Here is a 72,089-nt window from a genome sequence, read left to right on the forward strand (position 1 = left end):
AAGAGACAGATGCAACATAGGCAGGGCATAATGATCCACTGTGTTAAATACACAAACACTGTCTCCAGACTGTAGAATAGAACCAAGATTTCACAGATGCCTGCACTCTTTTGTTTTCAACCAGTTTCTGTGACATCTACTAACAACTACATCCTTTTCTCTCCTAACTGGCTAGTCTACAAAAGAGACTATAATCCAGTGCTATCAGCAACTCCAACTGATCAAGTAATTGGAATTGTGATTCCAAATTTTCATAATGATCCACACAGGAATCAATCACTTCTGAGTAAAGGAATACCCTTCTCTTTACGGTTTTGTTTGAAAGTTTTCAAAAATCACCTTTTCAGAACTGCACAAGAAATAATAAAGTTATAAAAACACTCAGAAGCTAGAAAATTACAGCATTACAACTGCTCATGGATCCTGTCTAGTCTTCTACTGTATGCTTAGCAATACTAACTTTTCACAGAGATATCACCCTCCCTTCTCTGCAGATCACCACATTTCTAAAGAGATCATTTTATCTCTCTCCCTTAAGATTTACGGTTTTTCCCCTCTGTCTGAGCACAAGGCCAAGGAGAAGAAACCCCAGGTTGCACCACAGACCAGGAGCAGCCTCTGCAGCTGTGAAGCACAGCTGCACTGTGGGCTACTATCCCAGTGCATCCCAACCAAGCTACTGGGTAGTTATAACCTCTTCTAGTTAGTTCCCAGTTCACCAACTGAAAACCAAAAGATAAAGCCAGACACAGATCACAAACTTCCAATCTGTCATGCTGTAATCCTGCAAGGTTAAAAATTAAAGTTCTCTGCTGCCAGGAAGACCAGATTCACTGAGGCTTCCCAGAGGTTTCGAATACCCACTTCTCATTCCTGAAGGAATAAAACAACAAAACATAAACTTTTACTTAAAAAGTGACATGCTTAAAATATAGCAACTCAGTTACAGAGGGTTTTATTGGTCACTCTGGGTCTTAAACACACTATCTTCTAAGATGTTGAGATGTTGATGGTGAGGTAAGTAAAATAAAAGTGTCTTGATCTATTTTTTAAATTCCCCTAGAACTTCATAAATTGTTTTCTTACCAGGATTTTTTATTTTCAGAGACATCATCCTACTACCCACCAGACTACCAGGTTACAAATGTCTCTTCTCATGGTTAGAAGCAAAGACTTCATGTATGAGATGAAAAACTGTAACCACACTCAATCTATCATCACAGCCTAAATACCTAACCATGTATAGTGAACTCTGCAAAAAGGCCTAAACCTTTACCTTTCTTAGGGTAGGGGTGGCAGTTTTGACACTGGACATCAGGGTCTCCAGATGCAAACAAGTTCAATGCCTTTGGCTTTTTCAGTCACTAGTCAGGTTATTCCTTTCACTGGCATTCACGAACTTTAATGCATAGAATGCTTGAACCAAAGGGTAAATGAAAACATTTTAAAAACTCCCACCACTATAAACAGCTTTTCTCATTACTAAAGAGGATTATTTAATTAATAAATATTAAATTCTTATTTTAACTTTTTCATTACATAAGCAATAGGAAGTCCAATTTTTACTTTTAAGCTTCTATTTCTTTTAGTGAAATGGAATTTACAAAGAAAATTCCTTAATTTATCCAGAAATGTTTCAAGAGAAATACCACAGTTTAGTCCAACCTAAAAATAGACTGCGCAGTCTAAGTACAAAGTAAGAAACTGCACATTCTCTTCTGTGCAGTTTACAAAGAATCAGAGAGATGAATGGCACTGAATTCAGGTATTTCTGATGTTACCACTTCTCATTTGTTTCTCATCAGTCTAAAGGTTTGACATAGAAGACCATCAGATGGCAAATTACCCAGTTACAATTTGATAGAACCACAAAATTCTAAACCACAAAATTTTTCTGTGTTCCCAAGGATCAAACAGCAGTATGTCAAATATTAAGATAAAATACCTAATATTTCTCTTGTCTCAGGCATAAAATACTTATTTCATAATCATAACTTCTTGAACTGTATGCTAGAAGTTGATTATACTGCATAATTCTAATTTATATATACATACGTATACGTAGTATATAATATAAAGACAGTACGTGAGTAAGTACATATATATTAAATATAAATTATCTAACTCTAATGATTAGGGCACATAGCAATGTATAGGAAATGTCCGTTAGAAGGAACACAGGTTCTCTTTTTTCTAAATAGTGCAGAGTGACGCATCAGAAGCAGAACAGGACCTCAATATTTTACTAGGAGATATTCCTCAATACTCCAAGTCTGTGACTCTTAAATTAGAATTAGCGTATTGTAATTACAGCCATATATATAACCACAACTACAAATCAGTGAGGGCAGAAAGGCAAGATGAGCATAAATGCCTCTAGTTATGCTGTTACTTTATAAATATATTGAAGGACCAATCTCTGAGTTTGCTGTGGAGGTGAAGAGACAAAAGCACAAAAGAGATGTTTTAAGGAATCAGCTTTCTCAGAGGTAATTAAATTACATTTCCAATTAGACCACAGTATGAATGTTTTCCTTGCTGCAGAATTATAAACCAGAACAAGCAGAAACTGTAACAGATGTTCCATCATAGTCTGAATCATGGAGAGGTAAGGGCTGATGACAGTTGCATGCACTTACCTCAAACAATATAAATAGACAATACTATTTGTTTCTAAAGTAAGTAGCACAGCATAGAATGATTTTCAGGATGATACAGTAGATCACATTTACATGAACATACACATGATGGAAACAACTCAATACAAACAAAGGGAAATAAAACCCCTCTAGTACAGTTCTGTTGAAGAAAAAACAGATTCACTCAGAGGCTAGGTGATACTTGTTTAGCATCCCAGCTATCTCCACTGATAAGCCATTGTCTTCACCAGCTACAGTGTTAGGGACTGAGAATACTGCTACTAAATATACAAATAACATTCAGCCATTGTGACACGTTACAACAGACCAATGCAAATTTTAATGTAATTAAACTGTCTCTGCATATTTTCAGAAAACAATGCTTTAGTGAGTGGGCCTGCTTATGCTCCAGCTTGTGCAAGTTGTGTATACAGTCTCAATTCAGTCATACTGTGTTGACACAGACACTGGGTCAGGTTCTGACCACTCAATTGCATCCTCTTAGCTCAGGCAAACCTCTGAGAACAACTGAAACAATCTGTCTTCAAGTATCATGCATATACATCATGCTTACGTTCAATTACATCTTTTGTTTCAGAGCACAGTCTTCACATGATCTTTGAAAAGGAGATTCAGCTTTCTGATGCCAACTAAACAAAGGTTAGGATGCCCAGCAAACAACTCTGAAGACCTCCAATCATCTGTTTAGATGTACTCTCTTCCTCTTTCAGAATTAGCTGACACTGCTATGATTCACACATGATCTACAGGACAAAAGGCATATCTCTTAAATGCTCTGAATCACTCCTACCTCTCTCATCTGCAATCTAGACATCCAGTTTCGACAGCAGAAATTGCATCTCCTTAATCATCCCTAGCCAATTATCTACTTTTCAGGTACTCTCAAAAGGAAGGTAGATTCTGACATGATGTCAACTTAAGTGGTGATTACTCATTTTTTATAGAATGGACCAAGTCAAGATGTACTGAACTGGGGAATGCGCAAACACAAGGAGAGAGTATTTGTACCAACATTACACCATTTGATGCATAAGCTGGAAGGTATGCAATGAAAAAGATATGCAGGACACTGCAGGAATAGAAAAATACATCGCAGAAAAGACACTTAAATTCTTTCTTGGAAGAACAAAATCCTCTCCTCCTTCTGCAGTTAAGATATCTAAGGAAGTAACTTAAGTAATCATTTTTTTACATAGTAACTGTATTATCACCTTTGAATTATCCTGTGATACTCTGATTATGTTATTACTAATCATCTTTTCCTCTTCATAATGCTGGTTTTTACACCCTGTACTGAAGCCATGGCACTGGCATCAGTCTGCTTTCTGGTGCTCAAAGCAAATGTATCCTTTCAAACTGTCTTGATGTGTTGACAAATGTTTGCATTAACATCCTGACTTTCTCAAACACATTAATTACCTGAAATTACTCAGTTTCCCTCTCCCAGATCAAATATGGAATCTGTGTAGCATTCAGCTACTGCCAAAGGCAGTTCTAAGTATAGCCCCAGTTTGCAAAACAACTTATGATGTAAAATTCACTGCAAATCAGACTCAGAACACACAGAGTCTTTACCTAGGTCTTGTAAGGTTGTGATTGGGATAGCTGCATTTGTTAGCATAGACAGGGCAAATTTTTTTACTGTTTCATGGGAAACCTGTTTTTTTTCCAGTCAAAGAATTTCTATTGAAGGCAATAATGGAAATACTGGTACCACCTGCAAGGTCAGGGACCCACAGCCAGACCTATAGGAACACCAATGAGTAAAAAAACAAGGGAGCTGCCATCAAGAACAGTAAAACCTACCAAGCAATTTCCATGTGAAAGCAATGACACTACATCTCCTGGATGATTTCTATTCCGATCAGGTGACAACTATCATGAAGCTATTTCCTTATGCCAGGAGGTTATTATGGTTTTCCTGTAGTTCATGCCTTCCTGCATGGAACCTGTACATGGAAGTATGAATTTCACACCATAATTTTTGTTTTTAAAGCCAAACAAAATGATAACCACAGATTTCTAAGAAGACAGAATTGATCTCTTTAGTTCTAATATTTGAAGACTATGTAGTTCTAATATTTGAAGACCTCAAATGCAGGTAAAATTCTTCTTTTTTAAATTTGTGTAGATTTATTTTTTTTAATTATACAGATGTCTTGACAGCCAAAATATTTTATGGACAGATTCCTAGGGCACTAAGTTTCAATATTTATGGCTTAGGTGATATTTCTTTGTAAAATATATTAAATTTGCAGGAAGCTACAGAGTGACATAAATCTTACTTCAAGACATGTTCCCATAGCTCAATTCAATTGCATATAACAAATAGATTTCCACAAATATACTGTCAGTATTTGGCATAAAACATGCACACTATGGAAGTTTTGATTTATGCATACCATCACCTTGTAAGAGAAACATAACTTCCTGATTACTTCAAGAAAATGATGACAGCTTTGTACTTGGTCATCAATAGAAATCTTACCTATCCCAATCAGATTTCACTCTGTCTAGCACCAACTGATTCACACCATGACTGACAAACATGGTGCTAAGGTGAAGCCTTCCTTCAGTACACCAATATCAGCTGAAATTAAACAAGATTATCCAGCCCCTTCTACCCCTTAGGTAGAGGTTATCAGTCCCTCCTTCTGGCCTAAAATAAGGACAGTTTCATCCATGCAACTTTCAGCAGGTACCTTTCTTATTTTTGATTATGTCAAATACTGGCATACTACAGGATTTCTTTATTACCTAACTTCAGTTATCTTTGGTGCAATTTAAGCCACTTAACTCCTCTTTTTGCTGACATAAGGGGGTTATTCCCTTCCTCTTTTTTAATGTATTTGATGACCAGAGTTTTTATTCCATCAAATTTTCTCTTTCTTACCCAAGAAGCAGTTTGCTTCTCTAAGCTTAAGGACACTAACCTGTAAAGAAAATCAGTACTGATGAAATGAACAAAAGGCCTTAATTTATCTCACATTTATTAACATCAATGAGGGTGTAGATATTACCTAGCTTAGGCTGACTTCATTTAGCTGTATGTAATTCCAAGGTACCAATGAATAAGAGCTTACAGCTTCCTCTTCTACTTTCTTAGTTCATACTTCTTCTTGAAAAGCTGTTCCAACTGACCAATATACCATTTGGTATAGTAAAGTGGTAACAGCATAGAGTAAGAAAAAGTTAGGGAATACATTAATCTTACTTATGTTAGCTACCTGTAAAACCCAAAGCTTTTATTCCTTCACATTTATGTTAAATACTCAGCTCCCTGTTTCAGGTAGTTAAGTCAGATTTCACAGTCAGGATTTCAGGTGGTTTCCACTTATAATATGTGCACAATGGCTACCACAGAGACAGAGTATAGTCTACAACAGCTTCTCATGACCTAAAGTAGAAGCTGCACCAGATCAAATTTAAGCTTATTTTCCAGTGGGCAGTCTTCCAGACCACAAAAACTACCACCATTCACAGACTGCTGCTGTGCAGGTTCAATGTCCAGGGTTTTAAAATTTCGTAACATTTACCCTTCACATAAAACAATTTATACAGTATACTGAATGAAAACCTATATATATGTATATGTATACTAATGCTTACAAAAATCAAAAATCAGGGTCAAGGTTTCCAGAGCAACATGAAGCCCTGGTGTCTTCTAGTTACAAGGTACTCTTCACATGGTCCCATAGCACTGAAAAACGTGACAGACTATTTGGCAAATGAGATATGACACTGAGTATCTTACACCCTTCCAATCTGTGAAGTATAGTTTTCACCTGGAAGTTTTATTACATCCAGAATTCAAGATTATAACCTGTCAAGGTGTTGAAATTCCTTACCACATACACACTGTACTGCATATTTTCAACACATACTGTGCTGCATATTCCCTGACAAAGACATGACAGAAGTTTATAGAAAAAGGGAGATGAAAGTGTAGATGAGATGAAATTTGACACCCAATGTAACTTAATGAGAAAGATCAAATAAAAAAACTTGATTCTTCACATCAACCAAGCTGAGAAACTCACCATTACAGGATACTGTGAAGATTTCAAAGGTCCACAGCTTCAGAGACTGAGCAAAATCATGGAAGATGGGAATCCATCAAAAGCTACTAGACACAAAGACATCATCTTTGCCTCAGGAAGTCCTCCAGTCTCTAGCACCTCAGAAAATATACGCAGTATCATTGTCAAATCCTGTTATCCCTAAATTGTGTTGAGATGACTGCTGGTGTCCAAATTGAAGTAAACGGAAAAAATTACTTAGTACTTCTGTTGAGCCGAGGAATATAATCAGAATTAAAGAAAGTATAGTACATTCAGAAAATTCGAAAAAAATTTAATATAAAATCATTATATATCATAGGTTACAACATACAGTACATAGGCATGACTATGCACATATGTACTATACACTACATGTGTAATTGCATACATATTCACTTATAAATAATTACTTGTAAAATGTAATTCTGTATCACTATAAATATGAATTCATCATTTTACCTTTAAATTCATGGAATTACCATATTTTGTGGCATAATGCCGTCAAAGTTCAAATAAAATAGTTATAGTGCAACTTACATAGAAAATTTTCATTTTACTACACTACAAGATTTAGCAGTGGATGGTTCATCTCAATCATCTGCACTGTATTTTTTCCACAAAAAAGTTTCATTTCTTTTCCAAAGAGAACTTTCACACACTTCTCTCTCTTCTGTCACTGTGGAATGAGGGGCTCTTTCACAAAGCTTCTCTATGACTGCTATATCTGTGAGCTTTTTGAGGCTGTCCTCATTCTGTTCATTCAGCATATCCCAGAAATCTTTTGGTCTCCCCTTTGATTTTTCTGCTTGTCCTGAAGAATATGTCCTTGGTGATCCTGTAGACCCATTTCCATAATTTCTGAAGATTTCACTGAGAATAGAGGTATCTCCAAGTAAGTCCACAAAAGAATTTTTCCTGCAAATCTGAGCTTTTCTTTCTCCATTTTCTGACTGAGACATGGATCTTTCCTTTGGCAGCTGTGTTTCTTCTGAGTCTTGCTGTCCTTCACAACTTTTTACAGACAGCACCTCAATTATTTCTGATTTACTGCTTCGTGAGCCAGATGCCATAAAATCCTTGAATGCCTGACTGTTTCTTCTTTGGATATGTTGAGTAGCAATAGTGGGTGATTGTTTATATTTTGCATCAACAAGCATATCTTGCAAGTAGGAGTTCCTGTGAAGCTGTTTTGCTTCTCCCTTATGGACCTCCTGGGTCTGTGTTTCTGTAGTTCCACTCAGAAGCAGTCCTTTAGCTGATGAAGGTCTAGACTCGGATCTTCCAAAATTAACAATGGATTTTCTTTTTCTGAAGCGTGTTTTACCCCGTTCACTTTCCTCACAGTTATGTGAAGCTTCTGCTGGTTTTTCAAGAGAGAAGAAAGACTCCATCTCTGGATGCTTGGAAACATAGAATTCCTTCAACATTTTCTGCCTGGTTTCTGATGTAGCTTTTGCAATGTGTTCCGCAAGGTCCTTCACTGATCCCATATTAAAGTGAGATACCATTTCCTCAAATTGTCTCCTGTAATTATCAAGAAGGAAAAATGTGTTATGCTGACATCCTTAACAAGGGGTGGGGGAAATGGGGAGGAAATAATTGTTCCAAGTCCTTTTAAAAAAGACTTGCTAAACAAAAATTGGATAAATGCATGCACAGGAGACATTGTCTGCATCATCCTACCCCAGTGAATTATGGAATATTTGTTTCTGCTAAAAAGCCAACCTCTAATTAAAACAGATCACTCTAGTTGAGTGATCAACAATCCCCCGTTGGAGAAAAGATATGAAATATGTTGCCTTTCCTGTTATGAAGGCTCCAAAAGGCAGTAAAATTTAACCCTGTTTGCCTCCAATACCACTTGACTGGGTAGCTCCAATCATTTGAGTGTGGTGACTGCAGACAGCTCCCCACTCTGCCCTCCAATTACAACAAACTGAGACATGTAATCACCCTCATTCACTCCATGGCACATCCACATGTACTACAAAGTCTAGCTGCATGCCAGGTGCTAACAAACAATCTGCTCAATGCTCAAGAGTGAATTGTTTCAGCTTTTTGCTAGATATGGCTTTAAATCTTGGAATAACAGCCTAAGTCACTTCACCACCTTTGAAAATTTTACCTCAATAGATTTTTTCATAACTAATTAAGATTTTGAACATTTTTAGAATTAAGAGTTCTCCTTTACCTGCATAATAAATATTTATAATTTTCAGTGTCTATAATAGTAAAAAAACCGAACAATTATTGGCACTTTGACAATAACAGTAGGGATAACTGAAGCCAGTTAGTGGATATGACAGCTTCTGAATGCTTACAGGCATTACCTAGATACCAACTTTCATATAGTAATTTACTTGTCTCAAGGCAAATTGAAAATATTTACCAAATACCTATTCTGTAGATTTGACTACGCAGCTACAGCTTTCCACTTTCTATTTCCACAAACCATCAGGCTATTTTTATTGAATTTCTATCTGCATAACAATGGAAATCAATATTCGTATTAATAACAGCAATCATTTGGGAAAACAGAAAACAAGGAAACAAAAAATTATTATCCCTCCAAAAATAACAGAGGGAAAAAAGCATTAAAAGAAATATTGAAAAATACTGAGCCCCATGCTAAAAAGAAACATGAAGCCCTTTTTTTTAACAGCCATTCAATGCAAGTGATGAGATCTGGGCAAAATCAGTAGGCAGTCAGAAGCTAATGTTATAAACTGCCTCCTTTCTATACAGTTTAAACACTGTTTTGTAGTAGCCCATGATGCACATAATACAAATACTCATGGTCATGACATCTACAGAGTTATGTAATATATGACCATTGAATCAACACGTTCAAGTAATTTGTGGATTCAATTAATTTTATTAATCAATTACAGTACTCAGAGTAGTGTGAGTCTAAGTTTCCCACTAATTCCACTCTTGCCATAGAAAATAACAGTATTGCCTCAGCAGGGTTGAAACAAAGACAAATGCAACTACTCAAAAGGAAATTTGTTTCAACCTTAGAATTTTACTTCCAAGTCACCAAAGCAGTCTCACCTGCGTATTCCTTTGGGTGTCCTTCCAATCAAGAAGGTGGTCGAACCTACTCTGTGTACTTTTTTGCTTCTCTGGGTCACAGGATGTGTAACATATAGATGCTGTTGCTTACTGTTCTTCAACATTTCTTGCCTTTCCTTAACAACTTTCTTCTCTGAAGTATTGTCTTCTGGAACTTCATAATTTTTCTAGTAAAAGGAGACATGGAAGTCATTAGAACAGCTGTGCCTCTGATGTAACAATGCAACCAACTGCACCCAATTCTGTCCCTTGTAACTAGCATTACTAGACTGAACACTAGGATTGGGATTTGGAGCTGAAATGCACACTCCCTGCTCAGTCACAAAATTCCAGAGACATTGAAGGGAAGTCTTGGTTCTCTGACATCTTGCACAAAAATATGATCCTATTTAAACCTGAATTATTTTTCTTAAACTCTCACAAATTCTCACCAAAATTTCCCCTTTGCCAACACATAGCAGCTTAGTGATATCCTCAGTCTCCCTACAGACTCTACTTTAGAGATTAAATCAAAAATTGCATTCACACCTTGTCATTTGCTGTTCAAAATCTGGTTTCAAATCTACACTGTTTCTTCCCAATGTTTTTCTACTTGATCCATGTCCATTTCCTTTATTTTCATGGGCTGCTCACAATGTTCTTGAGCCTTAGGATCTCACATGTGTTCTCACTCCACTACTTTGGTAAGTAACCTCAAACTAGCATACAGAGAAAGATGTTAATATTACAGAACCTAGAGACATAAATTTTCACTGTAAGACAAATGTACAGCTCCAAAGACCAAAATTTTACTTCAACATTATGTTACTCTAAACTACACTGAAAGCCCATCCCAATTAAGATAAAAACTCTATTCTCCCAATAATAGTATAATACTAGTAACAAAATTAAGACTGAATTAGTAGATGTTATCTACAGGATAAATATTCTACAGTTCTCTTGCTGGTTCTATATATATTTGTTAATTTTTTACTTGGAAAATGTATTTTCAAAGAAGAAAGAAACCATGGTCTTAAAAATATTTATTTTTATGGATTTTTTTCATGAAAAATACCTACAGTATTCTTATCTCACTATGATATGACAGACTATTTTTCACTCTGTTAGGAAATTAGGGCTGTATAATTTAATTCAAGAAAATATAACTTGATTCAAGAAAGTATAACTTGAATAGAATACAAGGCAAACCATGTAAATGTCTGTGTTAAAGTTATGTTAAACCCCCATAAATGTACATCAATCTACCTCTCATTAAACAAGACCAAAGTATATAAGGCAGTAATACTTTGGTTTACACATCTGTTCAAACAAAGAAGAGTTTTAATATCTTTGGGAAAAAAGCCAAATGTTTTAAACACACTGAAAGTCATAAAATTGCTTGTCTTTGCAAAGAACCACATTTAATGTCAGAAGTATTATTAATTGCATATAAATGTACAAAGGCAATACTGAGTTCTGGAAGCATAAAATTTTAGGTACACTGCACCACCCAAAAGAACAACATAAAAATACCACCAAATATATACAAAGAGCATGTCTTCTTCTACTTAAATAAGTTGTTTAAAGGTGGGGTTTTTTTAACTCATGGCAGAAATAGTTACTGTAAAAAAAAATTATTGCAAGAACTGCAGGAGCAAATTCCAGTGAAAGTCTGCAGCCATTGTGAGTTACTCCTGAAAAACTTCCCAGCTCCCCAGAGCAAAGGCAATTGGTTACAGGATACTCAGTAAGGCTGAAACACAACAACTGACTCTGCTGAACGGGCAAACATTTTAGGAAGCCCAATACCCAGCTCCTAAACCCAGGAACTTATTTTTTTTTTAAATAAACATTTTGTTTTAAAACACTTAAGTTTTTTTAGATGGCTTCATGTTTGTTAAAGGTCAAATCTGATGTTTATTACTCTGAATGACACAATGTGTGACAGGGTCTATGTATAAGTAAGACTTGAAAAATGAGATGAAAATATTCTAACTTTCTATTAGCATTACTATCAAAAAGTGAAAACTTCAGTCAATATTCCAGTGCTGTCAATATTCTACACTATTTTGCTTTCTTTTGAATCTGACTTTGTGTGTGGCTCTCCTAAATTCATTCATCTCATGGACAGTATATTTTCAATTATCTTTCAATATCTGCCCTCTGAATCACTGATCTCTTAATGAAAATTTCTTTTCAACAGCTTTCTGTATTTTTCTGTTCCCCAAGCCCTTTCACTGACAAATTACTGTGTCCACATTCCTCGCTTCTACGTGAAATGCCATGTATAGTGCTGGTCATGCTTACACGAATTATCACACTTATCACACACATAAGACAATCTCACGAAGCAAGACTGAAATCAAGACAACTTGATTCAGGTAGAAGCCTCTGACTCTTGTTCTGCTACAGACACTAGCACATTTAATCTGCTTGTACTACTGAATGTCACACTCTGTATGACACTCAATATGTCATACTTGGGTATAGTATGATGGAATAATAAAGGAAACAGAACTCCTTCTGTATGCTGTATGTTAAAAGAATACTGACAGACAGAAATGACAACAATCAGGAAAGTCTTTACTAAATATTTAAATGCATTAAACGCAATATGCCTTTGTAGTGCATGTTATAAAATTTCTATGGATCAAAGTGGAAAATTTCACTTAAACTGAACCAATACTTTTTTGTCATCTGAAAAATTATATTTGTCTATATTGAATTATCTGTAACACCATTATACATTGCGGTTTTCACAAATGTGAGGGGGAGGGGCACAAGGTGCAGCAAAATAATTACACTGACATCAAAGATAAAAAATTTTGATTGAATTACTGAATGCAGCATCTTTATTACTTTATTAAACTTTGTCCACTTCCATTTTGTCAAGAAAACCTTCACAGCAAGTTCAAAAGAAATGTACACTTAATTTACTTTCAAAGGCATATATATAAGACAAAGACCATGCAAGCAGTTTAGCAGAAGGCAGTGTTTTTTAACTGAAAAATGAAATGAGAAAAAGTTACACTCCAGAAATATCCAACTAAATGCAAAGAAAAAGTTAATAAAAGTACAATAACGTGAAATTATTAAGTGCTATTTTGAACTACGGAAAAACCCACAAAACTGTAGTCAGTCCTTTCTGTCTTATCCTTGTTCTCTTCTCCTATTCCCCCTTGATCTACTACACTTAAGACAATTTTTATATATTGCAATGGAATGAAGACTAAGTAGTTGTTCCGAAAATGGTTTCTAAAGTATTCAGAAGACTCAGGGATTATTACTACAATGGAAAAATACTCCAAAGAAAGTATATATTGACCCCTTTCACGTTCCATTTAGTCTATGATGGTTTTGATCCCTTCTTTTGTTATGCAATTCCCTTACTCTTGAAAGTATACATTGAGTTTTGCATACCAATAATGAGTTTTGATTCCTTTGAATTATACATTACATAATGCAGCAATCAAGAGTGTAGCAAAAATGCTAGACTATCTGCACATTAAGTGTCACAGAACCCATTTAAGGGTAACACTCTTCAAGAAGAATGGCAGCAGTAATACCTACTTCAAGTTTCCATCTTGAATCTACAACTCTTGGACCTGTTAGCTCTGTATGGCAACCTGTCTCCTGATCCCTAGTTACAGCAGTTATTTAAAAACACTATAAACCTACCAAATCAAACTTTGGTCTATCTTTGACAGTACGAGACTTCAGTATCTGTCCTTGTAACACACATAAAGAGGCAGCTCTATACTCTGGAACAATGAATGCTAGTCCACGCATAAGCATCATCTGACATGACTGAGATGACTGGACACCTTAAGCCAGTAAATTCCTTTTCTTTAGTTCCTTCAAGCAAGGCAAAGGACAACAATGTTTCACTTTTTTAAATAGAGCAAGATGAAAAGGTAAGGGAGAGTAAGTGGGCAGAAGCTGGGAGTAAGATTAAGTAGAGAAACAGAGACACTTGTTTTTTAAACTGTCTAATGTCTGTGGCAGTTTGTTAGGAAATCAGACGTGGAGGAAAATGAACGTCCTTCAGAAGCCTGAAGCTGAAATGTTTGCATAATTATTCTTCAGCCATAGTTGCACCATGTTCAAGCACCTTCCTCTCTTTTAATACTTCATTACCCAAAGTATCCCTGCAGTAACTAATTTGCCAAATACTGACTTCCAATCATCAATAAACCCTCTGACTTGCCCCCAGTGTTATAAGACTTTTCTCCTTAGGAGTGCATGAAACCACTGCTGTCAGATATCCAAGATATTTATCATTGCAGTTGCATTACTTACATTTCTATAATAAACAAGAATAGCCTTCTAAAATGTCTAGTTGCCTTGCAGTCACCCAAAAAACAGAAAAGAAAGACACAGTAAATTCAGTATGACTAACCTCTTGAAATACTTCTTACAACAAATAACAAACCATTACGCCATATCTTGATTTATATTTTCCCACTTCCCTCAAAACTTGAGAAAACACATGACTTTCCCAATACACTGAGAGTTGAAGTTGGTTTTGGATTATTGTTATTAATTTGATGATTTGATACTGCATTCTAGTGTCTTTATCTACAATTCTAAATTATTTCAACTAATCTTTTTCCCCTTTGCAGTTTTTCCTTGTGGTTTTTTGGTCTGGTTTGGAGGTTTTTGTTGGTTTGGGTTTTTTTCCCCTAGCAATTTTTCCAGTTATACATATTAGTTATTATGACCCTTCTATAAGCTTTTCTTGAACATATGCTATTGCTAAATGTTATTTTAATTTACCAATGTTTCTTTGCTGTCAGGATGTACACAAAGTACCAAGAAATGTTTGATACCTGACTGTCCATTCTTGGTCTTGTTTCCTTCTCTCTTCTACACAGACTGATAGAGCAGTTTGAGTTGGAAGGGGACGTTTTAAACCCAATCTAGTACATGTCACACAAGAATTTCTTCCTAAATTATTCTGTAGGTCAAGGAAGATAAATTGTAATAAATTTCACGCAGTTTCTTTAAAAATGAGGTCCACATGGTGAAGACAAAAAATACAATTAGCAAAAAAAAGTAACTACTTTCACATGAATTTTAAATAAACTAGAATTACTTTTTTACTTGCCAAGAATACACTACTGAACAAAATGTACTTCAGAGATGTATGGTGAGTTAAAAATTCCAGTTTGAAATGAGTCTTACAATATTTCAAAACTACTTTTGACATGGACATTAGTTTTTCCTTTGAATTTAGCTTTTTTAATGGAAAAGCAGTCTCTGAATGAATGCATCTGCTGTTCTAAAAAAATAAGGTTGTAGAATCAGAATTACAAGTAATATACAGTCAACAGTCAATACCTTAATTGTCTTAGAAAATGAAGGTAACCTACCTTAACATTTTAGAATACTTTAGGATAACTATATTTATATCAAGCTTTCTGAATTAAACAAAGCATGTTTGGTATGATTTCAAGTGTATCTAATATTTCAATGTATCCCAGCAGACTAACAGCAGAAATATTTTTCAAGTTATAAAAACTGTTAAGAATATTACATATCTAAATTACTCCTCCAAAATATTTTGCCAGCACCAACACCCCAGTAGAATTAAATATGATAAAATTACACAAATTTTAGAGTAATATATAGTCATTTCCCCATGTGTGTCACATGTAGCTTTACTGCATAAACAAGTTTAGACAAAGACATTCCATAAACTCTAATCTTTTGCTTGGTACTGGACAATTGACTACTATATCAATTGAGAACAGATTGCATCCTCTCTATTTCACATTTACTTGAGTCTGTTTCTTCTATAATCAGGTACCAGCAAGAATTTCTCATTAGGATCAATCTTAAGTTTTTAAACCTTTACCTAAAGTAACTCCTATAAGACATACTACTGTCTTTCACAAAAAAACTGACCTTGAATCAATGTAGTTATTACTGTTGAGAATGAGAGGAGATACTCAGCCTGTCCCAGAATTCAAAGCTTAAGGTAATTGCTTATTCCAGCAGAAGCTGTGGACTTGCAGCCATCATCCTTCCATCAAAGAGTAGTAAAACCAAAGGCGATGCACATACATCATAATGAAACCTCCACTACAAGCTTCAAAGAATGCCACATTTTAACTCACTACATTATAAAAACACAACCAAAAGCAGAATAGTGAAATAATTCCATTGCAAACTGAACCAGTAAACTCAATAAAGCAGCATTACAGACCAACCATTTCAGAACAATTACTTTAAAGCTGAGTATTTCCCCATCCCAGAAGAGCAAGGACAAAGGCATGTTATCTCCCAAAAGCCTACTCTTTGTAAACAACTATCTAAACTTGTTGAATCTGAAAGCTGTGCAAACACATTGCAATCAGAGTTCCTACAACTGATAGAAAGTCTTTGTTTAAATAATCTACAAAATGTCAGTGTAATACAAATAAGATAAAGTAAGATAAAGTAGAGTTCTTAATGACACAACTTTTGTATTTACAGTATTCTCAACAGTGCTTAAATCTGCATCGGAGATACAAAGGGCATGTTTTTTCCTAGGCTGACAGCATGCTTAGTTTTCTCATTTACACCACATTGCAATAACATAAAGAGGGGTTTACCATTAATCCAGGTTTTACTACAAAGCATCTCGTTATTTCTCTGTCAAACACTGGCAATAGTGCCAAATGTCTGTCATCCAATTCAGGGGATTAAGTCTTCCTTTATAGTGCAATTCTTGTACAAATTTATAAAAATACAGATAAAGTTTCTTAGAGCTGGTCACAGTCTATATTTTGGCCTGAATTCATGCTGCAGAGGTTGAATATGACAGCTGGCAGGAAGCTGAGGGGAGAATACATCCTCTCCCTTTTCAGTCACCACATTTCTGTTGCCATAGTGATTAATCCTCAATTGAATGGCTGTCTTTGTACATTTCTTTTCAGTAAAACTTTAAGTAAACTTAAGTTGAAAACATGCAGTTGACAGAAAAAAGACTTAACATATTCAACAGGTATAGTACAAGTTCTTGTGACTAATACTTTTCCATATATTAATAAGTGCAACTTGCTCTAACATGGAACATCATCAGTTTTTCAAATTAGTTAGTATGTCCTGTTCCCATCTTCTGTCTTTCTTTGTGAAACCTCCAAGCCTTCTCCAAAGACTTCCCCGTGCTCACACAGCCCCCCGGCCTGCCCCTCCACACCCTGGACTCCTACTGAAGAAATACTACACAAATTCAGCAGTATAAGAACTAGAGAAAGCCTATCCCAGACTTCCATACTGTGCAAAACATTTAACGTAAGCTGTTTTAGAAATTAATTAGGAAATTCATTAGGAAACGCAGTCATTTAATTCAGAATAGACTAGAAACATTAGAATATATTTAAATCTTGCCTCTTGGAGTTTTCTCTTTCTTATGGTTGCTAAGAAAAAGTTTCACAAGCAGAAGTTTCAATGCAAGTTACCAAAAACCCAAATATGTAAAAAGCTTCTGCACTGAAATCAGGTTGCTCTGGAACCTGGAGCCCACCAATAAAATAAAACCTCTAAAAATACTCAGTAGACGACTAAGGCCTTACAGAGTTTGTTAACACTTCCTTTCTCTCCTCGAAATTAATGTCAGAATAATTCTGAGCAAAGTATCACCTTAATTACTCAAGACTGTTATTTCTCTCTGAAAGGCTGAAGTAAATGTACGTCTGCCCTGAAAATTACAGTCTGCCTTTGCAAGTCCACCATGTACAATCTACAAATTCATTACACACATTTGCTTTAAGAAGCTTTTGTTTTCCATACAACTCTTTCTGTGGTTACACAAGATAGTTATTTCTAGTTTTCATCTTAACATATGTTCTTAACATATAGTGACGTGATAATAGACAGCAATCTTCGTTTAATGAAAACACATTGTTTAAAAAGTTTATTAGCACAAGACTTGAATTTCAACTCAAGTGCAGAACACAGAGTGCTCAATGTCATCAAATCAGGCTAAACCAAACAAAATAATCCCAGAAAAAAACCGAGATATTTATTCCAGTAGATTAATTTGCAATATAATCTTTCTCCTTCACCCTTGTATATAACAGAGTAGAAAACCCTTCCTATGAATAATCTTCAGTGAGCAGCACATAAAGTATGTTTTGTTGTCATATAACAGCTCTCAGTAATCTTTACTGGAGTGGCCATGTGCCACAATTAATGACATGCATTTTGTACCTCGAGGTCTTTACTATAGCCTCATGTGATTCTCCCTGCATCAAGGCATCACAAATAGAAATGAAACTCACACTTTAACACTCATGACTTCTTAGCAAAGATTATGAGTAGCATGAGATCTCAAACTGCACAGAGACACACCTGTCTACTTTCTGTGACACTTAGGTTCTGGGACATGCAAGTAAAGTTTATAACTATAAAGGAAGATGAGATGTACTATTAACCTATTATACAGTATAATCTGTATCTCCAAAATTTCTTCAGAAACGGCTGCCTACCACACTTTTTCATTGAACAGAAATCCCTGGCTTTGTTTTGATTACTGAGGCTCTAAACACCTCCAAGTATTGACACATCAGTCCCTTCTGCATAAGCAGCACTATCAGAAACATCATCTCTTTGAGGGAAGATTGTCATACTGCTCTGTGCTTCATCAAAAGAAGTGTGGCCACTGGTCAAGGCAGGTGATTCTTAGTGCAGAAAAAAGCCACAAATATGAGTGGAGGGATGGAACACCTCTCCTGTCAGGAAAGGCTGAGAGACTTCAAGTTATTTAGCCTGGAGAAGAGAAGACTCTGGAGAGAACTTCCTTTGTATGTCCTTCAGTACTTAACAGGGGTCTGTAAGAAAGATGGAAAAATACTTTCCATCAGGGCCTGGTTTTGACCTAGACAAGACATAAGGAAGAAGGCTTTTTGACAGTGAAGATTGTAAAATACTGCAAGGTGGTTGTTCAGAGAGGCAGTGGATGCCTGATCTCTGGAAACATTCAAGGTCAGGTTGGATACGGCTCTAAGCAACCTGATCTAGTTGGAGATGTCTCTGCTGATTGCAGGAGGAAGTTTGAACTAGATGAACTTTAAGGGTCATACTCTATAGATCTTACGTATTTTCTTCTCAAAATCTACAGCAATCCTATACTGACAGTGGTGGGCCATGGTCAGAATACAGATAATCTTCAAACAAAGGATAATAACATTCAATACAGGAACTATTAGTATTACAATATTTTTATTCTAATTCTAAGCATTTTAATTCTAAGCATTTAAGAGCTATCATGCCACGTCTGTCAAAATACTCCAGTTAATCTTACTCTTTTCACTCATCATACTTGCAAAATAAACTATAAATTAATCTCCACTGCTGTAGATGATTATTTATGAAAATTCATTCTGTAACAACTTGACAATGTCTTTCTTCACTGAGAATGCTGCTTCAACTCACCTAACACCTAGAGCATCTTCTTCTATTTTTATGCAATCCCATGGACTTCTGTGATAAAAGAAACATGTTCCACAATGGATCACGTGATAAAACACCTTTCCACATATGTTTGCTGCTACTATTGTCATACACAGACTTTCTTTTATTCAGTGCTGGACAGGATTTATTTTGGGTAATGATATTAAATCAAATGATGGTTTATTCTCTTGATTGTACAATTAATGCATAGTTTACACTGTTACATTTATTACTTCTGGATTTTATCTCAACTTTCACAGCTGCGAAGTTGTGAGAGAGGTATCATGATGTCTTGTTTATGTTTCTTGATGGCATACTTTATATTCTGGTTGCTGCTACCAAACTGTGCCTTTCAGAGTCATACAGTACTTATAGAAATACAGACCAAACAAGCACTCAGTAGTATAAATGTGAACATTGTAGCTAAACTAGTCAGTTGTCAAAATTCATTTAAAAACCTTATATAGACAATGTGACTACACTCCCTGTCAGCTCTGGGGAAAGAAATGTAAAAGGCTCTGCAGTCTTGAATCCAGGATTGTTATGGAACCTGGAGAACAAAGAAAGCAAGAAAAAAATAGTAGTAAGATCTATTTCTCATAAAAAGAATCAAAGTTTTGTCTGCTTAACCCTTTAGAGGTACAAGGCAATAGCAGATTAAAATAATATGTTCTACCTGGTCAGAGAAAAGGTAGCTAGGATGTACAAATATTAGGCCAGGTAAAATTAAGGATGGACTGATAATAGACATATCACTGGATAAAAAAATAAGCTTAATTGAAACCTACAGTTTAAAAGGTTAATCAGAGATAACCAGAGCATTGTGTAGTAAGAATAAAAAATATGAAAGATGTACCTGAATTTATTCCAGATTTGTGTGTATTCCAAATGCAATTAAACAAGCTACAGACCTATACTGAGAATTACACTAGTGCCAGCTGTGCACATTTAATACTGGCCTTCTAAACTCAAGGAAAGAAAATATCACCAAGGTGAAATTTGATGTAAAAACAGGTGTTCCAGTCTTACACTTTTATTTAATAACAAATTTAAATAAAAACTTGTTAGTTACTTATGTTCTTAGGATGTTCTACATACCTTCAGTTATTTTCTGAGAAGCAAGACTTGCTGCCTCCCATCCCTTCTAAGTTGGCTCTCAAGGATCTTCTTGCCATGCAACCACTCTCACTTTCAAAGAGACCTCACAGGTTTTGCAATCTGCTCCAGATTTAACCAGTTACTACAATTTAAGCTACCACATTAGTCTCCATGACTCAACAATAAATGAAGCACTATTAAACCTAACTGATACTTTTAGGTACTACAGGTAGACAATCAGGAAGAAGACATTGTTTTATAGTGTTTTCTAGCAACTTATTTTCTCTGTTACTCATACTCATATAATTTCCATAAATTGGCTACTGAAACTAAAGACCTTAACCTCGGTTTTAAAAGTTCAAAAGAAGTAGTGAATCCAAAATGAGATTAGATGGCTAGTCAATAGCAAGGAGTCAACATGTCAATGTTCTTGTAAGGGGTATTCACTATTATTTGCTTTAGCTTATTATAATATTGCTTATTATCCCTGTCATTCCAGATTTCTATGTAAGCATGAAACAAAAACATCACTCTCCTACCAGGATTTGTAGGATTTTGTATTTCCCAATTTTCAACTCATCCAATTCAACAGAATACTTATAGTTTTTCAAAATTCTTGAACTCCTTTCACAGAGATACAGGTCATTGCTTGGAAAATGCTTTTAAAATGTATTACATCAGAGAAGTATTACAGACTGCTCACTGAGTGAAATTGGAAAGCAGGAAGACAGAGTTGCCACAAGTAAAATGAACGGACAGGGCACAAATGAGCACAAATGACATTATACTTTTTGTCCTGAGCAGACCTGTCTGTGAAATGAAAATAACCTTTCTTGATTGCTTCTACTTAGAAATAAAACAATTTGATTAGCTGTTCTAAGAATAATAAATATTATCAGAGTATAAATATTATTCAGATGCCTTCATGATAGTATCACATAAAGCTTCAGCCTAAATATACTGTAAAAAAAGCTTCCAATTAAGAATCTAATATAATTGATACCCAAAACCAACAGAAAGAGCTACACAAGTTTCTGAGAAACTATTAGACCAATGACACTTGAAATCTACGTTAATAAGGAATTTCAAAATTTCTCACAAAACTTTGTATTTTCTTCAGTAACTGTCAGTTTCCAATCAACATTCCAACATTCAAAAGTGTACTTTTATTTACTTAAAACAATTATGGAAATTTAAATGACTCAGCTGTATGTTTAATATTACACATGATGCTACTTTAATCTACTGAAAAACGTTTTTATTAAGCAGCATTATTTAAGATAAAACAGGTAGATGCTGAGACAGTGAATGTCCTAACTTCATTTGATGGCAAATAAGTGAAAATTGACCAGCAAAGCCTGATGGCCAGAAGCACAACAGTGACTATGTTTTTTTCACAAAATGTCTTCTAAGGAAGTACAAAGTAATGAAGAAAGAAAAACAGTATCAATAAAATTCTAAGTAGAGAACTTTCAAAATTGTCTAAGAAGCTCTCTTTTAAGCAGACCACAAAAATGACACATCTAAGAATAGGCAGTCATCTATCTTTTATTTCTACACTAGTGCCTTTATGTAAATGAATAACAGGTAGTGAAAAAAGAGAGAGGCAGCCTTCTCCGTACTTTTTGATGTTCTTCTTCCTACTTAGATCTACAGGAGAAATGACACTACTGTTGCTTCTGAGTGAAAAGTGCATACCTTAAAAAACCTGACGAGTTAATCAAGGTAAGTTAATTTGCAATACTTGCAGTCACATAACTCTACATAATAAGCTCTAAGCCACATGAACATCACAAACTAGTTTTCAAAAGAGGTGGATCACAGACATTTACTCAAAATACTCTCTTCAAAGTTTTCTTTCATTTTTATTTGGTTTTAATAATGTTGTCAGCCATTGCCAATTAATAAGTACCTTCCTACTGTACTCTTGAGTATTTTTGACCAACTTTTCCGCTAATGAGGAACATTCTAATGCAAATGTGTTAAAATTGAAAAGGCCTTACTTTTACTGGTTTGCGTAGTTTGATCTTCCCAGTATAAAAATTCTTGGCAACTCTGCTAATGGCTTAATTAAATACAGTAAAACAACAGCACTGGAAGAAACTCTTCTAGCCACTGTGGATGTTCAACACCCCAGAACAACACAGTCGTGTGTCTACAATTTCTGTAAGGATAGCTAACGTGTCTGTAAAGACTAAGCTGCACATTCATCAATGACTTATTCTGTGCTTGTGGTTTATCTTAAAAATCAGTCTAGGAAATGGCAAATGTTTATACCCAGATAATCAGAGCATTTGTGTAGTAAGAATAAAAAAATATGAAAGATGTACCTGAATTTATTCCAGATTTGTGTGCATTCCAAATGCAATTAAACAAGCTACAGAACCAACAAAAAACATTAAAAATAACCATTGCTGCAAATAAGAACTCCCAGTAAACTCTACTTCTATGTTTAAGACATTAAACATAGACAGTTTGACTTAACTATAGCAACTGCATATGCTCACCTCCCCAAGCGAGTCTGCAAACTCATGTATGTTCAAATTTCTATGCTACAGGGTGGTCAGAACGTATTGTGGCAACTGGATGTTTGTTAACTGGATCCAGGACAAACTGAAGATTTTTCAAGGCTCAAATCAGAAAAACACGGCACAGAATTTGATTTCAAAACTCTAGTCTTAACATTTCTCCCACAGAAAAATCCACAGAGGGTGCTGTGCTGTTTAATTACCAGCTCTTTCAAAGCTGGCTAATGTAAAAGCCACCCCAAAAAAACAAAGTAATTTATTAGACTTCCAACTGAGCATTCTCTTCCTCCCATCCTCAGTGTCTTTGATCATTCATGGTGGCCAGTAACAGAAAAACAAGTTTTTTAGAGCTTTTTAAGATGAAAAATGAGGACAAAGAAAAGTTAAAACGACATTTCCAAAAATATCTCTTTACCTTGGCACTACAGACAGCTACATTAGCAGGCAGCTGGGAAAACTGCTTCAACTCAAACACGTCGTGCACCGCCCATCGGCTCAAGTGATTTTCAGCCTTGCTGGATCCAACCACATTCTGATTTGAATGAATATATGCCACTTCTTGAACGCCATCTGATACATCATGAGAAAAATACAAGGATGTTATTCCACAACACTGAAGATACACATCTGCACAGAAGGATACTGTAATTTAAAAAAAAATTACACTGAAGTTGTAAAATTTGTTACTATTTCACTCAGCACCAAGTTACTCAGTTATATGAAATTAACAACAATCATTAGACTTGTTTGTATTTATCCAGATAGCTTATTACTACTTCAGTTTTAGTGTGGTTATTTTCAGATGGACAAAGACATTCCAAAGCATCTATGACTTAACAGCTGCAACATCAGTGGTTAAAATTAAGTTTAGGAATCAAGTCTTCCACATGGTGTTTAAAACTCCCAAACCACATTTTTTTCTGTGCACTTTATTTAATAGGCCTCTCAAGACTTGTAAGATATTACAAATATTTAGTTTGTGAATTTTTAATAAATCTTCAATCACAGCATATTTCAAGAGACTCTAAGAGTTTAACCAAGAATTACAAAGCAGCCTATCACCCTGTAAGACAAAAAAGTAAGACTAATAAAGAGAAAGATACACAAAGATATTTCTGAAAAACAACTTAGCAGAGCATTTACTACATCTTATAACAAAAAAAATGTACAGCAACAAGAACTTGAAATCTACTGACAATGGTAAATTAGACATATGTTATTACTTTAGCTGAAATAAAATTGAACAAATTAACTTAATAGTTACCTAAATATTTGTCCATTGATTCCATTCTTTTTTCTTGATACTCAAATACAGTTTTACTTGCGCAAGTGCTATGCACAGCATAATTGCCTGACTTCATTTGCACAACAGACATGTCTTGATTAGGACACAGCATTTTAGACCCAAACTGAATTCTGCTACTCTGTTTACTCCTATAGCTTTTCTTCCTGGCATGAATTTTCTCAACTGGAAAATTATCTTCAGAGGATGAGAATTCGTCTATATTCTGGGAATCACTTTCCCTTCCTTTTCTACAGGGCTTCTTTGCTTGTGGTAGAGATTTCTTCCACTTGGGAAAACTCAGACTTCCTGGCTTTCTTGATTCAGAATCACAGGGAAGTTCAATATCATCAGACTCATCGCTTACGTCACTCGTTCCTTTCAAATCTATGTCATTCTTGGCATCTTCAAAAGACATGGTGAAGTTTGACTCAGTACTGTGGAATTCAAATTGTCTACTGTTTCCCTTAAATACAAACCCAGCTTTTTCTTTTGCTAACTCTTCACGATTTTCAGATGTTGACCTATGTATTTCAATTTCTTTAGTAAGCACTGGTTGCTGGCATACTTGAACTTGGGTAGGAAAGATGACATCATCATCTGCTTCAGAACTACTTTCAGTTTCCATGACTATGTCACATTGCTTTAAAATGCTTTGATTCTCATTTTTTATGTTGCCTTCCTCCTCAGAGCCTGATAAACCAAGCCACTCTGTACCATGCATACTTTCTTTATCACTTCCATTTGGAGACAGAACAGCTTTCCCATGCTCCAAAACAGGCACACTGGTTTGACATTTCTGAAAATCACCATGCTTGCTATTTGCATTTTTTCTTATAGTGTGAGCATCAGAACTTGAATGATTAGAGTCATAATTGTGATCCCCTTCTCTGGTAGTCTCAATTTCTCTCTGCAACAACTTAGAGAATCCACACTGCATTAAGGAAAGCTGTCCTTTTGTTACATTTTCATTGCATGGCTTCCTTCTGTCAGATTTTTTCACAGAACTCTCCAGAATATCATCATCACTCAAATCATCCCAAAAATCAGTTTCTTCTCTTTTTAAGTGTGCCTGAATGCTTTGGGGATCTCCATCTTCTTGACAGTCTGGTTGTTCATACTAAAAAAAAAAAAAACAAAAACAAAAAAACATCTGCAAAGTTTTATATTTAATAAAGTGTACTTAATATTTCTAGTGCACTCAACATGCCTAATTTCAAAGCAGTGTAAAATAGTGGATTTTCGTTGTTACTCAAGTAAAAAATACACAAAGTAGTATTATAAAATGCAAAATAATTCATAATGAGAAATTATTGAAGTCTTATTTTTAGCAGAAAAACAGTGAAAATAACCAAAGTTTATGTACTTGAGACAATATATGCTGTACACTGCTAAAACAACTTATGCCTTCCCAATCCACATCCATATTTTTTAAGTTTATACTAATCTCATTGCTACTTTTTGTCTTTCAAGGGTGCTTTGGAAGGTGACTTCATGATTCAAGTTTTAATATTGTGTGTAATGACATTCATAATAAAAATAATTCTAAGGTAGTGGTTTACTTCCTTGTATATGAATGCTAGCATTCCACTCTAAAATTCATCAAGGCCTACTGTAATCAAATAAAATTATGCCCAGGCAATCTTAAAATGTTTTTAAGACAAAAGTCCAGAACACTGCTCCAGAACTGCATACTACTGAGGTAAGAATTATGACAGCCTGTAAATTGAAGTCAGAACCATAAATACCAAAATTCTGTACTCAGAGACATTTTAAAATTAATATTTTAATCCTGATATAATTCTGCTCATCAAAAAGCATTTAATATGAGCTTAAAAAGTTGCTGTTTGTCAGCAAGCCATATGTGAGATCATGACCATCCAGTTATGTATTATGAATATGAGACTGAGATTAATGTAAGGGCACATTAAATACTGACATATACTTACAGAAATCTCCAACAGGCATAAGAGACAGTGGCTAATTTGTAATATAATTCACTGCAATCTAATCTAATGATACCTTTACTCAAAGTATCTGAACATGGCACTCAGTCAAAACATTCCTACAAATGCAATGCTCCTATTAAAACTGGCCTTTGTTGAAAAAAAATTAAAAAAATCTTATTCCAGAAGGAAACCATTAGATAATTACATACATTAAAAAAAAACAAAACAAAACAAAAAAAAAGACAGTATTGAACAGACCACTGGTTTGGTGGGAATCACTCTGATTGTCTGGCTACAAGACTACAATAACTAAATAGTCAAGGTCTTCAAGAGTTCCACAAAACCTGAAGCTTTCAATCATCTAAACCCCTAGTACTCCTTTCCACAATTCCCTAAACAAAATTTTCTTAACAACACAGTACAAGTATCATCAGCCTAATGATACATTGCCCACATTTGCCACTGCAATATGGGGAACTGGAGGCCTGTCATGCTCTGGTCTACAGTCCACAAAGACATCTCACCTTTTCTGAGCTGCATGAATGATTCTCTTCCTTCAGCCAAGTAGTTGCTGTCATGACTCCTGCTTCTACCCGCCCTTCCCTCTAAGACAATCAAACAGTTAACATAAACAGTTTCAGTTTTTGTTACACACAAAGACAAGCACAGGAAAAAGAAGTTTCCTTTGTTTTTCAGAAGTGTAAGTACCAGAAGTAAAATCAGCATGGTCCAGACTAAATTCTTAGCAGAGGAAAAATAACAAAATAAAGGGAAGCATGGAAAGAAAAAGAAACATGGAATGAAGCTGCAGTAAATTTGAAGATGTAAGCTAGCTGCAGCAAAAAGTACTCCAAAGAGGTTAATGTGGTCATAAAAAATATTTCTATGATACGAATTCTGACTTAAAAGTTCAATATGAGTTTCTGATGAATAAGAGGTATCTGTGCACAAAGCTGCATGAAAGGATCAAAAAATAAGTTATGTAGTTTTTAATGCAAAAAATATATATAGTAGGAAATTTATAAAAATTATAAACCAAGTTTTACCATTCTTGGATTTAGAAAAATTTAAGTGATCCATATCAGAACAAGAAATTAGCATTTCTATTTCATTTAAGTCATTGCCCAGATAAGTATTGGTTAAGTATCATCATTCTGTTTTACAGTGTTTCCATTCAAAACAATGACCAAGAAGTCTCACAAGAAAGGAAAAATGTAAAACTAATATCCAAAAGTAAAAGGGACTTCATACCTCCAGTATGTCTTTGGTAAGACAGGACCCATGAGTCCTAAGTTTGAATAGGTTATGAATCCCAAAAAGCTCTCCTTGATGTTCCTTTGATCCTTGCACTGCCTCAAAATACCGCCTGGCATTTTCAGTTCCAATCACTGCACAGTGAAGTTGCTAAAACAGAACAACACAAGAGATTTCAGAAGGGTTTGCTACAACAACACGTCAAAATTTCCAGGCACCCACATTATATACACAGCTTTAGCTAGAACAAGCAGAAATTCCTAAGGAAGGATATTTTAATTTCCCTGGCAGAGGTTGGTATAATAGATTGTGGTATAATATGAACCTGCTTGGCGTTACCGAATTAAAAAAAAAAATAGAACATTTGAAGACTTTTACTGCATTGTTGCCTATTATCAGACACCTACTATACATGTTACTGGCACCCCTCTGTATCTTGACAGCTCAGCTTCCACTATACTAAATTATTAGCAATCTTTTCACCTTCCCTTGCACTGTATATTTACTTGCTAAGGGAAAGCAATCCAAGTATAGCTGACAAAAACCCAACCCCTCAGACTTATAATTACTCTTGTTTATTACTGCATATTCAACTTGAAAAATACAAGTCAATTTGAAAAAAAAGAAAAAGAAAAATATTTATACATCCTTTGAAGACTTATACATGCTTTTTGGAAATCCAAACAGACAATATCCAGGTCTTCTTTTTCTACGAGATCATCAACTTTTCTTCTATAGCATCAGCAAGACCTCCTTTCTTTTCTCCAGACTTTCATGAGAAAAAGCTGTGTGAATCAGATTGCTGCAGATACTTACTATAACTATCACAGTTGTACTTCATAAACCTTCAAATAAAAACAGTTCTCTATATAACCTGAATAATGTACATTGCATAATTAAACTGTGAATAGTTAAAGAAAAACACTTGAATAGAAATGTTATTCTGTTCCACTCTTTAACAGCTACTAAGCTTGGCTTAGTATGTTAAGGTAACATCACATACCATAAACACAAAGTAAACTACAGGCTAGATTAGCTTTCAGTCCCTGAAAAAAGATTAGCGTTCAATCCCTGTAACTGCTAGGAAGAACTCCCAATTTAAACAGTTTGTGAGCTTTACCTGCTTATAAACTTGTCGCAAGTACATCATCTCTTCCACAGTTCCCAAGGATATCAATCTAAACACTTTAACAGCTCTATGTTGGCCAATTCTATAAGCTCTGCAAGGACATGGCACATTAAAAACATTTGAAGAAATGAGAGCTCTTAGGGGCAGCAATAAACAGTAAACAAACTAAATATATAAAAGCATTCTAATAAAACAGTACTATTCAAAATCATGTATATGTTGATTGGGCTGTTTTCCTTACCTTTCCGAATTTTCCACAGTAATTGATTTCCTTTTCCTTTACCTTTAATATTTCATATTTCTCCCAGGCCTACCCAGTTTAAAAAGCCTTCTCCTCATTTTATATCACAAGAACTGTCTCCCACCTCTCCACAAAACAAATCCACTCTGTTTATCTAAGGTTTGCTGGAGTTTTTTTTCCCCTTTGTGTCTCCACCTACTTTTGCTCAAAGTATTCTCCTATTTCCCTTATACAGAATTAATTCATAGATTACTTGGAGCAGTCGGTTCTTTCTTAACTTCATAAATTACTTTACAAGACACAACATCATAAAAACAGCTAATGAACTGGCACTGTGTTCTATTCAAATGGTAAATACTGAGACGTCTAATAGACTATATTCCACAAAATTCACAGGGGGCTAAAACAATTCATAGTAGTAATGTGATCTTGCAAAGATTCTTTAAAGATAGTCCCCAATACATGTTTCTGATATATTTGTCTAGAACAGGTGCACATAAACACATCCCAATAATCAGAAAGACACTTAAAACCAGATTACATAATTGCATGAGATAACAGAAATAAGTGTATTTCTTCTCATGAAAATATATAAATCTACTGAATTGTTAATATTCTTTTATAGGTTTTTAGTATTCTTTACTTCAGATACTAAAAGGTCTGCCTTGAACTCCTAGGGAAATACCAAGAGTCAACAAGCCTGGAAAGAAAAATCTGCATCACTGTAAATACTCCAACACCATAATATCAGAGATAGATATAAGGGCTAAAAAGACACTAATCTCCACAACTGTGAAGCAGAAGAGAACATAAGGAGCCCCTGTCTTTTATGGTTTGGGAATTCAAAACACCATTTTAACTGGGGTCAACTGCAATGTATTCTTCAAGAAAAATGTCATCTACACACACATATATATTCTAGGGATCACAAAATAGTTATAATAACCACAAGGAGTTTTTTGTTGAGTTTTTGTTTGGCCTACTGCTGCTGCAAAAAAAAAGAAGAAATAAAGGAAAATATATTGTAAAATTTAGGTTAAAATAATCACATCAGAGTTAAAAACTAATTTAGTAGGACTTTTCCTATTGTCTTGTAGATTAATCAGACAAAGTAAAAATTTCTTACTTGAGAAAAAAATTTAGTTGGACAATCATGTTACAGAATCAATGGAAGAGTGCAACATGGATCAAGTTCTGTATTTTGAGAGTGTACCTGTCAATCGCTTGAAGATCATTTGCTGGATTCCATGTAGGATCAAACAGTATAACAACATTGGCACCAACAAAATTAAGACCCAGTCCACCAGCCCTGAAAACATAAAAACGAAAAACCAAAACTCTATGATAGTAAGAAAAAAACGTGCAACTAGATTATTCTGTATTAGGTCCATACTTGCCTACTCTTCCCCAACTTAAAAAAAAAGAACACATGAAAGATACTGCAAAAAGTGCAGTACAGCTTTGTGTTACTGTTGTACTAACAACCGCCAAGTACTCAAATAACCACTGCCATTAATTTCCCATTAAGTCCTACACAGGGCAACACCCCCTAATATTATAATGAAATTCACAACCAGTTTAATGCCAGTTAATATTATGGAAGCAGGAAAATTACAGGTGAAATTTTACTTCAGCTAATCCCAGTACATAGTTTTTGACAATAATGCTGCGCAACTTTCACTAAAGTGGTCAGAATCTCAGGTAAGCCATACCTGTAAGCATTAACAACTAACACAAGTGTATTTGTACAATAAGTTATTGAGCTGTTAAAAACACAGTTGGCCACACTGCATATGAGCAACATTTATAACAGTCATTAAAGCGAAAAAAGTCACAGTGAGAAATTTATCTGCTCTGTGGCTTAGAAGTCACAGAGGTACCACCTGCATCATCTCAGAACACTCAACAGCTAGAGTGTTTTCAGGTAAAACTTGCAAGCCGAGAAGAAATTGAGCATACATCTAACCTGATGCAGCTAACTCCTGAACCCTGCAAAACTGCTCAGTTACTCAGAGTTTAGCACGTGCTTAGATGAATGATTTGATAGGAGCAAAAGTGAGGAAAATACCACTTCTCATCCAGTTGCAAAGCAAGCAAATACTGAATTTTTTTTTTTGACTGGCTCAACCAACTATCATACAAAAGACATAAGTTCCTACACAAGCACAAGCTAAATACTATAATTAAATAAACTATTAAAACAATTATTCACATTAGCATAGGCATTACTAATTCCAAGTGCGCTATTTTTCTAAAACAGGTACTGCAAAATTGAAAAAGTAAATCCCATTAACTTATCAAGCAGCTAGTTTAACAGATTACTTTAAATTTTGCTTGTTTGAAGCAGATAAGAAATACAAGAGAGGTAAAGTTTTCTGGTGTAAGAGTGAATGGAGACAGAAACCAAAAACTTATGGAGCCCCACCATAAGTTCTGCTTTTCATGGAATCCATGTCAATGTAAATGCAACTGCAGCCTTTCCTTTCTAAGCATGGTGTAGCTTTGGGTTAGTTATATCTGGAAAGGGAGGGGATATAGAAACTTGCCAATATTAATGGATGTTTCCAGAGAACTCACATTCTCAAACTGTGAATTACTGAATAACAATATTTGGTTGGGTTTTTCTTTCAGAATACATGACGGTGTTTTTCAAATTTAGTGTGCTTCTTTTTAATGAAAAAACTCTTTTTTCATTAAAACTCTTTTTTCATTAATAAGACTTCAGCCTTTCCTGTTTCCAAACCAACCCTGCAGTTGGACTGAAATATAAGTGAAGATGTAAAACCAACTGTCCACAAAAATTAACAAAACAGGATATCTAGATTTATACTAATTTTACCTTTCAGTGTTTTTAGGTATGACCCAAAAATTCAGTTAGTCCAAAACAGAAAAGAATGGCTCTTATATCCTTCATAGACAGAACAAATGCAGAAGTTTGTGCATTACAAGCTATGTACTCCATTTTACCTCTCATTTTAACTAGCAGCTAGTCATTACTGCAATTTGGTCCATGCAAATTAGTATGATATGGCTTAAATAAAGAGTTTTACTAAAAAGAACAGTTTTCAGAAGATGATCTTACTTAAATCTGCACAACTCAGTACCTCAAAAGGTACAGAACAATACTACATTAGGAAAGGTTTTATAAAAGTTTTGATTATGTAATTCTGTTTACCAAGCTGGGTTTTCTAGGGTTTCTATGCTCTTTGTTGCAGAGAGATTTTTGTGGCTGAAAGTTCTTTGGATGTCATCACAGGCACACTGAAAATTGTTCAAAACATTGCTGTGAAAAAATTAAAGCTAAATGTAAAAGTAAAAAGTAACTAACAGCAGTCCAGTAACGGACAGTAATAGATAATGCTGCAGGTAGAATGGAAATGGATATGTAACCTTACATGATAAAAACTACCTACAAATTTCTCTAGACACTTCTTTTTACATAAAAAGAAAGCTGAGAAGCAGAAATGGATTTTCATTAACAGTTAATTCTGACAGAACCAATCTAGAGAACGACTAGCACCAAAAAATCCAGAAACAGTGACTTAAAGGCAGACATAGTCACTGCTTTTATTTCTTCCAGAAAACTACAATGGAACAGAACTGTGCTGACTTTGGTACTGTACATATACAGTTTCCCTTCTTTTGGCTAAGCAGCACCACTGGAACTGAAAGCATTGACATTCTCCTATCTAGTTACGGCAACTCCAGCAATTATTTTAATGTTTGTAAGCATGCCTAAAAATCCTCTTTTCTAAATAATCACATATTTTCTCAGCAACACCAGTGCAAGACTGAAGTATTCTCACGAAGTATTACTTCATGAGACTGAGAAGTTCCAACAGGTATATACCTATTTTTCCCTAGTGCTCAATCTGAAATTCATGATCTAATGGCTTGATGAAATGTACAAGTTCTGAAGAAAACAATTACACTTCCTCTCTACACCTATAAAATATATTTATCCATAAAGCTGTATTAGTCACAGCTGTCAATAAAAGCATTAGGGATAGCCATGTGACTATGCTTGGTACCAATATTAACTTCAAGATTTGAGGTCAAATCTACAGATGGACAAATGTTTATTTTTTATTCTTTATTATTTTATTTTCTTTTTTAAGATCCCATTTCTCAAAAAATTTCAGTGATCATTAAAACCAGGATTTTCAAAGCTCTATGGGCTATATTATATATTATTTCAGGCAGAAACAGCATTTGAAAGAAAAGGAGTATAAAATACAAACACCACAAATGTAATAGTGAAATCATCAGTACTGCACTGTAATTCTCTGATTGGTGTTTTATGTTTTGTAAGTTGCATATTAATTGTGCCAGTGAACATAATGGCAGTCTCAACATTACTATGTAGAGAATTCATCCGTTGCACAAAGCACTTACGCACCCACAAGACCATGCAAGTATTTTCAGTGAAAATCAACATTTGGTTCTCTGAGCAATGAGACCTCCAGAACACACATATATTGACTACACAGACCAGTCAGCCAGAAACTTTGCAAGAAAGTACAGAGAGAAGAGCATGAACCAATTCTGTCAATGTACTCTACGATGAAAAATATAGAATAATATAGAATATACTCTAAATTTACTCTATATTATTACTTTATATGTGCCTGAAATCTGAGTAAGAGTAAGATCAATCTCTTGTACAGCAGAAATAGGATAAATCACTTTCTAATTTCCAAAGCATTACAAATGTAAAGATGCTTCCATTACTGTGCATCAAGCAAGGAAAAATATCACTTCCTATTATCTGTAATAAACTAGGCAAAAAATTACACCCTCTGTTTTGTTTATAACATACTAGCTATACTGACTGTAATTATGGTTTGTTCCTTCCAGTTGTCTCATAAGATAAGTAAAACTACAAACAGAATCAAGCCTTTTCTCCAGCACCTTCAGCAGGCAGAATATCTACACACAAGCTTTCAAAACAGAGAGGAGAAAGCCCATCTCTGTTTAGTTAACCTTCCTTCTTATTTTAATTTAAATTAATGAAAGAGAACTAACAGCTCCATGATTACAGTACCGACTGAAGCAAAAATTAGTCCTTCATGATGCTACAGCTTCTGAAATTTCCCTCTGTCTTCAGGGACAAGGGCTATGGACTCACAAAGGTCTTAGAGAAGCTCATGTCCGATTTCACAGTTGACAGAGATTACAAGCCAATGGACACGACCAGTATCACAAATCTCTTCAATGACCAGTATCACAAATCTCTTCACAACGCTATACATAAGCACCAGAGTATTTGAAGATTGCTCGGACATGCACTTGCAACAGCCTTTAAGATGATGTCTGCTCTAATTATATTGAGGTAGTTTGGATCCTCCTAACTCCAACATACCCACTTCCAGTAAAAACTACAGTGAACAGATACTCATATTTCATTAAGTTTCACTGAGTTTTCCCCTCTGGATAGGAGACAAAAGGAGCAAAGCTTTTCTTTGCTCCTTTTCTGCCCTTCCCCAGTAAAAAATTTCATTCAAGATGAAGCAAGAAAGTAACCTGAATAAAACAAATAAATAGTCATTGTAGTAACAATAACTTTAGTTGAACAAAACAATCTATTTCAAAACAATTTGCTATCCATCATAAATTGATAAGCAAATCTGATAGGTACATTTCAAAAAGACAAAAGATCTTGCTGAAACATTTTAAATAGACATGCTAGCTAATTAACATGATTAATAAATTGCAGTAATAGTGAATTTTTCAGCTCAATATGGCATTTCATGTTCATACTCACTTGTTAGTTCTACTAGTGTAAAACAAGAAAATGAGTCTGTTTACAATAAAATTAAAAGCCTTTGGTAGATAATGACATAATAATAATTTTTTTAATAATAGTGTATAAAACTGTTTCTTCAATCCTGCAACAACTTTAAACTAGGATCCAGAAGACCCACTTCCTTCTGATTTTAAAAATCCTCATGAAGCGGGTGGCAGGGAGGGAGGGAGGCAGGGAGGGAGGATCTAAATATTTTAAGAAGCTTCCGACCAAAGCAGCAAGTCTATACTTACTCTCATCTTCTCAGAAAGTAATCCCTCACAAGCTCAGCAAGAGAAATGCAGAGTAACTGATCTACTAACACTAGACAGACATATTGAAACAAGCTACAAGTTAAATTTTCTTACATTGTAGATACAAGACATAAGTTAATTTCCTGAAGGCTGTTGAACTCTCTCACAATTTTGATCCTATCTTCTGATTTTGTATTTCCATCAAGTCTTCGGTAATCTAACCCAGATGCCATGCAGTACTGTTCTAGCACATCAAGCAACTGAGTGGAAAAATGACAAAAAAAGGAAAATAAAAAGTTAAGTACTTAATAGTATATTTTAAATTAAACATGATCACAGGAACCATGTTTATAAAATATATTTTTAGTACACCATCCATTGCTAATTACAGTAAATCTCTGACACTTTGGTATCAACATTCCTGATTCTCTTTAGCCATGATTCCACAGCACACAAGGTGATTAATATTGGTGTGCTGTGGTCTGACTCCATCATCCCACTCTAGCTGCCTGTTTCATCCTGTCACTCAATCCAACCCAGTCAGCAGGCAGTCCATTTAAGCAGCTTCCTCCCATCTTAGCAAGCTGCAATTACTTGAAATACAGTAAATGAGCATTACAGAGGCACAGAGTGCACAGTCAGAGTTCAGGGGTATAGAGTGAAAGACATTGCAATAACCAGCAGTCAGACTGGTACTGGACACCATAACACATAACCTAAGAGATACATGAGTAATCTACTGCTGCATCTAAACATTAAACTTGCATTCTTTCTTAAAGTCAAAAAAAAAAAGGTATTTAAGACTCCTGAACTACTATTCAAACTACTATGCTTTAAAATACTTTTTAGTGCTATCATTACAAATATTTAAATAAAAGCCCCAATACAACAGAGTGAGCTATTTCAGGAAAGACATTACTCCCTAATAAGGAACCAAGGAGCAAGTACCTTAAAAGTAAAATGTACATATAAGTCTCACTCCAATTAGATAGTTTTAACTTCAAATCAACTAGAATTTGAGTTTCATTGCTGATGATGAAAAGTCAGCAGAATGAGGAAACTTAACTTTCAGTGCTAACACAAAGGTTTTATGATATGGCAGTCATACTGAGCTATGACAGTGCTGTAACTCAAGACATACCAGCTGAACTTAGCTATCTGCACCTGAAGTAATACAACTATTTCAAAAAGGTCTAGGGACAGCAGAAGAGCTACACCTGTTTTGCTGTCACCATTTTTATCATGAGGTAACATAAAGTTTCAATATGCTTGTGGAGTATGGCACACTGTCCTCGTAATTACTCCTAACAGTAGAAGCAATAAGGAAATGTGGTTGACAAGTTGTCAACTTTCAGATTCACCCTTCAGAACTTACTGCTGCAGTTAATTGATAAAAATCACATGGAGCTCACCTTTGTGGAAAAGGAGAAAAGAAGAACTTTATCCTTATTTTTTCGGAAGTGATTTAAAAGCTGCTGAAGGACCTATAAATGAAGCACAGCAGAAAAATGAAGACATTTTTATCTAAAATCTAAATTTTTATCAGGTCATCTTACACACATTTAACTCATGTTTTCAACCTCCAAACAGACTACACTGAACTTAATTATTTGCAAAGCCAGCAGAGCCATAACAAAAATCATTACTAATATAATAAATGTTACCTCCGTAACAAAGGTAACGGAGATGCTGGAACTTTGCATTTTTCAATGATGTACATGGAAATCCTACTGTGACAAGGTCATCAGACCACTAAGAGGTAGATTCAGAAGCTACTTGTGTCAGTACATAGACTGCAACAAAAAGTTACTTATGTCACACACTAGCTCAGATTCAGAGTTTTTCATTTAAAAAATGCACACATTTATCCTGAAAACTCCAAGGTCTGCTTAAACTTTCTGTCCTACATCTGAGTTCAGAGCTTCTTGGAACTTGTCTTCTTAAAATAATCAGTGAGATGTATGCCCCTCCCCACTCCCACTCTCATCTGTTGCTCTGTTTACAGTAGGATCCAGCTTCCCAGACTCTGCGCAGACCTTGAAATGCCAATAATCCGCCCACACACAACGTTCTTCTGGTGGGGAAGCAAATAATCCAGAGCCTTGTGTATAATAGTGATACTGTTATTTTCAAAAGAACTATGTCCACATCTGGCAATGGCAGCTCCAGAGCACTGTGCTGAAGCCATACACAATGGGAAAAGAGGAATTTTCTGCACCGTGACTGTAGCTTTTTTCCACTGGACAATAAATATTTTTGAAATTGTATTTATTCAGTGATAAATAGATAAACTGTTAATCAAGAATTATTTCACTACAAGCCTAAGAAATCTTTGACAATCAAATAAAGATTAATGTTTGTATTAATGTTACAATTTTGGACAATATCTACAATATAAAATGGTAATAATATGTCACTCCTGAGCTCCTTACTAAACGTTAGCCATCTTGTTACAACTGAAAACAGGGTACAAATGACAGATTTTTTGGCCTCATTTCATTGTACATGAACATATAAACCAGGATTTATTTTACTAGGGAAAAAAATACTCAACAGGCCATTTAGCAGAGCTATACTATACAAATTTGCATTTTATTTGGCCACATTAAGAAAAGAAACAGAAGTGACATTCTTTTAAACTAGAAGGAATTGGCTTCTATGTTATTGTTGTTATTATTAAAGTACAGGTCAAATAGTGAATTTCCTATAGGAGAATACAAAAATAAATCCACACAATTCGCTTAAATGAAATGGATCAATTTCATCCCATTGGGAATTTAGGTATTCTGGAGTAAGAAACAACTCCAACAGCGAAAAGTAATGAATGGTTTTGCACGAAAGAGAAGTAAATTCTACACTTGCTCACCAGAATATTATCCTGTATGCTTTTAGCCCAAAACAGAAACACTCGATCATACTCAAGCAGAAGTCACATGTTCTTTGTAAGAGTCCCCATGGATTTTAACATACATCTCCCCATTGCTACACATTGTGAGTCATCTGTATGTGATGAAATTTTACCTCTTGCTTTTGAGAACTTTTTTCAACAGAGATGTTTAAGCTAGCCTACAGTATTTTTTAAACCTTCAAAGCCAGCCCTGTCTGGATCAGAGTTATGTTTAATGGTACAGATTACCATTTCTTGCAAAGTACTCCAATAGACTTCCATTTTCTTACTGAATGATAATATCCCAAGCAAAAATAATTAAATCAATACAACAGTTATTCCTAAGATATTTGTATTAAGAACAGTATTCTGAAATGCCACAAATAGCTCTCTGTGGAAATGTATGCAGGTAAAAAATAAATCTTTAGGAAATGCAAACTACTACAGTGCAACAAGGTTACTAAAAACATTTTACTATCATTTGTCTCAGTTATTTCCAAATAAACATGTTAAAAATTCATAAAGCCATTTCCAAGCTTTAATACTAGTTGACTCCTCTGTGATTATTTTCTTATGTTACGACAACTTTCTACATTACATACTTCCTGAATGATTTTGCTTTCACAGTATAAAATGCAAAATCATCACAAATAGCTTCCATTCTATAATTTAGGAAAAAAAAAAGAAGCAAGTCACCACACCAAAAAGGTATGAACCAGTTTTTGGCACCATGAAGTCAAAATTAATGGACCCAAAAGCCAGCTTATTTTCAATAATAGCTATATAACCCATTATCTTCTTTCCAGGCACAAAGATTATTGAATCATACAACAGTTTGGGTTAAAGATCATTTTGTTTCAAACCATGCCACCATGGGTAGGGATGCCACCTACTAGATTCAAAGTTCCATCCTAACTGGCCTTGAACACTTCCAGGGACAGGGCATACACAGCTTTTACAGGCAACCTGCTCCAGTGCCTTGCTACTCTCACAGTGAAGACTTTCGTCCTATAATCCAATCCAAACTTACTCTCTTTCATTTTGAAGCCGCTATCCCTTTTCCTATCACTGTAAAAAGTCCCCCTCCAGATTTCTTTAGATTTCCCTCGTTAGTGAAAGGCAGCAATAAGATTCCTCAAGAGCCTTCTCCAGATTCAGCAACCTCAATTCCCTCAGGCTTTCCTCAGAGAAGAGGTGTTCCACCCATGTAATAATCTTCATGGCCCCTCTGGACTTGTTCCAAAATATATTTTTTGTGCTGAGAAAGCTGGATACAGTATACTGCATGAGTGGAGCAGAAGAGGAAAATTACCTCCCTTGCCCTGCTGGCCACACCTCCTTCGATGCATTCCAGGACACCTTTGGCTTTCTGGGCTGTACAGAATAATCCTTTAGCCATACCTGCACCACTTCAGGCAGCCACTGGACAAAATAAACTCTGGCCAGAATCAGGACCGCATCTTACCACAACATCATTTCAGGTAGTTGTACAGAGTAATGAGGAGGCCCAGGGGAGACCTTTTTTGCAGGCTAAACAAATCCCAGCTCTCTCAGCTGCTCATCATAAACCTGACACTCCAAACCCTTCACCAGCTCCTTCGCCCTTCTCTGAACATGCTCCAGCAGCATCTCAGTGTCCTTCTTGCCAGAGGGGCCCAGAACTGGATACAGCACTCAAGGTGTGGCCTCACTAATGCCAAGCACAGGGGAAGAATCACTTCCCTGATCCTGCTGGACACAAAATTTGATACAAGCCAAGATGCCACTGGTCTTCCTCGCTGTCTGGGCAAATTGCTGTCTCACATCCAGCCACTGCTGACCAGCACCTCCATGTCCTTTTTCACCTGGCAGCTTTCCAGCCACTCTGCCCCAGCCTGTAGTACTGCAGGGTGTTGATGTGGCCAAATGCAGGACCTGGCACTGGGTCTTGCTGAACCTTATATCATTGGTCTCAGCCCACTGATCCCTCTGCAGAGCCTTCTTCACCTCCAGCAGACCAACAATCCCACCGACCTTAAGTTTACAAACCTACTGAGAATGCACTTGATCCCCTCATCCAGATCATCAGTAAAGATGTTGAACGGGACTGGCCTCAAAACTGAACCCTGGGAGACATCATGGTGACTGGATGTCAACTGGATGTGGCACCATCCAGCACCACTCTCTGGGCTCAGCTACCCAGCCAGTTTTTAATCTGGCAAAGGGAAGCCATGGCTGCCAGCTTTTCTAGGAGAATGCAATGGAAAAAAATTGAATATAATAAAAGAATAACAAAAATGTAAAATAGGAACGTGAATAATGTCATGGTAAAATAATCAGTAACAGAACTGCTTCATAAGTAATTCTTCAGCTCCTGAAGATGACAGATTTGGTTTTTAAAGCTATGTATTAATTTAACAGCTTCTCAAAATAATCAAGTGTATACAACAAAGTTAATATGCAGGCATTTCACACATATCTATTATTAACAATAAAGAACGTTGTTGCTTACATGGTAACAAATCAGTAAAGTGATAACAGCCATTCCGGCTACAGCAACATAATCTTCCCGCTGCCACCAGTCCCAAGAAGAAAATGTTAATATTCAGGTTTACAGAGAGCCAAAATTCTGCATAGCTTTTAACCCCCCCAGTCACTCTCAGCTCCAGAGTACTACTAAAACTAGTATGGTTTTCTTTTTAATTAGTTATACTAGACATCTTTTTCATCTACATTAAGCAACATCATAACAATCTACACTATATGTCATCACGTCATCTTTTGCTCCTCTCTGAAACCAGAGAAAGACAGTTTCTGACATGAGAGGTTTCACAGATTCATACTAGACACATTTATTTTGGTCATCTTCAGCACAACTACTATTATTTTCATTTAATGTCCGAAGGGTTCAAGAAATCAGTAAGCACTTAGTACATTTTCACCAGTTCCATGCTATTCCATGATTGTGTAGGTCCCACTCACATTTACCCTAAGACATTCCTTACAGTCTGGAGGGTCCCAGCCTACTTGGCTGCTCCTGACACAGTTACTAATCACGCTTGTGGCCCTTCTCTGAACAGTCCTCTGAACCTTTTCGAAGTCTAACATCTCCTTTTTGAGAGGAGAGACTGGAACTTCACACAAAATTGAAGCTGTGCACAAATCATTAAGCCCATAATGATTTTGTTTTGCCTCCTCTTCTTTGCCAAGTACTTCTGACTGTCACCAGAATCCATGGTTTCATGCAACAATAATCCTGTTGACTACAAGGGTCATTTCCATGCCCACCATCAAACATGTGAAGCTAAAGTCTCAGAAAATTTTAGCATCACAGATTATTCTTATCCAGTCTTTACCCAGATAAATATTGATCCATGACCAAAGATTCCTGCTGTTGTATGATGAACAATAAACAGAATAATTAAAACCCCCAAAACTATTAGGTGTATATTTTCTTATATCCATATAATACAGGCCAAATCTATTACTATTAATAAAATTTATTTTTTTTCTAAGGAAGGGGTTTACCTTCATTTTTCCACTATATTTTGGATCTGAAATAGTTTCAAAGGCTGCATCTTTGTTTAACTGCACAAAATCGGGAAAACTGGAAAATACCTGGCTGCAAACTCGTTTGATATGCGCTTCCTGGAAGAAAAGCAGAAAGATTGAACAGATGTTAAAAATCAGAGCTATGTTAAGCCATGCAAAGAGTTAAACAGGTTGAAACATGATCTGCCAAAGTATCTCAAGCAGACTGATGTAGTTTTTATTTTGTTCACTACAAAACTGCTGGATAAAACATTTCCTGTGTGTTTTGCTTTGTTTCATTAAAAAAAAAAAAAGAGATTCCTAATCTGAAATCATAGATTGTATTCAGAATGTCTTCTCCTGGCCAGAATTGTCAGTTTCAAAAGATCCTCTTGCCTTGACATTTGCACTACCCAATGGTTCTGCACCAGCATTTCTCTTGACTCTTTCAGGCAAGCCAGTATGGGAATTATATATTGTTCCACAACAAAAACTGTACAGGAAATGGACTTAAGGTGTTTTAAAGCCACATAAAACTCCCTTGCTAAATTTAGCTCTGAACTTAAACACAATCTCACACTTTAAGTCCACTTTTACAGAGAGAAAGAAAAGATTACATCTCTCACCTGAGAATAACACATGTAAGGGCCTTCAATACTCAAGGTAAGTGCAGTATCCGTGGTAAGAAAAACTACTAAGTATTAGTTTCTTAGTAGATGTTGGTAAAACTATTAATTATGCATGATGCAGAAGACTGTAAGTCACAAAATACTTGCATTCCATTATTTCAGAGGTTATTTAAATATCAGATGTTATTACAACAAAAACTACATATGCAATACACAAAAAAGCCCACTAAAAACATCTGGCTATATGCTGTGTGTAGTGTGCTGGACACTAAAAGTAACATTTATAAAAAAGCAAAACTGCTTTAATGGAACAAACTCACACAATTAACTAGGACATTCCAATATCTCTTCCTTGATAGATTCTAAGAAAAAGTGGTAATGCCCCTAAATCCCTTTCCTCATTCCTGGATCTTAAGGCTCACAAACAAGCATTTCTGAAACTGCTGTTTGTGGGTCTAGTTGCTTGCCATAGTAACAAGATAAGCTGATACTGATCTTTCATTAAGCAATTTTTTCTGAAACATGTTTCTCATTATTTAAAGAAACTCAGCTCTTAACATAAAATACTAGAGAAAAAACCCATTCTAATTATCTATTATTTGTTTATTTGCATAAAGACATTCCTCTTATAGGCACTCCATAAATGTAACAAAAATTTATGTTTTTGTTACATTTATGAAACCCTATTAGAAATCATGAAAAATTACTCTCTCTCCTAACTTCTTTGATGTTTTATAACCCTTACTTTCAGATATGAATCAACTAAATTAACATGTTGTTTTGTATAACATCTTTATAAGGTATGCATTCTGTATGACTGAATGGAAAAGGAATCTTACAAAATATCTTAACTGCAGTTAGTTAAGGCTTATAAGGCGGCCAGCAGCAATTTTCATTCAAGAGTTTTCATCCCATTTATCTTCCAAAAGTCCATTTTTTAGACACTTCTGAAACTAACCTGCAGTTTGCTAGTGTTGTCTGTCTGCAGCAGTGCAGCATGGTTTGCAACCTTCTGTAGGATCATTAGGTAACTGAAGCGTAATGACTTAATCGTTTCACCATGTGCATTTACCTACAAAAAAACCCAGTTTATGCAAACAAATACTACTGAAAATAAGTAATAATCTCAAATAAATGCTATTATTACCAGGTTTAATGCATTAACAATACTATAACTGATCCCCATGACATGAATACTGTATTTCTGCTAAAAATGAACCAAGTTCTGTTTTTTCTTCAGCTTTGTCACCCTATTAATAGATACATCTTAGTAACTTCTACAGACATCCCATGGAGATAATCAAGAATTCTTTAGTAAACAAGAAGATGGTAACTTTGTAACTAATTAAATCAAGCAAGACCAGTTTGAATGACTTCTTACCTTTCAACTTCTAACTTTATTTTTCTTTCCAGCAAAAGCTTTACAAGCATCTCAGCAAAATTCAAGCTTCAGATATTCTACAGTGCAACAGCAACTGTGCAACAGCATCAGCTATCTTCCTAGTTATGGCTGGCTGGCTTGATCAATATTTGTTTTCCTTTCCCTTCTCAAGTTACTAAATTTGACAGTTAACATTGGAATAAAACAGTCCATAAGAGCATTCAACTATCTGCAGGCCTGCCTACTGCCCTTTTGTGAATCAAGTCCACCAGCATTCCTTTTTTTCTACAAAACACCACTAGAAACAAAAGTCTGCAAAGAGGGCTAATATCCATGGAATATTAAAAAAAACAAATGAGGGGATTGCTCATAAATAAAGATGCAGGAGACTGAAGAAGCTACATCATTTGGAAAAAACTCAAAACACTACACAAGAATCAGAGCAGGCCAGAGAGATAAAAGGGAGAAACAAGCATGTGACACATGCTTCTAAATGTTTAAAAGATGTGCTTAATCTGAGCCTACTGAGTGAGGTAAGCAAAACAAATACAAAGCTAGACTGATCAAGGTTTAAAGAAGTCCGGAGAAGATTAAAGAAATCTGCAAAGCTGTTACTCATGGACGAAATTCGACTAGTGCTCTTCACTGTTAGATTTCTCCCCTCATGAAGCAAGAGAAAGTGAATGTTTAATGGCACAGAAAGGCATGACTGCAGTTAGAACACAACTAACTACCCAGGCAGCCTGCTGAGCTCATAGTGCCTCCCATTCGCACATCCTGCACAAACTGCCTGAGGCACCTGGAAGCAGCATGCCTGACACACACTGAACATCTCAATGCAGTGCTCTTGCCAGTATCAACTAAATCACAGGTGCATCTATTGATACAAAAGATCCAGAATTTACTGCATAGGGAACAATCACCTGCTCAGGGCGTGCAAAGCAGCTTTGCAGTAACCTCAAAGTGCTTAACTCTATCATGCTGGTGATGCAGCTCCCTGTGTTTCCAGCTGGGATGTCGCAAACAGATGAGCTACAACTAGGCAAATATTTCAATCAGCTCTTCATCAGCAGAGAGTCTCTTGAGAAATTCAGAAGACTATGCGCTAAAATCCAAACAGTGCCAAGTTCTTACTTTGTAACAACAGTTCTTCCTCCTACGGCCACTGTTGCAGCTACAGGGCTCTCCTGCTCTTAACACCAAGGTTACATCATCTGTCTCCAGCACAGCTTGGTACACAGCCCTCTGGAATTCAGTGAGGGAACAAAACACCATCTGCCAAAGAGGAAACACAAGAAACACTATCATGTGCATCGTACAATGAAAGGCAAAAAACCACTGCATCATAAAAAACAAATCACAAATCACTGAAAATAAAGTAGAAATAAATTTTAGACTTGCTCAAATAGTTAAACAGGAAATTATTCTATCACCAAATGAAAAAAAAAAGTGGATCTGTACACCAAAATAGCATGAAACTGTAGCAAAAATGTATGCACACTTATTTAAACCTTTAAACATGGCTTTTGTGAAGGAATAGGACGAGGAAGGAACAGTGAGAGAAGTAAATGCATAATGTTAATTAGAGATTTCTCTCTGTTTTGCAAGGTGTTTAATTTGCCCTTTCTTTCCCCTTTTTAGGCATTAGCTGTTGTAGGGCACTACCGAAAGCCACAAGCGGGACAAACAGAATAAACAATGAGAAGGCATGGATCTACAAAGTGCTATGGTGAAAACTGATCCCTCTTCTGAAAGACCATGGGTGGCATCTCCATGACATCTTTAGTCTTAAGCAGCAGGAGACAGAAATCCCAAGATCATTCCTTAACCTACGCTATCCACATAGCAGCAGCACCATGCTGAGCTACAATAATACAGCAGTAACTTGAACATATACTCACATTAACAAGATAATGAAAAGAATAAAACCTGCTAGATTCAGAAAGGAGACTGACTGATGTTTGTGTTAATCTTTCCTTCAGAAGACTGCCTAGATGACATTATTATAAACTAAGGATGAAGAAAAAACACCAAATTTTGAAAATAAAACCAGATGCAAATTTACATATTTGTCAACTCAGAAGAAAATATTTAGCAGAACTCTTATCTGTAAAGTATTATAATTTCATGTAATATTTACAATTGCATCAGATGAACAGGATTACAGGCCTATCACAGAAACATTTTGTCTGAGATTTTTCTTTTATTTCAGGATTGAAAATGAAGGAGTTAAAAGCATACTGTTCCATACACAAAGTTTCAAGATGCAAATTCAGAGGTTCTGCATAGAATTTCAAGACATACATTTACATACATTGCTTTGGGCTTGCAGAGATAAGGACAAAAACATACATAAAACAGATGTGTAAATCACTAGACAGAAGACTGGCTGAGCATTTTCATGCTTGATTAACTCCATTTCAATGTGCAATCATAGTAATTATGGGAACAAAGCACACTACTTCAAGTGCACTTTTTCCAAGGCTATGAAGTCTTCCCAAGTTAAAAAGATGAAGAGAGAACCATAAACTACATGATGCAAGAGAGAAAATACAACAAGAAAACTAAAGAAGAGATACATTCATTAGCATTGTATTCAAAATGTGCAGGCACTCTTACTCTGTCTTCCTTTTTCGGCAACTGATCACTGATAAGCGCTTTGGTACGTCTCAGAAACCAGCCAGACATTATTCTTGCTAGCTTCACCATGGCCTTACGACCTGTTGCTAGCTCTCTTTTAGTTGCAGTGTGCCTCTGGCCATGCTCCACTGGATCAGAAAATTTCTTCTTGAAATGCACTCTGCTACCTAAAAGTCCTGGTACAGCCCTATTAAAAAACAAAAGGGGATGGGGGTTGGTTCACTGATTTAAAGCATACCATAAACTTTTTTTTCTGACTAACAGCAAGCTATCTTAAAGTAGCAGTCACTAGAGAAACCACTAAAAATTTTAAGTACAAATAGAAACAGATACTATTTTAAGACATGCCACTTTTCCTTTGTTTTCTGTGATTCTCAAATGCTAAGACACACACCTCAGGAAAAGGGTTCCAATCTCAAGAAAAGAAAAAGTTTAGCAGAACAAAAGAAATCACAATTATATAGAAGCTCTAAACTACAAGGCTGCTAGTGTTGAGGAGCCTAAACTGGAAGCTAAACAGGCATGTTTTCAATATTCGCTGGTTTTATGAAATCAGACTATACAGATATTACAATTAACTGAATAAAATCTTGAGAAACCCAATGGTAGAAAGAATTTAGTAACTGTTGGCAGCATTACACATTGGAACAATTTACTAAGCTTAGAATATTCTTCCTGCTATTTCTGTTCTGTATATCCTTATATTTAAAATATATTTGCTTTGTTTCTCCTCTGCAAAGCATTCCCAGAAGATTTAAATTTGTATCTATGGTGAGTTGCACCTCTCCTTGACCATTAAAAGTTTTTCTGGACAAGACTGTTACTTTTCAAATATGTGTACTTCTACATTTTGGAAAAAAATAAGCAAAATATTATTATTTTCATCCTCCAAGTAGGTCTCAGACTGACCTGCACATACTGGACAGAGCAAAGGCACTATGTGGGTCAAGGCTGTGTAATGATTTCCTATCTACTGGGCGAAGGACAGAAGAAAAAAAGACTGTCCCTATGGAAATAAAAAAAAAAAAAGGAAGAAACAAAAAAGGGTAATATGGGAGGCAGAGGAAGAATAATTCTAACTACTTCCCAAATTCCCCAAAGAAGCCAGCTGGGATGAACTCCAAATGTATGAAACAACTGTAAAATACCAGGAGCTTACCTCCCCAGTAAGTTATATTCTCAAAAAAAGCAGGTTTTGAGGTTGAGGGCTGTATTTTGTTGTTTTTTCATAACACAGAGGGGTCCATACCATCCAGTCCTGCCCCAGCCCCACTGCACAGTCAACACACAGAGATGTTTAAACATAAAAGAAAATATTTACCAGTCCATAACACACCAAAGTTCCTTCATATTGTTTTGAAGAATGGTTCCAGTAAGACCTATGCGAACATGGCATTTTAATGACTTCATGGTTTGAGTTATTTGAGCCTTTGGATTCTTGATTCTGTGTGCTTCGTCCACTATCACAGCAGACCACTCTATACTGCAGATCAAAAAAAGATTTCATTAATTGACACTACTTGTCCCATCATCCCACATACATACAAAAAGTGAAGCCAGCCACACAAACAGCTGTGATTATAACACATTATTACTTTTTGATTTCTCTGTTTTGCTACATAATATCACTCCATTTCCTTATATTGTTTGTTTAGTAAATTAAATTAACATAGTTGAACATAATGGCTAAACTACATCATCAAATAAATAACCTCCTGTTTCCTGTATCAAATGCTTTCTGTGAACAAAGAAGCTTTCAATCTGTGGACCAATAATCCAGCATATCTCACTAAAATTAACTCCACTCATAATTAAGATTTACGAAAAATAATTAAGTCTCTGTAGGTAAACTATCGAAATATACTTAACATAGGTATACTTCATTTTACCAACAAAAATTATCCAAGGCAAATACCAGTGAACTGAAAACATTTCAATCTGCATGGTTTCCTACATGTAAAGTATCACTCAAGAAAACATATACAATACCAATATAGCAGAGGAATTTTAATATTTTGGGATTGTGATGACAAGGAACTTTAAGCAGTAACCAAAAGATATTTTGCAGCCAATTCAAGAATAAAACTTAGGGATAGAATGACCTGTATACTGAGATAATAATAAAGAAAGACTTCAAGTCCTTAGGAAGAGATTTACTAACTTTATTAATTAAATTTATATATATGAATATTTCAGAACACAACCATATCCAGATTGATATGCTGCAAAAAGCTGAAGCAGACATGTTTAGAGATGTTTAGCAGAAAACATCTCCTGAGCAAGCTGCATTTAGGTCACTAATGAAGGCTGATCTTGTGGCATTTTTGCTAATCACTAAATAAATTAATTCATGTTCAAGTTCCTACATTCCCAAAATATGCTAAAAATTGGGAGTTTCTGAAAAGCCTAATGGATGTTCATATCCTAGCTCCTTCCACTTAAATCTCTCATACTGATTTACATGCATAACTGAGCATATATATCCTTATTCCTGACAGCTAATTACTTAAGAGCAGCTTTTGAGGCCAATCCATTACTGTATTGAAGCAAGACACAAAGGTTCTCCTGGTGTCAAGATCACAGGCCCATCCAGTCACATCCTGTGCAGAAACAGTTTGATAATCTGCATGTTGAAGAAATGTATTTGCAGTCACACATTAGATCTCCTCCACACATGCACCTATTTCCTGACCACAGTCCATTCCATGATCAAGCATGAAGAGTTCTTCAGAAAGAACACAAATCGTTGATAACAAAACAACTTTATTCTTCTATCTGTACTTCTCTATTCTCTGTACTTCAGACCTGAGCACAGAAATGAAGATCTGATTGTTTTGATGATGGATCTCCAGACAACTAAGGTACCCTCTGGGGCCTGGACCTTTCCCAACACCTGAAATGCCAAGATCTGCAGATCCACTTATATCAGCTGCTGAGGGCAAGGTGCTACCACCAGCCACTGACACAATTCGTACCCTACTTTCAAGATGACATAGGGGAAAAGGATGTTTAGGATTGGATAAGAAATGTGTGGGTTTAAATCTCAAAGCTTTTCGCATTCAATAATCTCATCAAGCTGGTGAAAAGAGCAAGTAACAAGGAAAATACCTTTTTGAGCATTTGCTAAAAATTCCAGGTGATTGCTCTCCTTATACTGACAGACAGAAATACTTTCTAAGTATCTTTTAGCAGTCATTAGGTTCCAGGCAGGCAAGTCCAGCATCTTTCAGAGAACATTTCGTAAGTGTGTTACCAGCAAAGACTGGTTTCATTCAAACACTTAGTGCTACAAGTGTCCCATTACAAAGACAGTTGCATTGAGTCTGTCTGAGATGGAGTTGATTTTCCCACAGCAGCTCTCACTGGTCTCACTGGTGGGTAGCTGGAAAGGTGTTGTTAACACACCAGTGCTTTGGCTACTGCTGAGCAGCGCTGGCACAGCATCAGCGCTGTCTCTCAACATTCCCCCCATATCAGCAGACTGGGAATGGGTAAGATCCTGGGAGGGGACAAAACTTGGCACACTGACCCAAACTGACAAAAGGGATAACTCATCCCATACGGTATCAGCTCAGATACAAAAGCTAGAAAAGGAGGAGGAATGGGGCATTTGTTATTTATGATGTTTACTTTTCAGGGCAACTGCTACATGTGCAGAAGCACCATTTCCCAGAAGTGGCTCAACACTTACGGGAAACAGAAAACAAACCTCTTCTTCCCCTCTTTGTTTGTGCATGTGTAAACTTTTGCTTTAGTAAACTGCCTTATCTCAACTGAAGAGCTGGTTTTTATCTTAATTTCTCTTCCCTGTCCAGCTGGGAAGAGACTGATAGAGTGGCTTGGTGAGCACCTGGTGTCCAGTCAAGGTCAACCCACCAGAACTCTACAGGTTAAACTCAGAAGTACAGGATAAATTCAGTAGTACAGGAATTCTTCTCTGCCGCACAGTGAGTCAATGTATTTTACAGCAAATATGTTGTACGGAAAAAAGTCCTTGAAAAGAACAATGCAAGATTAGACAGTTAAAATTCAGTGTGTACAAAAACATATTAAAACTATTACCTGTTAAATTCATCCAAATATAGGCGAAGTATCTCATATGTTGTAAGAGCAACTTCAAATTTCCCTTGCTTGATGCGACTCAGGTCATCATCTTTTTTACTGCCATGTAAGACAGAGACTTTAAAGTATCCCCATGTGTCTAACTCATCCTTCCAGTTGTACAGCACTGAAAGAGGGGCCACTATGAGGAAAGTCTGAAAACAAATATATATTACAGTATCACCAGAAAAAATACAACATACCAATTTCTCAATAACGGAAGTCAAGATCTTAACTATTTTACTGCTCTGAGCAGTCTGACTGTTTAATTCTGCCCTTTCAAAGGATGTAAGAAAAATATCTAAAGTTAATATAAACTCAAAAGTTTACACTGAGTAAGTATACAATGCATCATAAAAATACTGTCATACTAAAATTAAATACTAAAAAACACAATTAAATTATACGCTTAACAAATGCAGTAAGATATGAAACACTATCATTTTGTGTTGTCATAGCATCTGTGTACATATATATATATAAATTTGTAAAATGTTTTACAAATGGAGAAAATAAAAGGATGAAGAGGGTAAGCAGCTTCCTCAAATCCGTAAGTCTAGTCATCATGTGAATTGAAAACAGATAGTCCTGAAAAGAGTTAAAAAAATTAGGACAGCTCATACAATTCACTTAGTATCACAGGATAATAAAATCAAAGAGGTAGGAAGTGACCTTGGGACATTTTCAGTCCAACTTTATAGTCAAAGCAGTGGCAACACTGACTTCAAACCCAAGCTTAGCCAACTGAGGTCTTCAAAATCCCATAAGGATGGATGGGGTCTACAACCTCTCTGTGACCTCATTCAACATTAAATGTCCTCAAAGTGACATCCTTTCCTCACATACAATCAAGAGCCAGAATCATTCCTACTTCTTTGCACATGAAGTGCTATCCCTTTACCCCTTCCTCTCAGCCTGTATTTCCTGAGGAAATGTATCCATTACTCACAGAGCTAAGTCACATAACCCATTATGCCAGTCAAATTCTCTAACAATTGCATCAAAATAACAATGGAAAATAGAAATCACATGGTTTCAGTAATGGGTAAAATTAAAATGATCTTCAGATGTGTCTTATTCACATAGAACTTTTATATGTATCTTTTATTTGCTGTCACTGTATTTCATTACCTAGATTATCAGCCAGACTTACTTCCAACATTATGACAGCCAATCAAGAAAACACAAGACATCACAGGGCTATAAGCATTACACTTTCCAAAAATACGGATTTGTCTTAATTCAATACCCTGTTATTTAGACACACTTTTTTTTATTTTAAAAATATCATCACAAAACACTAATTTTCTACTCACTGGGTTTTTCAAAGTACTCTAGCCACAAATCTAACCCAGACACCTCCAAATGTTTTCCATTCGTGCAGGTGAACAGTAGTAATAGATTACACAATAACACCTAGAGAGAGAGAGGGGCACTATGGCAGTCTGGAAAACGGAAGGCTTCTCAAACACTACTAGGACAGGCATGAAATCCTACTTCAGCAGCTGAATTTTAAAAATTAATGTATATAAACTCCTAAACCAAACAAACAAACAAAAAAACCCAAACAAATGCAAGTATTGCCTTTCATCAAAATCCTTAAGTTAGTATCTCTAAAAGTTGTACCTTCTTGGGGTTACAATCTGAGCCCTTTTTCATTGTCCGCAGCAAAAACTCCGGCATATTATTTTCAATATCCTCACGTGTTCCCTTTTTGTGCAATACTGCAGCCAAAAATGAAATGACCTTGAGAAAGAAAACAATTCTCAGTAACTATGTATAATAAGAAATTGAATGAATTCCACAAAAAATAAACATTTAGGACAAAATCCTGGACAGGACTCTGGAAGGTGGTTTGGTTTAGCGGGGGCGAATATTTTTTTCTGGGGGGTGCAGCAGGGGGTGTTTGTTGGCTATAAATAAATCTGGTTTTAAAATGGGACCCCTCCCTCCTCTGGATTCCCAAGAACTCCTTGCACTAATGATAGGAGCAATTAATTGCTCTATCTCAGTCTTTTATTCTTTAAGTGGAAATGTCACAAAAATACACAAGAGACAGAGTATGAATGAGCCAGGAAAAAACAGAGATGAGGTTTGTCTTGCAACTCTCCTCCTTTTCAGGGAACTTGAATTTCAGATCAGAAAACAGAAGGAACAGATATCCTCTAACTATCCTCTCAACTTTATTTCTGCAAAAGGAAGAAGAGGCTTATCCTACGGGTTTGTTTTTTACTAATACACATTTTTCTGTATGTTCCATTCTTTCAAATTCCTGTTCTTGACATCAAAACCATTTTCCTCCTTTTGTGTCATATTCTCCCATCTGATTCAAACCAGTCAAGGTGATTATGAGAACACATTTATTACAATATACCACAGCAAGGACAAACATCCCAGCACAGGCTATTCCAAACTACTCCTATCATGTTCCAAAACAGGAAGAAGGTAGAGGAAGATCTGGCCAGAAAATGCAGATTAAAAATTCACTTGGGATAAACAGTATCCATGGACTAAGTAGCAGCAAGGACCAGGTGCATCATCAGAGAGGTGCCCTTCTTTTGAAATCTCAACAGGCCCCTTTTATTCAGAGCAGCCAGCTCCAGCCACTTCCTTTTTGCAGCTGCTACACAGCTGCTCATAGCAGGCTAGAGGTAAAGCTACCAACTGTTGATGTCCAAAAAAAGAACTTTCTCCCTCTAATGATGGGGAGAAAGAGCTGGTCAGGAGAGCAGAGTGCAGAAAAAACACCTCTCTGAAAAGAGTAGTTGGATGGACAGAAGAGAGAAAAAATCCATCCTAGGTATGGCCACAGAGTAAAAGAAAGCTATGTAGAATAAAAGTAACCCAAGCATTTTCATATAAATAATATCTCACAAACTGAGGTTGAGATGACCTGCCAGTTTGCACATGTTGTTTAACTATTGGGTTTTACCTTTAAATCCTTTGAGAATTAGAATCAAATTCAACTGAACAATAAATCTCCATGTCTTTTCTACCTTCTCAATTCTTAGTAGAATTTACCCCACATATTTCTAAGAGTAACAAAGGCAGTGAAATAGCAACTCATTATCAAAAATCTTTGGCTCTTCTAGATAAAGCAATCTAAATGCCTAGTTTACTGTAATCACTAAGAAACAACATTATTCTATTGTTAGGTGAAGTTTAGGCCTTCAGCTAAACTTCAGCTTGATATGTATGAACCATATAGCCAGGACATTTAAAGCAAAAATCAGTTCAGAAATACAAAGAACATTAACATTCAAAGGATCTCTAGAAAAGTTTATCTCATGAACCATCCTATAATTCAGAAACACTAAGCTTCTGCCAACTGACAATCATAAGACAACTTTTCTCGAAGACTTTACCAGTTATTCAATGAAGTTTAAATTTATTTTTTCATATGTACTAACCTTTTCTAAACAAGTGAACTCTACCATTTTACTTCATATCCACTGAACTGACTTTCCCATGCTGAAATTTGAACACATTGAACACAAACACTCTGTTTAACAAAAAATACACAAGATCACAGAATCATAAAATGGTAAGGGTTGGAAGGAACTTTTAAAGATCACTTAGTTCCAATCCCTGCCATCGGCAAGGATGCCATTCACTAGACCAGATTGCTCAGGCCCCCATCCAACCTGAACACAAGGGTTACTGGAAGGCCGCAATGAGGTCCTCCAAGAACCTTCTCTTCTCCAGGCAGAACTGCCCCAAATCTCTCCACCTCTCTTCATAGGAGAGGTGCAGATCTCTCAGAACGCCTCGTGGCTTCCTCTGGAGTTACTCCAACAGGCCCACATCCCTCCTGTGCTGGGGACCCCAGACTTGGATGCAGTGCTCCAGGTGGGGTCTCAGAAGAGTAGAGCAGAGGGGAAGAACCATGTCTCTTGACCTCCTGGACATGCTGCTTCGGATGCATCCCTAGGCTGCAAGCACACATTGCTGGCTCATATCCAGCTCTCCACCCACAAGAATCCCCCAGTCCCCCTTCTCAGGGCTGCTCTCTACAGCTCCCAGTTTGTGTTCATGTCTGGGAGTGTCCTAGCCCAGGTGTAGCACCTTGCAGTTGGACTTACTGAACTTCATAAGGTTGTCATGGGCCCAATTCTCAAGTTTCTCCAGGTCCCTTTGGATGGCATCCCATCCTTCTGTTGTGCCAACTGCACTGCTCAGATTTGTGTCATTTGCAAACTTGCTGAGATTGCACTCGATCCCACCGTCTGTGTCATTGAGGTAAACATTGCAGAGCAGTGTTCTCAAAACAGAGCCTGAGGACATCACTCATCACCAACCTCCACCTCAACACAGAGGCATGACCACAACTCCCTGGCTACAGCCAGCCAGCTCTTTATCCATTGAACTGTCCATCCATCAAATCTACCCATCTCCAGTTTGGAGTTAAGGATGTCATGTGCAACCGTATCAAAGGCCCTACAAGAATCAGAGACATCTGTCCATCTTCCCACATTGACCATTATCATAATTTCATCATGTAAGGTCATCAGACTGGTCAGGCACAAGTTTGCCACTGCCTCAGATCAGTCTCCTCAACCTTTCTCTTCTGACCTCTGTACCTACAGAATCCTTTCTTGTTATTCTTCACATATGATACTCTTCACATAAAATATTCTTTGAAATCTCTACCTTTCTTCTGAAAACTTGACACAGATTAAAAGAAATAGCCATCAGATGTGAATTCCACACAGGAACACACTGTCACTATGTTCCTATGTGGAATTGTGATAAATGTGCCTAGAGAATCAGCTCTGAGATTCAAAAATGCAAGATGCAATCACGACAAATAAATTTAGTTTTTGCCCCCAAAGCTTACTATTATCTTTCACATATATATAGGCAGATAGACAGATAAATATATAGACATGTCTTACTATATGAAATCAGATTATTTGCAGCTCTGAGCAGGAACAGTCTTCCGTAACTATTGAGCTCTTCAACTACCACGGACAAGAAACTTGGCCCTTCTTAAAACGAAGCATCAGCTAACAGATGATACAAATCTTTATACAAATCCATGATACACCTCTAAATGCTCTATGCAGAGTTTTGACAGTTTAGTTTACCCACTCCTCTTGTTAAGTTTACTACAGGACAACACTTTTGTTGTGCTGAAAGACATCTATCAACATTCTCCTAAATGGAAAGACAATAGGTACCACAACCAATACCTGTGAGCGAAGAAATGAGCTTGCACTGGACACATGGAGCAGGACAAAATAGAGTGGGACAAAAAGTATCTCCCACAGAACTCAAACCACTCACTTTAAATCAGACAGACTGTAGAGAATTTCCACACATAAAATCACCTTAATTATAGCAAAGCAAGTAAAGAGCAAGTAAAGAAAAAATAAGTAATTTAGGTTGGATGCAAATTCCAGATTCAAAGCACAATGAAAAAAATCCAGCTACACTTTATCCTCTCATCAATCAAGCTGCATTATTAAAAAAGTGATGGAAGTAGCATGGAATACCAAAACACTATGTCCAGAGATGGGAGTGAAAGTGTCAGTTCTTTTGTATTCCCAGAACAGTGAAACTGTTTGTTTTCAGGAAAAAAGGAAAAAGGTATTTTAAAAGCAAGAGTCACATAAGGGTCTCAAGTTCTTTTAGTGTACTCCAGTGCAAATTGCTTTCATGACAGGCAGGTAGCAATCCTCAAAGTAAATTCAACACACTAACATTTTAACTACCATAATTACTCGTGCTTATACTAAAAGGAGTCACATCCCAGTTTTATGGCCTGTGAGGAGTGAGTCTTAAATCAGCAACGCACTCCTGGCTCTGAGCGCTGCCTGGGCATCATGTCCTGCCTCATTCATCTCAGCAACAGCAGAGGGAGGTCTAAATTTCATAAAAACAATGCTTTTTAAAAAAAGATTTACAGGTCCCAGAAAATACTACCTCCTCCCTCAGTAACAAACAAAAAGAATACCTGTATTGTCTTTCCAAGGCCCATATCATCTCCAAGAATACACCCTCTTTTATTAGCATAGTGTCTATACAGAAACTGGGCTCCTTCCCTTTGATAATCACGCAGGTATCTGTTAATTGTATACGGGATAAAATCGCCATTGTCAGATAATTTAAAAGCAACTCCAGGAGATGGAAGATTTCGGTCAGGAAAATATGGCTTTTCCAGATCACCTTCATCAAATATTAAGCTTTTCCAGGGTCCTCTACTGTCTTTGACTTTACAAAGTTTTGTTATTAGTATTTTCCTTTCTTCAGACTCCAAGAATGATACAACAGCAAATGATTTTCCATTCTTGTCCTTTTCAAGAGAAGTTATTGTTCCTTCATGAAGCTTTCCATTTTCAAAACAAGGGGCAAGGCATTTCTCCCCAATACGCCAATGATCTATAAAAAAACCAAACACACATAGTGACAAACTGGCCTGATGTACAAAGTATTTAATTTCTTCACTATTAAAACAATGGATATCAATTTAGTTTACAAAATTCATACAACTCTCTACAAGCACTTTATTGAAGGTAGCACTGGAATCAAAACAGCAATTACTGTTTACAGCTAGACATAAAATTTTTGCTCTAACACCACTATTTTAGAAATAACAGAATGTGTATAGGAAAAAAAGCAAAATCCAGGTTCTGATGCATTAAGTTAACACAGTGGCTTCACACAGGCAAACACACAAAGTGGAAAGACCTCACATCGCACTGGCAATCAAAAATAATACAAGATACCTCTACTAAGAAAAACAAGATCTTCACTCTTCATAGTAAAAAGATCTCACAAATAAGGGCTCCACACAAAGTTTTCCAAATCTCAACTGATAGAAAAAGGGATGCTCTTTTGAGTTTGCAGAAACAATTTCTAATCTTCCCCTGCTCAGTCATACTAAAACAAAGGGATGATTTGATTAATTTCAGAACTGTTATTGTTTCTTATCTATTTGCTGGAGTGAGTTTTGATACTTACAAGAAAGTAATTATCAATTACCATGAGATGCACCTTATTTATAGGAAGGAGTGAGCCAGGGAGATCTTCCACCAGAGTGAGTATTCATCATTCTATGACCAGTGGTGGTATATATTCCTGGACACATCAACCCAGACATTTTTCACAGGTAAGGAAAAAAGTTCTGAAGGCAAGAAACTCCACCTTAGCCTATTTTAATGTCTCTGTGTAAAAACTGCAAGAAGACTCACCAAGTTCTGAGCACCTAGAAGCATACACTTACAGGATAATGTCCACAATGTATTAGTTAAATCAATGATAACCACTAGTCATTTACTAAATTTATTTAATTATATACACTTAGAAAAAACAAAAGCCTCCATATAGCCAAGCCCACTATTCTGCAGCCAGCATTAGCCCTAAGCTGACGTGCAGGCAACAATAAAAATAGTACAAGCCTACAGAACACCCTTATTCCAAAATTCTTTGGCCTCTAAAATATTATTTTAGTTACAGAGATTTCATGAGCCACAGGTAGTTTGTCTGGTTAGCAAATACCAGCAGACTCACTCTTTCAAGTAGCTCCACTCCCCTTTCAACACATGCAGATTCCTAGAATTTGGTGACTTCTGACTAAAAATATTGTGGGTCTGCTCTGCATACATGTCACACTTTTTCCTGACATGAACTTCGATCCAAAGACCTAAATTGATGGCCCACCAGTTCTTACACTAACAAGATCATAAACCAAAGTCTCTCCCTTCAATTCACTATTTTGCAGATCTCTTTAATAATGGCCCCATCATCCCTTTCTGGAGTTCAGCCCCACACCTTGTGACCTGCTACGTAAGCTGCTCCAAGACCCTCAGCCATTCCCTCAGATCTTCTCAAAGACTTGAAGCTCAAATGTAACTTTCTGAGGCAAAGGGTGTGTACAGGCTGTGTATTCAACAAATCATACATAATTAATCCCTAAAGTTCATGGTATTTGTCCATCTCTCATCTCAATGTAAAAAAGACGAGTACATTAACTTCTTCCAGTAGCATCTAATTCTTTCTGCAATTTCATGAGAACAGGAACCAAAACTGAAAAACTGAAACGAGCTATGTTCAGCACACTGCTATATATGCAAATCAAAGTGCTACACAGCACTTCTGTAGTTCCTTTTTTTTACAGCAGTGAAGGGACACGTTCAGAAACTCTCAAGTTAAAGCCATTATTTAAGACGACAGAGCTTTTGTTTTTAACAAAGCTTTTACTTGAGGCTAAAGAGTTGCATATGGATCCTCACAACTACAGTTCAGGTGCAAAGTGGAATAAATTACACTGGGCAATAGTATTAGTGTTACTAAACTCCAAACTTAGTGAGAAGCAGAGAACAGAATGAGAAAAAGGCTGAGACATGAAATGGTATTAAGAACACCATTGCTGCATAAGGCCAGAAAATAATGCTGTTAAAGCCAAAGCATGAACTGCTTAGTTTAACTAGCCTGATTCACCAAGTTCTTGGCTTCTGAATTAGAACCATAATTTATGTGGATCAGTTTTTAAAAATAAAGACAATTATCTCACACGGCTTCCTAGCATGGGTACAATACATTTGCCACCAATGATGAAAGCTGGTATTTAAGATGCTTACCTGTACTTACGCCTTTTACTACAGGTGGAAAAAATGTGCCACTGTCAACTTTGACTGTACTAAATCATGGTGCTAAAGGCCTCCTGTCACACACTACTTCCTTTCAACCACTACTCCTCTATGAAACTATGTCGAATGCCTTCTAACTAGTGAGGGCTGACAACTTAATTTAAAATGCAAGGTTTCGTTTTCCTTTCGTTTAATTTTTTTTTGTTTTTACACTCTAATAAATGACTGTATAAACAGAATTCGAAGATATTGCAGAGCAAGACACATGGAAGACGCTTACCTGGGACACCATCACCACACATTTTAACTTTTGGCCGTGCAAAGCCCGACGGGGGCCGCGGGCGGAGGCACCGGGGGCGGAGGGGCACGGGCGCGCTGGGGACCCACCGCCGCCCCTCCGCCGGGGGGCTCACGGCGGTGCAGGCGCCGAGGGAGCGGCCGGGGCGCCTCAGGCGCCGTGGCTGTCCCCGCTGCCCGCCCCGCGGCCGGCCCCGAGCGCCGCGGCCGGCCCCGAGCGCCGCAGCCGCGCAGAGCCGAGCCCGCGGCCGGGGCCGCACGTCGGCCGCGCACCGCTCCGCCCCGCCCCGCCTGGCGCGGGCAGCGCCGCGCGGGTATCGCGAGAAGTGCGTTACCATGGTGCTCGGTGCTCAGGGGCGCCGGCGGGAAATATCGCGAGATGTTTCTGAGGGGCGGTGCCTGGGTTCGCGCTGCCCGGTGGAGCTGTGTGGAGTTCTGTCCTCGTCAGGGGACGAGAGGCTTGGAGCTCTTGGAGTGGATCCAGCACAGGGCTAGGAAGCTGATTAGGGGGTTTGGGAGGATTTCTTTTGTGAGGACAGGCTGAGGGAGCTGGGCCTGTTCAATGTTGAGAAGAGATGGCTGAGGGGACCATATCAATGTGTATAAATACCTGAAGGGAAGGTGTCAGAGGGTGGAACCGGGTTCTTCTCAGTGGTACCTAGCAACAGGACAAGAGGCAATGGGCACAAACTGATGCACAGAAGTTCCACCTTAACATGAGGAAGAACTTCTTTACTGTGGGCAGGTGACCATGCACTGGAACAGGTTGTCCAGAGAAGTTGTGGGGTCTCCTTCACTGGAAATATCCAAGAACTGACTGGACACAATCCTGTGGAATATGCTCAAGGATAACCCTGCTTGAGCAGGGAGGTTAGACTAGATGATCCCCTGTGGTCCCATCTAAGTTTAACCATTCTGTGATTCTGGGCAGCAGGGGTAAAGAGATCTAAAGTTATTCTCGGCAAAAGAAAAAAAATTGGAGAGGTGAGGAAGCAGGACAAAGAGTTGATGCAATGGAAGGCAGAGCTGGCACAGTGCAGAGCAGCCAGCTGAGTGGAGATGATGGGTGCTGAGAGCCAAGGATCTGATATTTGGGAAGAATCAAAATCAAGAAAGACCCGCTTGTTTACAGCCATTCCACCTCCATCCATGAAAACCGCTCTGCTTTCAGGGGAGTTGAACTGGACACAGTTAGATTTTGCAGATTGTGAAGGCAGTGAGTAGCAATTACCCGGTTCTTTCTGGAAAAAAAAATGGGTCCCACCAAGAAATCTATTCAGATTGACTCATATCTCAGTAGCAATGCAATGGAGTATTACATGAACAGTATGATCTGGCTTCCCAGATCCTTGCTATTATTTTGACAAAACGCCTTCACATGCATTTAATTGCACTATACTAATTTCACTTCTGAAAGTTAAATGCTTATGTGTAAGGAGCATGTAAGATCTATTTTTAAATCACCTTTGATTTTTAATGCAGAAGACAAGGTATTTTGGATGATTTCTCCATTCCTTTTAATTATCTTTCAGTTTATATAATTGTGGTGAATTTATAGAAGGGATTGAACATCAGCAGTAAAACATCTATATTCTTTCAGCATATGCCACAAAATTCTGTACAATTAAGATGGATAATTAGACTACCTAATCAAAATTCTTCATCCTACAGTATTTTCAGAAGCAGGACAAGGCAGGAGATACAGGTCTCCATGCTGTTTCTGCTTGCAGCAAACATGCAAAAGGCTGCCCTGCCTTGTTTGCTCTAGGAGTAATACAGACTTGTGCAGCCTAGGGCAGCATTAATTTGCTTCTTTGTCTGCTATTAGCCAGAATTTTGTTCCAAAAGAGGTTAATGAAAGATGGGTGATGGTTGCTCAGCCACTTAAAGTAATAGGAAAATAGCAAGCATGAAGGCACTATGTTAGTGCTATGTTAGAAAGTTCCACTATGAACTACGTGAGCATTGAGCACCCCATACATTACAGGAGGCTGCTCAGCAGTAGAGAATAATATAGTACCAATGCTACATTATTTTTAAAAAGTGTGTAGTCATGCATTCATTCCAAAGGAAGATGAAGGGAACTATGCCAACCACAAAAATATCCCAAAACTGAAAGGAGTGGCATGCCAGATTTTAAAATTCTCACTGAAGAAACATGTGTAAACTGTACAAGACTTCAGGTACATAACAGACCTTGATCCTGAGAGCATCTTTAAAAAAGGAGCAAGAATATAGGTTCTGATTCTAAGGAAGCTTTAAAAATGTATTGTGTTTGAAGATAAATGTGTGTTTATTCTACAAGGTTGCATTTGATTCTTATGAAGCTGTTTGTGCTTAATAAGGACTCTGATGCAGCTTTGAGCTGCTGTTTTACAGTGACAAATTTGGTATTCTGCCTTCATGATATAAAACATACGAAAAGTTAAATTCTTTCTTAAGCACTGCAATTTCTCTGATAAAAAAGGCAGAAAAATTCTACATACAGTTCAAGGATCCGTTGTGCTTCTATGTCAGTGATAAGACCTTGATGGCTTAGCTGGAAACAGAATTTCACCTGAAAATCCTGATGAAGTCATTAGGATGAGTCTTCCTTACATTTAGGGTCACACTTGAAGCTTTTCCATTCAGGAGAGAGAACAAAGGGAGAAAAGCACCCTTAACAGGAACATCAGGGTGGCTGTATGCCAACAGGTAGTTTTCTTTTTACCTTTAATGTTTCTCTTGCCAGCTACACGCAGTTTCTGTATCTTTACTTCACTTTGAAGAAGAAGCTAGAAATCAAGCTGACTCACTGAGATTAGGACTTCTTTAATGCTATACCATGTTTGGACTGGGCCCATAATGAAAACGTATCCCAAGGCCAGAGAATATTTAGCTCTGTCACGTATCTTTAAAAGTTTTTGGAAAATGTAGGTCCTTTCAGGAATCTTTCTAGCACAAGATAGAAGTTATTTTCTGGGATGTCAAAAAATAACTCACATCGTGTTTCCTCAGGAAAAGATTTGTAAAAGATTTCATTTTGAAAAGCTGTTGCTATTACTGAAAAGTTGAATATATCCAAACTCTATATTAAAATTTGAACTCTCTTCATATCTGACTTAGTTTAGATTTCGTAAGAGAAGTGTTAGGCTAAGATAACAACCAAAGCGAATACCATAATGGGGATAAGCACTTTTTAAATATGTGCTATATCCCTGAAAGCATTTCACATGTAACACTGTGGCCTTCCTGTTCACTCTTCTTTGACAGAGAGAGGAGACGAATTAACTGATGTGCATCTGAAAAGGGCAGCTTGGTTACAGCATCCTCCACATCAGTATGCCTGAAAACACAGCAAGACTGATTCTCAGATACAGTCAGCATTTGAAAGCCTAACCAAAACCCACAGAAAGTACAGGCACCTAGAATTCTTTTAAATGTCGGTTGTTCAATCCTATATTAGAATATATAGGAGAAAGAAGAGGTGGTTCAATTAATTGGCATTAACTAAGCATGATAGTATTAAAAGTGCCACAAAGAGGAACTTCACAATGTGATATTCACCAAATTAAGATATTGGAAAGCCTTTTGCACCTTCAACAGTTTATTAGCCACAGTGTTTTAAACATTACCCATCAACAGTATTCAAGAAGCTCTCAGAGTTCTTCATGAAAATGAGCAAATGGGTGTTCTGAAACATATCCATACCAAACAGAGAGAAGGCATTAGAGCCCCGGTGTGCAGCTGCAGGGCCACAGTTCCTCCTTGTGATCAAGAGATGTGGAGGGATAGCTCACACAGCTGAATGCCACAGTGGGCTGATGTGGACAGGATTTCGAAAGGACAGGTCAGGACAGTAGGAGCAGATTTGGCCTTTTATCTCAGACAGCAGCAGGACATGTGGAGCTCTACCTGGTGGTCTGTAGAGACCACGAGATGTTGGAGTCCAGGGTCTTGAGAGAAGGGAACAAGGCAAATCTAGTAGTAGAATCATGACCCTGAACTTTAGGAGTTTGTTGGCTTAGGCATTAGGGGAAAGCAGTATATATTGTTCATCTTGATTTCAGCAATGTCTTCATTCTTTTCTCTTGGAGCATCCTCAATATACAGGCTGATGAAAAATGGACTATGTAAATGAGCAGTGAGGTGGTTGAAAGCAGGCTCATCTTGTGGACTTAAACGAGTGTCATCAGCAGCACAAAGTCCAGCTGCACTTCCCATTACTAGTGTATTATTTTGGGGTAGGATTCTGAGGCTGGTACCGGCCCTTAATGACTTGGATGGCGGGACAGAGTGCATCCTCAGCAAGCTAACAGATGACACTCAGTCGGGAAGAGTGGCTAACAGACCAAATACTCGTGGTCCCATGCAAGGTGGGGAGTGACATGCTGGAAAATGGGTAGGTAGTAATCTCATGAAGTTCAACAAAGTCTCATGCCAGCAGTCAAATAACCCTGCACTATAGACTGGAGGTTGACTAGTTGGAAACCAGCTTTGCAGAAAAAAGCTTAAGGGTCCTGGTGGACATCAAATTGTCCATGAACCAGCGGTGCATCCTACAGCATGGAAGGCCAACAGCGTCTTGGGCTTTGTCTGGAAGAGCACTGCTCAGCAGCCCAAGGGTAGCTCATATCTCTCCACAACAAGAAAAACTTGAAGATAGTGGAGAAAATCAAGGCCATGAAGTTTAAGAGATCGTAGTTGGAATTGTGTAGGCTTGAGAAAAGTTTTGGGAGGTCTTGTCTGTGCACAAACATTTGATGAGAGGGTAGTAAAAGGATACTTTGCTCAATGGTTCCCACAGCAAGAGGCAGCAGGTGCAAACTGAAACAGGAAATTCCATTTAGAGATAAGGAAAAGCTTTTCAGCTTTGGGAGTGACCAAACACTCCCTCAGTTTGCTGAGAGAGGTAGAATCCACATCCTTGAAGAGAGTCAAAACTCATCTGTACACAAGCCTGAGCAACCTGCTTGAGGTGATCCTACTTGGAGTAGGCATAGTTGGGCTAGATGTACTCTAGGGCCTTCCACCCTTGGTTATTCTGTGAGTGAGGAATCGTGTAGGTTAAATTGAGTTCTGGTTAACTGCTTGTGCTATTATTTAAAAATTAAGAGCTGTAGATAGCAGGCAGGTTGCTTAGACAGAATCCAGCTTGTCCTGTTGCACAGTCCTGTTAAGATATGGCACCATTTCTAATCTACTTCTATGTATATTTCTCATCTTATCTTCTGGTTATTCTTAATAACTTTAAGATATTCAAGTCATTCCTCTCTTTTGTACCCTCAATTGTAAAATAAAAGCCTGAAAATGCTAACTACAGATGTTTGGAAATGCTGCACAGTTAAACATGGGCACAACCCATAAAATAGATAACATCTTGGGAGTTTAACTTAGTGAGTCAGATATTCCTTGTATTGTTAACTCATTTTCCCTCAAATTATACTCTGGCTAGTCCTAAATCTTACTAACTCTTAGGAGCCAGGGTAGTATAATTCTTATAACTGCTGTAAAGTTGTCCTTTAAAGTTTGTCTGCCAGATGATGTGTTACTCAGCTTGAATAAACCTGAGAGACTGCTTCCACAAGTGTTACGAAGTATTGATTCATTTCCTTTGAGTGTCTGGCTAAAGGGTGACTTGAGGAAAATGTCAAGTTTTGTTCTTAAATAAATATTGTATATAAATGGATCATGTCAGCAACACTCCAATTTCATGATTGCCTGGAGTGGGAACTGTGTAATGAGCCTTGTCAGCTCCACTGGATTTTTAGCAGGTATTTGTATAGAGCAGTTTTGAATGTTTCAGAAAAGTCTGTGAACATTTGAAAGGCTTTTGGACCAGTCTCAGTTACACTCTGGGTATGGTTAAATGAAATCAGCATAATTGTTCTTCAGAGAATCTTTTATTATGTGTTACAGATTTCACTTTACAAATAGAAATTATTTTAAAAAGGGAACAGATCTTTCCATTAGGACTAGTAGTTATAGAAATACTTTATGCTTAATTGCAATTGTGTTTAGTTCCTGTAATCTCTTTTTTCCTTGAGGAAAAAATAAAAAGTACTTGCTTCCTCAGGTTTAATTTCACTATTTTTTGAGGTCTGATTGACAGCAAAACATGAGGGGAATGATTTAAAAGCAGTGCACACACAAAGAAAGCAAAAAAGACTAGATGGTAGGGGTCAGGTATAGTAACATGGCAAATTATTCTCAAGAGATAAGAAAATCTTTTTTTAAACTCCTAAGAAGATGAGATGAAAGTGTGATCTGGTGTGGGAGATTTGAATATCTTTCATAACTAAATTTGTAAAACCTGTAATACACAGCCCTTGTAAGCAGCTATCTGACTCAATCATAAAGTCATACCTAGCCAAAATATCTCTAACCAAATGAAAGTATAGGAAATATGAATGCCCACTCTAAATTGCTAGGCTGCTGTGAGGATCCACAAATAAAGAAAAACTGTATAGTGATTTTCTTAAAGATAAATCTTGGTTTTGTTTCTTACCTGTTTTAAGCAATTTACATCATTAATTTTGTGAACACCTGATAACCTGATGGGTTATACTTTTGAGGAAACGAGCAAGAGACATACATACAATACACACAAAAAAAGCATATTAGGAAGAAACTCTGGAGCTCCATTAAGTATAGGACTCCCGTTTAAACACAAAAAATTATATTCCAATACTGTGAGTAGAATACAGTGCTTTTTACAAGTTATTTCCTATGTTTCTTCTTTGTGCTGTCTATATGTCTAACAAAGTAGGGTAGCTTGATGAAGTGGCAGTTTTTAGGGGAATATTATAGCTGTGTACAAATATGCTAGAGATGTAAACTAGAGACAGGCTAAACTGGGGTCTTGTCAAACAATTCACCAGTCAGCTCCCCTAAAGCATGTAAGAATGCTGGGGTTTGATGTGGAAGGCAGGGATATTTTTGCTATATCCCTGAAGGTATTTTTCTCTTACTCTGAAGTAATTTAACCTCTTTTAGTAGGGGAATCAGACTGCTGGTGGTGCCAGAAACCACAAACGTCTGGGACCAGTATGTCAGAGATTATTTCTGCTGAATCAGCTCTCAATATAACAAATGTATTGTCAGTAACCCAAGCACATTTTATAATACAATGGTAACTACACTGTAAAGTATATCTTTGATTTAGACAAATTTTCAGCCTCTGTTCAATGATTTACAAAAGTAAATGTGTTACAAAAGTATGAAACCTTTTGTGACACTGGCAATAGATTATAATATGAGTAAAACTGTGGTAGATTTTTTTCAAGTTTTTGCTTATAAATAAAATGGAAGATAAAATAGGAGAAATATCATTATATGATTTCTAAAACATCAAAGGACTTATCAAGCCAGCTACCATAAAAGTTACTTTAAATGATATGAATCAAGAGAAATACATTCTATAATAAAAATTAAGTTGCCATACATACATTTTAATGTATAGATGTAACGTAAAATTGTTGCTAGGTATCTGATCATTTTAATAGATAATATCTCTGTTGGGACTATTCAAAGCAATCTCTTGACCTGTACATATATGTGCATATGCAGATTGTGTGTTCCTGGCCCAAAACCAGACTGAAACCCTTTCCTAGTTGGAAATTAAGGCTGTTCAAATGCAAGTATCTGTAATTAAAACATAATAAAACCACAAAATAGCACACTTTACCCCTATGCCATAATAGCTAAGTCATAATGTCCAAACCAAAGAAATGTAGCCAGAAAAAAAAGAGTAAAATATATAGCATTCTATTGCTTCTGCCTTCTGCACAGGCCCACCAGGGACTACCCACAACATTGAAGATTATTGCCAATCCAGACCTTACCAGCCTTTCTTCAAATCCAGCTGTCTGTTGTGGTTGAACCTGGGGGCTGGTTCTGTCCATGTGGGTCTTTGGGTAGAATGAACTAATAACTGACTACATAGGATAAATGTAAAAGGAAGTCTACTGACTTTGACCAAAAAAGGATGTGGTAAAACTCCAGACCTGCAGTCATAGGTTTAATGAACTGGAAAAAATAGCAGAACAAAATGTTCCCAACAACCAGTCACTCATTGCATGGTTTTTTTCTTCTTTTTCTTAAAGATATTAACCTAGCTTTGTATCTGTAGGTGTGAGGGAATAATTCTGGTTTAAGATAAATTTGTTATGTTATTATGACTTCTTCGATATTTATCATCTAACTACTACAATTATGGAGGCATAAAAATAAATGGAGTAGAAGTTGTCACCATAGATACTGCAGCAAAGAAGTCACCTTCTCAGCCAGATAGTTCAGGTTACATTTCATCTACATGATATAAAAAAAATTAGTTACATTCATGTAAATATTTTCTTAGAATACTTTAGGTAAACTGTAGGAAGATTAAAATGTCTCAATTAGTATGTGGCTGTGTTCGTTACACTTGTGTGCATATAAGGTTTATGTAACTAGTACAAACTATCACAATCAAGTAAGTTTTCTGCAGAGTCTGGGGTGTTCATTCACAGCACCAAATTTGTATAAATATACCGAAGGAAAAAAGTGTTCAAACTTTCACTTGATGCAAATATTTTGATCACTACCATCCTTTCACAACAAAGACGGAACATCAGATTCTTTTAGCTGAGTGATGCTCCAATTATTTTCTCAACAGAATGAGATTAGTCAGTACTTAGTTGTAGAACAAATGAGACCCTCAGTTTATTATGCCATCTCAGAAAAAAAAGCAGAATCCAGAAAGAATTTCACCTTTTTTCTAAGAAGCCATGTAATCTTGATTGCTTAAAAAAAAAAAGAAGGCAAGCTACTATTAACTCTTGTAGGGTAATAGGTTGTTTTGACAATGATGTCATTGTGCAGATTTATGGACATATCTTTCAGCTTCACTCAAGATCTAATTTGCGTCAATAACTCCCAAGGCTTGAGAATTCAAAAGCTGCTGGAGCCCTTCATGAATTGCCCCTTATCCTCAAGGACATTACAGCAATTACAAAGTAACTTCCAAACACATTGATTTAAACAGCATATCCCACCTTGGAAAGAATAAGCTACAACATTTACACATTTACATATACACAGAACCTTTAAATATGCAACAGATGTTTCATTTTTTGAACAGCTCTTGAATTCATTGACAGGCCTTTGGCTAAACTGATGAATTAATTTGTTCAGGGCGGATTTCATAAGTCCTCTAATAATTCATACCCTTACACATCTTGACTTGATTTCTGAGGTCTACAGCATGTGTTTTAAATGTTTTAACCTTTACTACTTTAATCAGGTAACATTAATTTCAGGGCTGGATGATGATCAGTCATTGAAAGATACAGTTGACTAGGAAATAAAATTCAATTTGTCAGTTAAACAAACCTCCACATCTGAAATAAGAAATAATCAGTCTGTATTGCTGGATCTCTGAAATGCTGAGTGGTTTTGATGTCACTCTCCCTTTCAAGAATGTATAGCGGTGGATTGCTAAGTACAGCTGGATGCAATGCTCATATACACAGATCACAGTTGCCATGGTTATTTATAACCAATTTCTCAGGGTGATTTTAATGTAAGCCTTTAGCTCTGAAATGAGAATTTATTTCTATAATTTTAAGCTATTTTTCTTTAATACTTAGAGGCTAGATACCAATTGAAACAACAACGAAATCAGTCTGGAAAACAAATTTTGCCTAAGCTATTTGCTTTGCAGACATTTTCAACTTTGTTGCTCTGTTGCCTCTGATGTAATGTAAAAAATTATGTAAAATTGGGAGGGTTTTTATTGGTATGTCTGATCAAGTGCAATAAAATGTTCAAGTAAAACTGTATAAAAAAGGCTTTTCTCTTCCATTGCTAGACAACTGACATAACAGCCACCCACACACTAAAATACATATTTTCTTACTACACTGGGTCATTAAAAGGTCCAGAAGTCTAAAATCACTCAGTTATTATAAGAATATATTCTATTTAGAATGTTTTTATTTCAGATGGAAACCACAAACAGTACAAATGGCCATTTTTTGCCATTCATCTTCCATGATATTGACTCATAAATTGTGGTTTTGAATATTGAAGTCTGAGTACATCTGTGTTGACTGTGTATTTCTAGTCCCCATCTGTAGGAATGTGCAGAATTATGAGTACTAGAACCTTATATGAGACACTGATATTCATTCAGTAATGTTTGATACTTTTTTATTCTTACAGATTTCTAAAAAACCTCTGTTACATCAAGTACATTCTTGGACTTGTGAAAGAAACTCAGGATTAGATAGTACATAACAGACCTGCCAATCTTTCAGCCAATTCTTTCAATTCTTTCAGCCTTCTAAAACAAACTGAATGCTGCTTAAAATGCATCTAAGTGGTTTACATTTATTTGAAACAGGTTTGCAAATAAGATTTCTTAATCTGGGCTAGTTATGTATATTTGCTTTTTACAGCTCTACTGTAAAATGCTGTCCAGGAAGTGGAACTACATTACATAGGTGACAAAAATAGTTGAAAAATTAAAATTCTGCTTACCATCATGTGTTTGTTAATTTTCCAATATATTCTGAAAACAGGAGAGTAAACAAAGTTTATTTTTTACCCTTGATGTGTTCACTAGTTTCCTTCTTGATAGTTTCTGTGTGCCATAAGAACCTCAGCCATGAGCTAAAAAGTTAACTAGAGAAAGTCAAGCAAAATGTGTATTGTCTTCTATGTGCCTTTTCTTTGACAATGACACTTTTACTGACCACTCTATTGAGAAGATAGGTTTCATTAAATTTTAGAAATGTAATATAACAAGAGATTTTTTTGAGGAAATGGATAATAACTTTTTTAGAAACTTTTAAAACTTGACTGGACAAAATGCCAAGCTTCTAGCTTCTAGCTTGAAATTGGGTTTCAAGCTTGAAATAAGATTTTGAGCTTGAAGTTCTTCAAACTTCTCTGTTGAAATTCTAATGTGAAATTAGTCCTGTTTTTAGCAAGAGGGTGAAGGTATAATCACCAAAAAGTTCTTCTCACAAGACTTGTCAAAGATTCTCCTCCTTTTCATTGAAATTGGCTCAAAAATTGAAGAATTACAAGAGGAAACTAGTAGATAATATAATCACATCTAGTTTGCTGAATTACTTGGAAGATTGCAATATATATGATCCAATATCCAATAAAAGATCCAAAGTACTGAGTGCGCATAGCTGAATAACAATTCATCCTGTGAACCACCATGCAGCTCTCATTGGATATTTCAGAATTTATTGTTATCAGAATTCTTTAAATTATACATTCTGTAGAAGACTGTCAAAATCTCCTGGTTTACAAATTGTTAAATACGTCACATTTGACAATCTGATCACACTTCAGACATTGTGAAAAATTATTATATCTGAGAAATGAGTTGCTTTCATCTTGTTCACTAGATGAAGTTTTCTGCAGGATAAATGTAGATTACCGTATTCTCAAGGATCAGGATTGATATTAATCAGGATTGATATTCAGATTGCAGTCAGAAAGCAAACGTCTTTTGCCTTTGAGTTGTTCATTACAAACAAACCAAGCCACTGGGGAAAAGGCTAGAAGCATTTTCAGATTGTTGTCAGACACTGTAGCTTGCAAGTGCAAAACAAACTACAATGTGTTATAGAAACAACTGTGTGATAACATGCTAGTGGAAAACAGGTGACAGGATAAACCTGCATCTGAAGAACAAATATACCATAAACTGTGTGAAGCTGTTGCTAATTAATTTTCTTCAAATATTTTACTTAACAGTAACAATACCTTCTGCCACAACATCTCTGCTACCTAATCAGTAACATATTGCAGCATATACAGAGGACAGCAAAGTATTTCACAGCTAAGCAATCAAAATGAGGAGGTTGAGTGAAAGACTTGCCACAAAGTAAAAAAGAATTCTCACAGTATTCAGGGAAAAACTGCCCTTTGATTTTTAGTTTCTCATTTCTACACTATAGATCTGCACTGCTGAACTAAAATTCTGAGGTCAACTTTTACTGGTACTATGTTGTTTTCTACTTTGAAAAAGAGCAGAAAAGTCACCTCCAGATTTAGCTGCAAAAATACAAAATATACAAATCTGCAATGAAACAGCATTGTTCATGCCAAGAAAACAATCTTATATAAACACAGAAGTGATTCTTGTACATCAACTAAAGTGGGTGAGGCCATTTTCTCAGAGTAGCAAGAAAATACTGCCTGGCTCCATACTTGACTTCACACTCTTCACTGAAGTCCAAGCAGACAGGGCCCAAAGTCCTTCTCATGCACCAAGGGGGCCACCTTGTCTTAGAAGGAGATCACGTTGGTCAAGCAGGACCTGCCTCTCATAAACCCTTGCTGTCTAGGCCTGGTACCTTTGCTGTCCTGCATGTGCCATGTGATAGTACTCCAGAAAATCTGCTCCATGACCTTCCCCAGCAGCAAGGTCAAGCTGACCGGCATGCAGTGCCCTGCGTGCTTCTCCCAATGCTTCTTGTAGTTGGGCTAATTTCAAATGAAATTCAAATGCTTAAGGTACAGGAACTAAACTTTGAAAAGTATTTTCCAATCACATAGCAAACCAGTATCTTACAAAAGTTTTTTCTAACCTTTGAGTAATATAAACCACTTCAGTGAATTTGGATGAAGACAGAGGTTATGATTTTACTTTGGGGTTTATTTGTTTTTTTTTTTACCTTACCTTCTCTTTCACTTGTTTTCCTTCTGAAACAAGAAACACAAGAAATCGCTTTCTGGTACTAGAAACCACAGGGCTGATAGATATATACCTACGTATATTTAATGACTCATAAAATTATTTATGTCCAAACATCCTACAGATGGAGCTATAATGCAGTTTGTAAGGGCCTGATTACCTTTACAGAAAGGAAAGGGATGGCATCTTCACGAATGGGCTTCTTGTTTAGACACCTTATATTGTGTTTCAAATGTACTAGTCTTTTCTAGAGTATTTTTCAGAAAAGGTTCATTTAAAAGGTACTGATCTGCTAGGTTGAGTTTTATACAAAAAGCCCCCAAACTTCTGAGATTAAAGAACTTCATTTTCTAACTATTTAATGCTAACAGATTTAGCTTATTCCATCTTTAAATCCTTTCTTCAACATGACAGTTAATATAGAAGAGAAAAATCATGAAAAGGATATTTGAAGAAAACAATGTTTTCTTGTTGTATCGTTCTACTCTCGTTGCACGCTTTTTGCCACTTTGCCTTTGCTGTTATCTACTGCAATGTAGACTTTTGGAACCAAAGCTACTTTCTCCATCTGTGGGGTTACATGGAGGAAGGTTACAAGGTTCTTCAGCCTTTGTTTTAGAAAAAAGATGAATTGCTGCAAT

At 36.5% G+C, this 72,089-nt stretch overlaps 1 protein-coding gene across 2 annotated transcripts; it reads right to left on the reverse strand.

Moving 5' to 3' along the window:
* Positions 1-6,992: 6,992 nt before the first annotated feature.
* ERCC6L2 (ERCC excision repair 6 like 2) lies at positions 6,993-58,947 on the reverse strand. Of its 2 annotated transcripts, XM_059492396.1 has the most exons (19): positions 58,753-58,947; positions 55,838-56,262; positions 51,508-51,627; positions 49,843-50,036; positions 47,102-47,263; positions 45,760-45,967; positions 44,275-44,415; positions 42,718-42,831; positions 41,128-41,247; positions 36,146-36,217; positions 34,848-34,993; positions 29,908-30,003; positions 28,445-28,544; positions 27,322-27,474; positions 26,595-26,675; positions 24,104-25,241; positions 23,255-23,409; positions 9,776-9,963; positions 6,993-8,245 (listed from the first exon to the last, which is right to left on the reverse strand). In XM_059492396.1, the coding sequence occupies exons 1-19, from the start codon at positions 58,772-58,774 to the stop codon at positions 7,312-7,314; spliced, it is 4,569 nt and encodes a 1,522-aa protein (XP_059348379.1). In that variant the 5' UTR covers positions 58,775-58,947; the 3' UTR covers positions 6,993-7,311. The 2 variants fall into 2 exon arrangements, with proteins under 2 accessions (XP_059348379.1, XP_059348380.1); XM_059492397.1 differs by lacking the exons at positions 6,993-8,245; positions 9,776-9,963; positions 23,255-23,409; positions 24,104-25,241; positions 26,595-26,675 and having other exon boundaries at positions 27,316-27,474.
* Positions 58,948-72,089: the final 13,142 nt, after the last annotated feature.

The sequence above is a fragment of the Ammospiza nelsoni genome, chromosome Z, assembly GCF_027579445.1.
Source record: "Ammospiza nelsoni isolate bAmmNel1 chromosome Z, bAmmNel1.pri, whole genome shotgun sequence".
NCBI classification, from domain to species: domain Eukaryota; kingdom Metazoa; phylum Chordata; class Aves; order Passeriformes; family Passerellidae; genus Ammospiza; species Ammospiza nelsoni.

Coding starts and splice junctions, on each gene's coding strand:
- ERCC6L2 (XM_059492396.1), bottom strand. CDS start 58,774: ATGTGTGGTGATGGTGTCCCAG. Junction 41,248..42,717: donor ACAACACTAGCAAACTGCAG/GTTAGTTTCAGA, acceptor CTTTTCTTCCAG/GAAGCGCATATCAAACGAGT. Junction 30,004..34,847: donor TTATGTCTTGTATCTACAAT/GTAAGAAAATTT, acceptor TTATGTTTTCAG/GGCTGGTGGACTGGGTCTTA.